Here is a 72,089-nt window from a genome sequence, read left to right as displayed (position 1 = left end):
TCCAAAGAGTACCTCACCCAGACCCATTTCCCTCGGACTAATGCACCTAACATGAGGAGCAATTTAGCATGGCCAATTCACCTGACGTACACATCTTTGGACTGTGGGAGGAAACCAGAGTACCCAGACGAAACCCACATAGACACAGGGAGAATGTGCAGCCAGTACTCTATCCACATAGCTCTTACACCCTGGACCCCATGCAACTTCACCTTCTTCATCATCCTACCATGGGGAACCATAGGTCAGTGAGACAGTCTCCCACTTTGCACAAATCCACAGATGTTAGTAAGAAGGAGTTTATAGGCTGGATAGAGCTCGCACTATAGTTCTGGATGTTAACACCGGCTGGGGCAATGTCTGTGGTCTGTCTGGTTTCATTCCTTTTTCTAAGCTTTGTAGTGGTTTAATATGATGGAGTAAGTAGCTCACTAGGCCATATCAGAGAAATGGCTATGGAGTCACACCTAGGCCAGACCAAGTAAGGTTGGCAGATTTCTCTCCCTGAAGACATTCTTAGACCAAATGGATTTTTAGAGCAATCATTCAATCCAAGTTAATTAACTGAATTTAAGTTCCATGGTGGGAGTTTACCCCATGTCCACATGCTATTCACCCGTACCTTTAAGTTATTAGCCCAGTGACAAAACCTAAGGGCCAGAGTATCTTGGTAATTTTTACTGCACAATTTCCCAGCACATTGAACATAGCTTTACAAAAAATAAAAGCAGACAGAGAATGTGGGAGGAGCTCAGCATATTTCTCAGCATCCGTGGAGGAAGAGAAACAGCGTTGGGTCCAGAACTCCTTTGCTCAGTTTCTCCCGTGCTCTTGGTGTTTGTTTCACATTTCCTGCATCTGCAGTCTTTTACTTTTTATTAAAATGGGAGATGGTTTCCAGGATTATTTGGGGGAAGGAGGGAGCAGGTGATGGGGTAAGATGGGAGAAAGTTAGAGAGGAAAACTCGAGGCAGGATCCCACTTGTCCCCTTCCATTCTATGCCTGAAAGACAGTAGAAAGATCCAGATGAAGATAGAGTAAGATGAGGTTGAGAGCCACCCATCATGATTGGTTTGTTACAGGTAGTTATTTAGTAGGAAAAATTCAAAGCAATATGTAAACTGACACTCACAGCACACACTATTTTGGGAGAGTTTCATATGTGCTTGGACAGTATGTACTGAAGAAGTATTCGAGTAAAGAGTGACTTCCTCTGATTGGAATTTTTTGCCGACTTGATAAAAAACTCCAAATATGTACCCCTTTCGTCTTTGAGAATTCCTTTTCAATATCATCATTGTTTTTGTTCCATCGATTTTTTTCAAAGTAGTTTTTCCAATTGTTGAATGGAATCGGGTAAAACCAGTTGTCAGACAAGAACATAATCCCTTTGCATCCTTTGTTGAATAGGCTTGCAAGATTGTCAGTTCCACACCATTTCTTCACCATCCGGGTTATGAGTCTAGGACCCTGATGGCCCCAAGTTGCTCCATTGAATTTCTCAACAAAATCCCTCAAGCAACTCTCGACATAAGAATGAGAGCGGTTAAATCCCAAAGCTGCATTATTCGCAAAATGTATTGATTCTGCACCGATAAAGTTTCGGAATTCCAAGGGTTTGATTGAAATGATATCCGTGTCCAGATAGATGCCTCCATACTTCCACAGCAAGGCTAGCCGACAGCCATCGGCGAGTACATGGAACCAGTACCTTTCCTTGCTGGGATCTACCTGTAAATATATAGAATAGAGGTTCATCAATTACGAGTTTGATGTTTTAAATCACCCCTCCCTCCAAATATTGTCCTCTCCCTCCACACAATGCTCATTGGTTGTGCACCAATTCCTGAGAGCACTTTGTAACAGGCTGCAAGGTGGGCCTTGAGGAGATGGGAACCTGGGCTAGTTCAGTCTTAAACCTGCACACTCTTTCAATGGAGAAAAGCTGCAGCCTCTTTCCCCATTGCTCCCAGCACAGTCTCCAACTTCAACCACAAGAGCCAGTGTCCTGAGAACCACACCACAGCGAAACATCTAATAAAACTTTCATTTAAACAGATACAAAACTACCCACTCAGGCTCGAGATTGAGTGGGAATCCAGTGTGGATTTCTGACCAATTTCCTGCCAAAAAGGATCAAATTTCCAGTGAATAGCTGAAAGAATGACACATCTCCCTCATAATTGTATACATTTCAATCATGACTATGGTGCTGGAAAAGCACAGCAGGTCAGGAAGCATCTGAGGAGCAGGAGAATCGAGGCTTCAGGCAAAAGCCCTTCATCACGAATGAGGCTTCTGGGCCAGCGAGCTGTGAGATAAATGGGAGAGGGGTTGGGGCTGGGGGGGAAGGTAGCTGGGAATATGATAGGTAGATGTAGGTGGGGGTGAATGTGATAGGTCGGAGAGGAGGGTGGAGCGGATAGATGGGAAAGATGATGGACAGGTCAAGAGGGTGGTGCCCAGTTGGACACTTGGGATTGGGATAAGGTGGGATAAGGGAAATGAGAAAACTGGTGAAACCTGTATTAATCCCATGTAGATGTAGGGTTCCAGTGCAGAAGATTCGGCATCGAGTGGTTCGAGTTTCGCAATGAAGGAGGCCCAGGATCTGTTGGAGGATGATGTGATATTTCCGGATGTTCGTGGGGTGGAAGGTAAGGACTTGGGGGGGGGGGGGGGTCTGTCCTTGTTGTGTTGGGAGGAGTGGGGTCCTATGACAGAGGAGCAGGAGGTGGAGGAGATGCACTGGAGGGCACCGTCGAGTGGTTAGGGCAATTGTGGTCTTTGAAAAAGGAAGCCATCTGGGATTTACTCTGGTGGAATTGTCATCCTGGGAAAAGATGTGGTTGAAGCAGAGGAATTGGGAATAAGGGATGGCATTTTTATCAGTGACAGGGTGGAAGAAGGTATAGTCCAGGCAGCTGTGTGAGTCTGTGGGTTGGTAGTAGATGTCCGTGGTTAGTCAGTTACCTGAGATGGAGATGGAGAGGTCCAGGAAGGGAATGGAAGTCTCCAAGATGGTCCAGGTGAATTTGAGGTTGGGGTAAAAGGTATTAATGAAGTCGATGAACTGTTAAACCTCCTCGTGGGAGCATGAGGTAGCACTGATACAGTAATTGATGCAGGGGAGGAAAAGGTGGGGGATGGTCGCATCATCGCATCATCTTCTGCCACTTCCGTCACCTACAAACAGACCCCGACACTAGGGACATATTTCCTTCCCCACCTCTATCAGCGATCTGGAGAGACCATTCTCCCTGTGTATCCCTTGTCAGATCCATGCACTCTCCCTCCCCCCCCCCACCCCACCACCAGACCTCACCCCACTATCGGCTTCTTCCCTAGCCACTACTGCAGGAAGTGCAAAACCTGCACCCATACCTCACCCCTCACCTCCGTCCAAGGTCACAAAGGCCTCCACATCCAACAGAAATATACTTGTACCTCCATCAATGTCATCTACTGTATCCGTTGCACCCGATGTGATCTCCTCTCCTCTGGGAGAGAGGACGCCAACTTATGGATCATTTCAGGGAACATTTCCAGGACACCTGCACCAACCAACCCCACCGCCTTGTGGCTGAACACTTCAACTCCCCCTCCCACTCCAGCAAGGACTATGCAGGTTCTGGGTCTCCTCCATCGCCAAACCCTAACCACCTGCCGCCTGGAGGAAGAATGCCTCATCTTCCATTTCGGACCCTGCAACCACATGGGACTAATTGGATTTCCCCAGTTTCCTCATTTCCCTCCCCCCACCTTATCCCAGTTTCAAGCTTCCAACTTGGCACCACCCTCTTGATCTGCCCATTGTCTTTCCCATCCATCCATTCCACCCTCCTCTCTGACCTATCACCTTCTTCCCCCACCTTCATCTGCCTATTGCATTCCCAGCAACCTTCCCTCCAGCCCCAGCCCCTCTCCCATTTATCTCTCAGCCATTCCGGCCCACAAGCCTCCTTCCTGATCAAGGGCTTATGCCTGAAATGTCAATTCTCCTGCTCCTCAGATGCTGCCTGACCTGCTGTTCTTTCCCAGCACCACACTCTCAACTCTGATCTCCAGCACCCGCGGTCCTCACTTTCTCCTCCATCTCAATCATGTCCCCCTTCTATCTCTTTGCTCCAGCAAAACAACAGCAGTCTGTCCAATCTCTCTTCATCACTGAAACTCTCCAGACCAGGCAACATCCTGGTCAATCTTCTTTGCACTCTATCCAGTGCAATCACATCACACCATGGTTATGTTGACTGGCTTAAGGGAGTGAATGTCCTTTTCTGCTCCTATTTCTGATTTTCTTACATCATTTCAAGCTTTCTTGAGAAAACAGACTTCACATTTGGGTCTTTATACTCATGTCTGTCTAAGTGTAAATATCTTGTACCTACTTCCCAGTGAAAAACATCCAGTTTTCCTTTGATCTCTGACAAACAATCCCCCACTGCTCACTGTCAGACTGACTTCAGATTAATCTGCTCATTTTGCCCGAGGTTTAAATTCACAGCCCCAGAACACAAGGCTCATATGTCTACATCAACCCTCACCCCCGACAGTGAACTTGAAGGGGAACAGCATGGCTCTGAACTCAGCCCTGAAAACTCTACAAATACAGTTCTCGTGAAGAGAAAACTGCCGATCTCCACTTTATAAACTAGACCGATTGTTAGATTATTGACTAGAAACTTAAACTGGATCATAAACAATCAGTGGGTTTCATCCCAACACTCAAGTATTTAAGTAGCTGGGATTTTCCAATTTGTATGTCAGGGTGACTGCTCATTTCAAACACTAAAAGACTGCCACCAGGAAAGTCCCATGTCTTCATCAAAATCCAGTTCTGGAAAAGGTTTACAAATAATAGAAGACAGTGGAGGATTTTTGGAGAAACACTGACCTGTAGCCGATAGAATAATTAAAACTGCACAACTCTAAAACTCAATGTTTCTTCTCCAGGGTTTATTGGGAACCAATGCTACTTTACAAATGATAAACATCAAACTACAACAGTTGTTGACATGTTAACATTGGCATGCTGTCATTAATTTGAATGTGAGCAGCAGTGTAATAATTCCAATGAATGAAGTGAGACTGGCTTGAACTAGAATGTGTGCCAAATGTGAAATTCGAAATTATGACTGATCTGGATTGACTGATAAGCTTGGACAGTGAAAGGAGCTGAGAAAATACCAGAGACTGACTGTAATTTCTTCCTCCACACTTTGAACAGCTGCCTGATCACAGTGACCATGCTGGTTTGCGTGATTTTAAGTTAATTACACTGGACGTGAGCCAATGAACTGCCATTGGTGTGAAATTGCTCCTGGCTGCATTTCCAAGCCCCTTGTCTCTTCTGGTAGGAGATTGGAAGCCAGCATTGTCCTACACTTACAGAACCTGGGGGAATCTGGAATCAATGGTGTGTCCCCAGAATCACCAGCAGCAGGAGGACTATCTCCAGGTGAACTTGCTCTAGATTAAAAGCTGCCATGCTTGTGGAACAATTGGAAATGCTTCATATTACATAGCAAGAGGAGGTGGCATAGGAGAGCTCAGTGTAGGACATGGTCATCCTGTTCCCAGTGAGAAAGAGCGAGGCTGACAGATAAAGCAGACAAAAGGAATGGAATTCAATAGCGGTAGAGCAAGAACCCCCTCAGATGTTGGAAATAATCCTGATGGATTTACAGGGATGGATATCAATGATGTAGATGGCAAAGGTAAGTCTCAGAAGGAAGATCATGGGCAAAGTCACTGCATTGTGGTATAGCCAGATATGGTATAGACAGTGTGTGTACACAGAGTTAAATAGAAATTCTAATTTTGGAAAAAACCTTTCCTGTAGGTACAACTGGGACCCAAATGGTTTGTTTCTTCCCAATGTATACTCACCGAACTGATTGAGTCTCTTTCCCTCTCTCACTCATGAATTGACTTCAATCCTGACTTTCTGCAGACTCTGAGTCTCCATTTAATGGATAAAGAAAAGAATTGATCCTGGTTCTTCTGCATCTCTATGTCTTTGATGAACGAGGTCAGTCACCAGTTGAAACTGCTACCATTCTCCCAGGAATGGTTCCCCTGAGATCCACTGCCTAAGCCACACCTTCTGTGTTTGACATTTTGTTGGGTAAGTGTGAGTTGTGTCATGTTTTTCCATGATTCACACCATGAGATCCAGCAGGACTTTTCACCAATTCTTACCCAACACGTCTGATTAACAACCTAACCTGTTCCTGAGCTCATAGTGTCCTTGATGCAGCATTTCAATGAGAGTTAGCGGGGCTGCCCGAGGGATAACACTGAAGTGCAGAAACATCCTGTAAATGGAATGGAAAAGTACCACAAGGGGTCATAAAGGCTGAGCATCTTGAAAGCCAATATCGGTAGATATGGTGTGTGTGTGCGTCTGTTGTGTGTTTGTATGTGTGTATGTGTGTGTGTGTGTCTCTGTGTGTGTATGGGTGTGTAGTCGATACCCATGGATCGTGCCCTGAGACTTTGAAACCTAGGCTCCAACCTGGAGGTCACAAGCTCACTTTATCTCTCAATGACTGCACAAAACATGGAGTGAGGTGCCACCAGCATTGAATTTGGCCTCACTGGACTTCTCACACGATTGCCTGAAATCTTTCCTTTGCCCACAGCATTCAAACCACGAAACAAATCTGTTCCGAACTTGATTGCAAAACATATCAAAAAACAAAGCAAAATAGTGCAGATGCTGGAGATTTGAAGTAGAAATAAAAGTTGATGGAAAAACTCCTCAAGTCTGGCAGCAAATGTAGGGAAAGAAACCGAGCTCATATTTTGAATCTGGAATTGGGTTTTCTTCTGATGAAGTTAAATTGGACTCAAAGTAATCCCATTTTTCTCTCTACACAGATGCTACTTCCTGTTTATATTTTAATTTAAAACCCACAGGACATCCAATTCAGCATTATCCATCATCGTCCACATAGAAACAGGGACTTAGTTTGTCAGTGTAAAGTTTACTATTAATTTTTCAGATTGATGGACATGAGCAGCTTTTACCATTCATAAAATCAAGCAGCCAGTTCTATAAAACTCCTTACCTTCTCATACCATCCAGCTAAGGGTGTGTTGTTGAACAATTCTTTAGGATTCAAGGGCAAGATGATTACGTTGTTGAATGAAGAAAGCAGACGGATGCCTTTGTACTCAGGTTCTTGATACCCAGATATGTTCCCATTGAATGCTTTCATGAAGTAATAAACTGGTTTGTTTGGGTTGAGTCTAGCTGCTGATTCGATGCCACACATGGCCAGTGAGGAAGGGTTGAGTTGACTGGACGTCTGTAGAAACATGATTCCCGGGTCTGTGGATGGGTGTGGGTATTTCACACTCACTGTGGAGCTTGATGTCGGTAATTTAATTCGGTCAGTGCCAACTGGATTGCCCATGTAGCTTGCCAGTGTATTTGGCAACTCACTTAATTTTAAAATTGTCTCATTCAAAGAGGGAATTAAAAGCAAGTAGGCAGCAAGAGCAAATACCAGCATGAGGAAAAATACTGCAAATTTTGCAATACCCTTCATCACTGAAGATAGTTCTGTAATGATCACTGTGAGAAGAAAGAATTGTCAATTATAAACAGTTCAGTTCATACACTCATACTTGGGAACACTTACAAGCTCAAAAGCAAAGCATTTCAGTAAGTAGCAAATGGAACATAAGAGCACAGGTAATACAACCAGAAGGAGACATCGGACCAACCCAGCCTGCTCCATCTTGTAATACAATTATGGCTGATCTTGGGTTTCAATTCCACTTTCCTTCCCACTCCACATTCCCCCCTAATTCCCTGTAAGACGATAAGTCTGACTATTTCAGCATTAGAAATATCAATCATGGAGCACCCTCTGGGATATAAAACTGCAAATGTTCACGATCCATTGAGTGAAGTCCTTATCCTGAGGCTGTTCACCAAAGGCCTTGATTTCCCAAATAGTGGAAATGATTTCCCAGAGTCCATCCCCTTGAATCCTTCAGAATCTTATGTTTCAATCAAATTGCTTTTTATTCTTCTGAACACAGTGAATATAACTCGGATACAGAGAGCTCTGGAGAAACTCAGCAGATCTGGCATCATTGAGGCAACATGATGGCTCAGTGGTTAGCACTGCTGCCTCACGGCACCAGGGACCCGGGTCCATGTCCCACCTCGGGTGACTGTCTGTGTGGAGTTTGCACATTCTCCCCGTGTCTGTGTGGGTTTCCTCGGGGTGATCTGGTTCCTTCCCACAATCCAAAGATGTGCAGGTTGGGTGAATTAGCCATGCTAAATTGCCCATAGTGATAGGTGCGTTAGTCAGAGGTAAAAGTAGGGGAATGAGTCTGGTGTGTGTCGGTGTGGGCTAGTTGGGCCAAAGGGCCTGTCTCCATACTGTAAGGAATCTAATCTAAAATTGAAGGAGAAAGAAATGGAAGTTTGTGTTTTAAATCTGTAGGAGAAAACTCTGGATAAGAGTCATACTGGACTCAAAACATTAAATGTTTTTCTCTCCACAGATGTTGCCAGACCTGCTGAGTTCTTCCAGTACTCTCTCTGTGTACATTCCACATGTCCAACATCCACAGTACTTTGCCTTAACTCAGACAGCTGAGCAAATCTTTGCCATACCAACAACAATGCAGTTATGTCCTTCCCTAATAGGGGAGACCAAAGATGGACAAAGTATCCCTGATGTAGTCTCATAAATGTCCTACACAATTGTGGGAAAACTTCCTTACTTTTATATTCCTTTCCACTTGCAATAAACGGCTTAATTTCATTTATCTTCAATGGCTGTACTAGCATGCCATCTTTTTGTGACTCATCTACCAAGACAGTTAGATCCTTCTGCACTTCAGAGTTTTTGCAAACTCAGTCCATCAAAATAGTATACTGCTTTTGCATTTCTTGTGAGAGGGATTATGTTCTCACTTTCCTACATTATATTCCAATTGCTCCATCCTCTTAACCAATCTCTTTCCTCCTTCAGGCTCTTATGGCTTTCTGCCAACTTGTTCTCTTCTTATATCTTTCTCATCAGCAACGTTAATGACTATATCTTCAATCTTTTCATCCAAAGTCATTGGCATACTTTGGAAACAGTTGAGACCCCAGCACAAACCCTGCAGCACTCATCACATCTTGCCAAACCAAAAAAAAACCCTTCATGCATTCTCTCTCCTTCCTGTGAACTAACTAATGCCATTATGAAGCACTGTGCACTCTTAATATGTACAGAAATCATTAAGATAAATCCCTTCTTGGAAATCTAGATACAGCACATTCACCTTTGTATATGTTGTTTGATAATTCCTTTAAGAACTCTCTAAACAAAATTTCCCTTTCACAAGATCATGTTGACTAAGTTTCCTGTTATAACCTTGCTAATTGTGGAATCCATTTTCACTATAATACGTAATAGTAACTGGCATGTAGTATCCTGAGATGACTTGGAGAATGGGGGTGGGGTAACTGGGAAGGCAATAGGTAGATGCAGGTGGGGTGTAATGGTGATAGGTCAAAGTGGTGGATGGATCTGATAAGTGGGGAGGAAGATGGATAGGTAGGACAGTTGAAGATGACGGTGCTGAGTTGGAGGGTTGGATGTAGGATGAGGTGTGGGAAGGGGAAATAATGAAAATTGTGAGGTTGACATTGATTCCGCCTTGTTGGAGGGTCCCAAGGCAGGAGACGAGGTGATCTTCCTCCAGTCGTGGGGTGGCTTGGATTTGGCGCTGGCGGTGGCCCAGGACTTACATGTCCTTGGCAGAGTGGGAGGAGAGTTGAAGTGGTTGAACATTGGGCGGTAGGCTTGGTGGGTGCGTATGTCCCAGAGATGTTCTCTGAAACGTTCTGTGAGTTGGCGTCCTGTCTCCCCATTGTAGAGGAGACCACATTGCGAGCAATGAACACAGTACATGAGTTGTGTGGATGTGCAGGAAAATCTCTACTGGATGTGGAAGGATCCATTGGGGCCTTGGATGAAGGTAAGGGGGGAGTGTGGGTGCAGGTTTTGCAGCTCTTGCAGAAGTGAGGGAAGATGCCAGGTGTGGAGGGTAGGTTGGTGGGAGGCTTGGACTTAACAGTACGGTGGCTCAGTGGTTAGCATTGCTGCCTCACAGCATCAGGGACCCCTTCAGTGATCACTCAATAGTACGGGAATGCTTTTCCCAGAATACTTGCCTTTTTGATAAATGTCTTCATTTCTTTGAGCATGTTATAGTCCGCAATACAGAATTAGATCCTATAATATCCTATCATTCCGAAATTACAACTTCTAAAAAAATTGATAAACTTTAAAAAAAAGTTTTTTCTATTAAAGTATACTTAGCTGGTTTAAAAACTCCCAGGAAGGAGAATATTTCATTTTAACTCCGTCTGTAGCTGGTAAAATTGAGAATGTTCCTTTAATGATTCAAAATTTCTCTAAATTGAGTGTTAGATATACCTCACCTGGAGGTCAGTGGATAGGTAAGAGAATAGAATCATGAATAATAAGTCAAAAACTATATATTTAAAGGCAATTCAAACAAACCAGCAGTTTCAGTCCCATGGCAGGGGATTCAAGTTGGGTCACATTCATTAATGACATTGCTTTGCAAGGTCCTGCTCCAAACCTATTGTGTGCTGTGAGTGATAATTGAGAAGTTCAGACTATGCTGAGACACTTTGCCATCACACCTCTCGCAAACTCCTCAATCATCTTGTGCACCAACTCTACAGCAGGTGCCATAATCTTCAAATCAAGGTAGAGTCCACACTCTCACCTTGCAAATAAGAACTAACATTACAGTTATGAGACACTTCCAAGCAGAAAGGTGACAGAACTACACCATATACATGCACTCCAAAAATAAGAAACTGGAGAAACTTGGCATCACCACTCACAGGAGCCAAACCTCCCCTGGAACCACAATTGAAAATGTTATCACACGGGGAAATTGATCATCAACTTATCAGATCACACACCGCAATTGGAAGAGATTGAAGTTTTCAGCCATGGGCTCAATTTCTGCCCCACCACCAAATGGACCCCATTGGTCGTGCAGCAGACAGGGAGGAGTTTATCAACCAAATGAGACTCCAGGAATTCTTCCAAGATGTCAGCAGTGATCCTAACGAGACAATCAACAAACCAGAACAGTCATCAGAGAGATCCGTAGTGGAGCGACCAAAGAAGGAGTCGATTTGGAGCCCTCTGGAGGGCCGCTGCCCTGGGCTTGACGTGTATGCTCAAACCGTCAGGAAATGTGTCAAGGCCAGATTCATCAGCGACACTCACAAGGTAGAGCAAAATATCACCTGATCACAATGCAATGCTGTCCATGCTCTCAAACCCAATCGCAATATTGTCATCACACCTGCAGATAAAGGAGGAGCCATCATCATTTAGAATAGAACGGACTACTGCAAGGAAGTGTACCAACAACTGAACAGCCAGGAACACTACAGGCAACTACTGGCTGATCCGACCGAAGGACACACCCATGAACTAAACAGACTGATCAAGACTTTTGATCCAATTCTTCACTCTTCCCTTTGCACTCTCATCCCACATGCTTCTCATGTATAGGACGTCTACTGCCTTACCAAAGATACACAAATCCAACACACCAGGACAGCCCCATCATGTCAGGCAATGCAATCCTGTGTAAGAACCTCTCAGGCTGTATCGAGGGCATCTTGAAACCCATTGTACAGCAGAGCCCAACGTCTGTCGTGACACACCATAGGAAATAACATCTCCATAGGAAATGACATCAACTCAAAGAAACCCACACATATAAATAGAAAGCAGGATTCATCAGCAGTGTTTCATCCAGAGGCTCACTGAAGATGATACCTAGTATGGTGACGAAACATCTGTAAATGAACCTTCCTGCTCTGTGACCAAACCTATATCCACATCCATCAACATAATCCTTTAGGGAAGCAAAATGCTATCCTACCCTGGTCTGGCCGAAATGTGACTCCAGACCCACATCAATGTGGTTGAATCTTAACTGTTCTCTGGGCAACTAGAGATGGGGAATACATGCCAGCCTAGACAGTGACACCCTCAACATGTAAATTCATTTAATACTGACCCATGGCAGTGTGGTTGAATCTTAACGTCTCTCTAAAACAACCAGGAGAGCCAATCAATTCAAGGATAATGAGATATGAGCATCAGAAGTTGGCCTTGACAATGATGCTCACAATCCATACAGAAAACATTTGCCACCAAGCATTCCAGCAATACCCACATTCCAAAATAAAATTGAAAGATTCAGAACCACATCATTGGCTGTCAGGCGATTATTAACATCATGAAAACACCCACATTCCGGTTTAAAGAGAAGCCTTTCTGACACTCTCTGCCTTTGTGGATTCAATTGTGAGGGTGGAAAAAGCCTGGAGCAGACCTCTCAGTTTATCCATCCCCTGCAGTTTCTCAGTCAGTGCCACTTCTAAGCTGTCTGACTCAGTGACTTAGCTGCCCACTGAATCTTCAACACAGTGATAAACTTACTGTTTCATTTTAAACTGAATAACCTCACAAATGTCATTCTTTGTCAAATCACACATATCTAGCACATTATTTCAACAATCATTATTCTAATTCTTTTATGATTTGTTATGATCTGTTCAACAGCCTCAGAAATTATATTTTGTTGAACTGAAAGAGTATATTTGACAAACAGGATTAACACTGTCAAACACGTTACACCTGTCTGAACATGTTGATCTTTTCACATTTCAAATACTGCTCTTCATTCAGAGTGAAACTCAGAATATCCGGAGATTGAACTGTGAAAGATAAACTGCTCTCTGCTCATCTCCATTGCAGGTGATCAGTTTATGGGGTCACTCTGCTGGGATTGCCAGCAATCCAGTGGGATTCTCAATTGCCGTGACTGTATCAGTAAGTTTCTGCCAATTCTTTCAGTTCCCACTCCCTACACTCACACTGCCCTCTCCCCTCACCTGCCCCTCACAGCAGATTCCCCCAACCCAGGATCAATTCCATAACCTTACATAGGAATTCCTGCCATCCCCCAGACCAATCCTCCTGATCCCCACAGCTGATCCTCCCCACTCTTCAGCAGTTCCTGTGAGTCTGCAGTCCCTAGACCCCTGGCCCAGAATCTCATCCATATGCACAGAGCACATCACAGTTCCCCTTGTGATCTAGTCCTCTCCTGGGCAAATTGCTCAAATCAAACTCCAGGAAAGCTGAACTGTGGGAAAGAAGTGAACTTTGACAAAACAAAATCTTTGTGAAACCATTGAGACACTGCTGATAAACGGGAGAATTCGTAGCAGAAATTCACAGAGATGTTTTTTTGTTCTGGGAAAATGAGCTGCAGTTAAAGGTTTGAAGAGTGAAGGAGAGTCAGACAAACAGACAGTGGGGATAACAGACAGTGAGGTGGAGAGGGAGAAAAAGAGAATGAGTAAAGGCATAGAGAACGAGAGAGAGAGATGGAGTGGAAAAGGTGGAGAGATATAGTGAGAGAGTTGGAAAGGGGGAGGGTGTCATCGAGAGACTGGGGAATGGGTGTGGAAAAGGACTATAGTGCAAATACTGTTTCCAAGAAGTAGGAGTATCCCTGATGCTGTTCTCAATCCCAGTCCCAGACAGGTCAGTGCGTGCATGTTCCAATCCCCAGCCTGGATAATTTGAGAGGGCTTGCAGCCAGAAATGTATCTGTCTGTAAACAACTCACAAAACCCAAAGCTGGTAATGGATCAACCCACAGTGTGATCATCTAAACTGTGGTGGGAAAAGATGGAAGAGGAATGAATGATCTGAACAATCTTCCAAAGGAAGGATGTTAGAAATAGCTTTAACTTACCGTGTTGAAAGGTGGTTCTGCCCCAATGATCATGTGCTGTGCGTACGGATGTTTCAGCAATCAGGTTACACTGGGCGTGTCAGGATTGAAACAAAGGTCAATGTCACATGTGACTTTCCCTGTTGCTGATTTGCCCTTTACAAAACATTGTGGGATGTTTTATTGAGGCGAGCGACATTATGAACATGGTCAAACAGACAGACAGAATAATGTGAGCAACCTCAATGAAATGTGGAGAATGTGATGATAGTTGAAATCAGTAGGCATGTGTTATATTATCAGATATTTTATGGTCAAACTTCCAGGATAATATCCCATAAGGGTTGCTGATCCTACAAAAGAGAGCTTGTAAAGTTTTGGCATATGACTTTGGAAGAGACCATGAGGGAACATGGTAATTAGAAATGTTTGTGTAGGGACAGGAGAGAGAGGGAGGAAAAAACTCATGAATATCCATATGTGTGTGTGTGTGTTGTATGAGTGTGTGTATGTATGTGTGTCTGTGTCTGTCTGTGTGTGTATTAATATTCTTATGTTAGGTAGATGCAGCACCACTAGGTATGTGGATTAATTTTTCTTGATGTGATATACCATGAGACTAATATATATAATATAAAGTAATCTCCAGGTAAAGTCTATGCCTTGAGTGGTACAATGCAGAAACCCTTTGGCCTGGGTACATTTCATATTTGCGCAATGATGTCTTAAAGAGACATCACCCCAAATATGAGAACACAACATCCCTCTTCTCTTTCAATGATGGGAGCAGTACACTGTCTTTCTCAATTCCTTTTACTGCAGGGTCATGACATAAAGTTCTTTGTAATATTCAGCTAAGGATATAGGATATAAGACAAAGAATATAGGACAAAGGATATAGGATATAGGATATGGCCTTTCACTACACTAGTATTAGGAGCAGAGATCCATCAACTGGCATTTTTGTAGAGGATCAAAATGATTAATTTATAATTAATAAAACTTATTTAATGCTGATGTCAATCTTTATAAATTCAAAAATGCTGACCCCTCTAAATTGCCGAAAGCACACCAACAAAACACACTCATAGACCGGGTAAGGGGAAGAGTCAGATTTTGCTTTGCAAAAATTCACTTTAAGGATAAAAAAAATACTTTGGTGCAACATATCCTAGCTCATAAATGTTATAAGGTTAAAGATTGAGTTGCTCAGGCAACTGTGATTCCAGTGTTCTGGAATGTGAAGAGGGATGTCAATCACAAATGAGTAGATATTTTCTGAGGTCGTTGCTAACACAGCTTTCTCAGTTGAGAATGTGTATCGGGTATAAGCAGGCAGGGAAAGAGTTAAGTTCTGAGTTTTGTGAAACAAGATGTTCAGCTGAGCATGACTCAGATCATATAAGAGCTTACAGTTAAAATGGGGGTCTGCAGGCAAAGGTAATGGGTTAACAAGCTGGAAAACAGTCATTATGTTGAGCCATTTAACAATATTGGAAGCAGTCAGTATGTGAGGTGAATATAACAAGGTGAAAAGTATTCGTTATGTGAAGCCAGTTCCTCAGTGTGTAACAGTACTTGGCTTAATCTTTACTGTTGACTCTCGCCAATTGTAACAGTCATCCAATCAATATGTATGTTGCCTTATCTGCTTGCTCCTCCCTGTAAAATGACTATACAATTCATTGACAAAATGTTCTTCCAGAGAAGACCGTGAACTCGTGTCTCTGTGCACATGGCCCATCATTCTCTGTCCCTGCCAGGGCCCAGAATAAAGATGAAGTAAGCAAAGCTATACTAAATCTCTGAAGGTTTTCCTTCAATGAGAGGGGGGAAACGGGATGACAGTACTGGCGGAGTCGGCAGGATCCAAGCGGATAGGTACGATTGGACGGTGTCAACAGCTGCCCGGAACATCGGTGCCTTGAGATGGACGGGCCCACGAGATAAGTAAAGGCCACCCAATCGATATGTATGTTGCCTTATCTGGATGCCCTGCCCTGTAAAATAACTTTGTAATTCATTGAGAAACTGCTGTCCCAGAGAAGACCGTGAATTCATGTCTCTGTGGACATGGGCCATCATTCCCTCTCCCTGCCAGGGCCCAGAATAAAGTTGAAGGAAGTAAAATTATACAGTGTCTCTGAACGTTTTGTTTCAACAGAGAGTGGGGGAGCAGGACAACATAGTAAACACAGTATTGAGGATTCTTCTGGATGTTCTCCAAAAGCACAATCAAGCCTCAGACTGGACTGGTGTCCCGCTACCATACTGAGCCCACTAGAAATGGACTTTCAGGATAAGGACAACTAAACTGTGAAGCTGTTTTCCAGGCTGGTAACTGACAGAAAAATCAAAACAGTCTCCAAAGCAGAAGCTGCAACCTGACAGTGATCAGTTCTGGTGGGGATCTGCAGTAAACAAGCAATTATCACAAGACATGTGATTTCCAAGAGATTCCTTATTGAACAAAAACTCAATTCCAATTAGCCTCACCCTTTCAAACTGCAGTCCTCTAAAAGGATGCAATATAAAGGCAGCTTAATGCTAGAAAGAACCACCTTACATTTACCACTAATTGCCCACCCAAGTCTTGGACTTCCACTTTTTAATTGAACTGGCAGCTTGACAACTTTCAGAAAATGTTTGTTTTGAAATCAATGATTGGAAAGTGGAAGGTTTGAAGATTTTTGACCATGATGCTGATTGTTATTCCGAGGAGTCTAATAACAATGACCATTCTGACAATCCAGATTGGGTTTGCCTTAATGAAGCATTAAAGGACTCACATTGTGAGGCAATGTTCCTCTGCTCAACTCTCTCCACTGTACGGACAATTTATGAGCATTTCAGACTCCGCTAACCTTTCTGCATCCAAGCTATTCCTTCAGAGGTCTCTTATTTTATACCCATTTCCCACGGTCCTGGTGAGGCACCGACTCTGGTAGAGGTGTAACACCTATTGCAGCATGTAGTCTATTGCTATTGATAACACAGTTCGTTATTGGAAAGACTTGTTTAGTCCTTTGGAATCAGCTCCATTGATAGGATGGTGGTTTGAGTTTTCAATTCATGCCATACCAGTAATTTGAATTGTGAACAGCCACCAAGGGACTGGGATTGACCAGTAATTTAACGAGCATGGGTTTTTTGTTTCAAAAGGTGTTCGCTACAAATTTATTGACAGATTCGTTACTGTGATGAAGGGGGAAGAAAACATTAAATTACCATCTTTGAAAGTTGAACATTAAAACAGAAACAGATTTTGGTCAGTTTGCTGAAGGTTTTGTTGAAGAGGTCAGAAAGTTGTTTTGGAACAGTGCCCTAAATACATCAGTGTTTAACGAGCATGTGACTGTAATCAAGTGTTTGGGAGAGCCCCTATAGATAAAATGCTTATACTAGTGAGTTAATAACAGACAATGTAAACAGAACAAAGCTGTTAGTTTTGTTTTAACTTCAGGGCAATCGAATCAATATGTTCAGAAATAATATTTTAGCTCACTTCAGAGGGACAAGGAACCTCAGCAAAAATGTTTTCTATTGTGTTGAGTTTCAAAGCCAGGAGAGCTTGTAAAGAAGTTTTCAAATCGTTAGAACTAACAGGCCATTGGAATTGTGAAAGTTTCATGACTCCAAGCTTGGAATAGAATCATAAAATGCTGTGGTTGTGTTCGCCGAGCTGGGAATTTGTGTTGTAGATGTTTCGTCCTCTGTCTAGGTGACATCCTCATTGGAATTGTTCATATGTGGCGCTTAGGCGGTTGGCACAGGATTCCCATCTCCTGGCTTGCCTTAGCGTCTCTCGCACGTAGGTGTTCAAAGTTTGTGCGAAGATTTGTAGTTCAGGTGCTCGTTGTTGTGGTTGTGTTTGCCGAGCTGGGAATTTGTGGTGCAGACGTTTCGTCCCCTGTCTAGGTGACATCCTCAGACAGGGGACAAAACGTCTGCGCCACAAATTCCCAGCTCGGCGCACACAACCACAACAACGAGCACCCGAACTACAAATCTTCGCACAAACTTTGAGAATCATAAAATTAATTCTGTAATTCACAACAAAAAGATTGCAAGGACTCAATTAAAGAGAAAATAGTGTTGAAATAGTGCAATAGGTTCTCTTAACACGAGTCTCTGTAATGAAGAGTGTTGGGAAGCAGATTAAAGTGTGATTTTGCTGTTTATATTAAGATCTTTCTAAACTGTGTTACGTACTATGTCATTTAGAAGCATCGAGGCATAGAGTTGTACAGCATGAAAACAGATCCTTCGGTCCAATCCATCCATGCTGACCAGATATCCTAAATTAATCTAGTCCCATTTACCAGCATTTGGCCCATATCCCTCTAAACCCTTCTTATTCATGTACCCATCCAGATGACTTTAAATATAATAATTCTACCAGCCTCAACCACTTTCTCTGGTAGCTCTTTCCAGACATGTACCACACTCTGCGTGAAAACATTGCCCCTTAGGTCTCTTTTAAATCTTTCCCCTCTCACCTTAAACCAATGCTCTCTCCTTTTAGACACCCTCCACTGGAAAAAAAATACTTTGTCTATTTACCTTATCTATGCCCCTCATGATTTCCTAACGCTCCACAAGGTTCCCACTCAACATCCGATGCTCCAAGGAAAGTATTCCCAACCTATTAAGCCTCCTTCCTCTCACCCAAACCCTCCAACCCTGCCAACATCTTTGTAAATCTTTTCTGAATCCTTTCAAGTTTCACAACATCCTTCCTACAGCAGGGAGACCAGAACTGAATGCAGTATTCCAATAATGGCCAAACCAATTATTACCAGTGCTACCATTATCTCTGCAGCTATTTCCTTTATGTCCCTTTATTCTGAGGCTGTGTCTCGGACTCTAATCTCTCCTATTAGCGGACACATCTTCTCCATATCCACTCTATCCAAGCTTCTCAGTATTCTGTAGGTTTCAATCAGATCCCCACTCATCCATCTAAACTCTATTGAATGTAGACATAGAGTCCTCAACTGTTCCTCACAAGACAAGTCCTTCATCCCCAGGATCATTCTAGTAAAACCCCTTCCAAAATCAGAACATCATTTCTTAGATACACAGACAAAAGCTGCTCACAATGTTCCAAATATGGTTGGAACAAAACCTTATACCTCCTCAGCTGTACATCTCAGCTCTTGTATTCTAGTACTCTTGAAATGAATGCAAACATTGCATTTGCTTTACTAAATGCCAACTGAACTTGTATGTTACTCTTAAAAGAATCCTGAACATGGACTCCTAAATCTCTTTGTGCTTCAGATTTCTGAATCCTTACCCCATTTAGAAAATAATCTATGTCTCTATTCTTGCCACCAAAGTATTTTGGAAACATGGCTCAGGGATGGGCAGGACTGGCAGCTTAATGCTCCAGGATACAAATGCTACAGGAAGGATAGAAAGGGAGGCAAGAGAGGAGGGGATTGGCATTTTTGATAAGGGATAGCATTACAGCTGTGCTGATGGATGATATTCCCGAAATACATCCAGGGATGTTATTTGGGTGGAACTGAGGACTGAGAAATAAGAAAGGGATGATCACATTATCGTAATTGTATTACAGACCCCTCAATAGTCAGAGGGAAATTGAGAAACAAACTTGTAAGGAGATCTCAGTTATCTGTAAGAATAATAGGGTAGTTATGGTCAGGGATTTTAACTTTCCAAACATCAACTGGGACTGTCATAGTGTTAAAGGTTTAGATGGAGAGGAATTTCTTAAGTGTGTACAAGAAAATTTTCTGATTCAGTATGTGGATGTACCTATTGGAGAAGGTGCAAAACTTGACCTACTCTTGGGAAATAAGGCAGGGAAGATGACTGAGGTGTCAGTGGGGGACCATAATTCTATTCGTTTTAAAATAATGATGGAAATGGATAGACCAGATCTAAAAGTTGAAGTTCTAAATTGGAGAAAGGCCAATTTTGACGGTATTAAGCACGAACATTTGAAATCTGATTGGAGGCAGATGTTCGCAGGTAAAGGGACAGCTGGAAAATGGGAAGCTTTCAGAAATGAGATAACAAGAATCCAGAGAAAGTATATTCCTGTCAGGGTAAAAGGGAAGGCTGGAAGGTATAGGGAATGTTGGATGACTAAAGAAATTGAGGGTTTGGTTAAGAAAAAGAAGGAAGCATATGTCAGGGACAGACAGGATAGATCGAGTGAATCCTTAGAGGAGTATAAAAAAGTAGGAGTATACTTAAGAGGGAAATCAGGAGGGCAAAACGGGGACATGAGATAGCTTTGGCAAATAGAATTAAGGAGAATCCAAAGGGTTTTTACAAATATATTAAGGACAAAAGGGAACTAGGGAGAGAATAGGGCCCCTCAAAGATCAGCAAGGCGGCCATTGTGTGGAGCCACAGAAAATGGGGGAGATATGAAATGAATATTTTGCATCAGTATTTACTGTGGAAAAGGACATGGAAGACATAGACTGTAGGGAAATAGATGGTGACATCTTGCAAAATGTCCAGATTAGAGAGGAGGAAGTACTGGATGTCTTGAAACAGTTAAAGGTGGACAAATTCCCAGGACCTGATCAGATGTACCCGAGAACTCTATGGGAGGCTAGAGAAGTGTTTGCTGGGCGTCTTGCTGAGATATTTATATCATCAATAGTCACAGGTGAGGTGCCAGAAGACTGGAGGTTGGCAAAAGCATTGCCACTGTTTAGGAAGGGCGGTAAAGACAAGCCAGCGAACTATAGACCGATGAGCCTGACCTCGGTGATGGGCAAGTTGTTGGAGTGAATCCTGAGGAACAGGATTTACATGTATTTGGAAAGGCAAGGACTGATTCGGAATAGTCAACATGGCTTTGTGCATGGGAAATCATGTCTCACAATCTTGGTTGAGTTTTTTGAAGCAGTAACAAAGAAGACTGATGAGGGCAGAGCAGTAGATGTGATCTATATGGACTTCAGTAAGGCGTTCGACAAGGTTCCCCATGGGAGACTGATTAGCAAGGTTAGATCTCATGGAATACAAGGAGAACTAGCCATTTGGATACAGAACTGGCTCAAAGGTAGAAGACCTTTGAGGGTTGGTAGAGGGTTGTTTTTCAGACTGGAGGCCTGTGACCAGTGGAGCGCCACAGGATCGGTACTGGGCCCTCTACTTTTTGTCATTTACATTAATCATTTGGATGCGAGCATAAGAGGTACAGTTAGTAAGTTTGCAGATGACACCAAAATTGGAGGTGTAGTGGACAGCAAAAAGGGTTACCTCAGATTAGAACAGGATCTGGATCAGATGGGCCAATGGGCTGAGAAGCGCAGATGAAGTTTAATTCAGATAAATGCGAGGTGCTGCATTTTGTGAAAGCAAATCTTAGCAGGACTTATACACTTAATGGTAAGGTCCTAGGGAGTGTTGCTGAACAAAGAGACCTTGGAGTGCAGGTTCATAGCTCCTTGAAAGTGAAGTTGCAGGTAGATAGGATAGTGAAGAAGGCGTTTGGTGTGCTTTCCTTTATTGGTCAGAGTATTGAGTACAGGAGTTGAGAGGTCATGTTGCGGCTGTAGAGGACATTGGTTAGGCCACTGTTGGAATATTGCATGCAATTCTGGTCTCCTTCCTATCGGAAAGATGTTGTGAAACTTGAAAGGTTCTGAAAAGATGTACAAGGATGTTGCCAGGGCTGGAGGATCTGAGCTACAGGGAGAGGCTGAACAGGCTGGGGCTGTTTTCCCTGGAGTGTTGGAGACTGAGGGGTGACCATATAGAGGTTTACAAAATTATGAGGGGCATGGATAGGATAAATAGGCAAAGTCTTTTCCCTGGGGTCGAGGTTTAAACAGGTCTGGGGCTAAGTGGACCCTGTAGAGAATCTTCAACTGTAAAGCATGGGTCCTATTGCAAATTGATATCTTCCTTGCATTCTCCCAAATATCCTCCCATGCCTCTGAAGAAACTTCAACACCCAGCTCTCTTTCCCACATCTTGCAGAGTCGATCAGACTCATCTGAGGTGGCACCCCCCAATAGAGTACTGGCAGAGAGTGTACTCTTAGCTCTTAGTACCCCTCTTTCTATGTCAGATTTGTAGGGATTAGTCAAAAGTGTGGTCCTTTTTTGAATAAAATCAGTAACTTGAAGAAAACGAAAGAGGTCTCTATTAGGTAACTCGTACTTCCTTACTAACTGATCGAAGGACATCGTTATATCTCCCTCAAATAAATCACCCATGCAAGATATACCCCTCGCTGCCCAACGTTTAAATCCTGAATCTATCATACCTGGTTGAAAACTCGGCATACCCACTAAAGGTGAAAACAAAGATGTTTTGCCAATATTACCTTCCCTCTCCCGAAATGCCCTCCATGCTTTAACAGTATTGATGACTATTGGGTTACGGCAATATTCTCTAACTGTCCTCACCTTGTCCAAAAACAGCAAACTGGTAAGGGGGCACCTTGCCTGGGAAACTTTGATATCTAGCCATATTGAAAGAAGGTCCCCACAAACTCAATCACTTATGTTGGTCAAAAGTGAGCTTAATTGGTCACTTTTAATGTCCGGAAGGTCTACTCCCCCCAATCTGTGAGGCAACTGCAGTTTGGCTAATTTAATGAGGGGCCGTTTACGGTGCCAGATAAAGGAGCTGAACCAACTGTTCAGTCTCCTGAGTGTTTGCTTATTGAAAATCAGGGGGTGTATCCATTTAGGGTATAGCAAGGAGAGAGAATATTCATCTTAATAAGCGCTATCCGACCCAACCATGAGACTGGAAGTGCCTCCCATCTTTGGAGATCTTGTTTAATTTTTTCAAATAATTGAGTAAAATTGGCTTTGAACAGCCAATCCAGAACTGGAGTAATGAATATGCCCAAATACACAAAACCCCCCTGTGATCACTTAAATGGGAATCTATAGTCACTCTCAAGAGCCAACTCTTTCGTAAGACCACCCATAGGCATAGCCTCTGATTTAGCAAAATTAATCTTATACCCTGAAAAAGCGCCAAATGCGTGAATGCATTGTGTCAGGCAAGGCACTGAGACTGCTGGATTTGTCAAGAAAATTAGAACATCCTCTGCATACAGCATGATCTTATGTAATTTTGACCCCACTTCTGGAGCTGATATATTGAGATCCCCACGAATGGCCTCTGACCGCAGCGAGAGCTACACTGTAGAGAACCTTTACCCATCTTATGGAAACTTCGCCCAGACCAAACTGGTCTAGAGTATAGAAAAGGTACGGCCACTCAACTTGGTCAAATGCCTTCTCTGCATCTAAAGAAATCAACAATCCCTGTACTGACTGCTGTTGGCATGCTTGAATTACGTTAAGCAGCCTCCTCACGTTATTGGAGGATCTGCGACCCTTTATGAAGCCTGTCTGATCCTCTTTAATAATAGAGGGTAACACAGTCTCCAGCCTTAATGCAAGAGCCTTAGAGAGGATCTTAAAGTCCACATTTAAAAGCAAGATCAGCCTATATGAAGCACATTCTTCTGGATCCTTCCCTTTTTTAAGGATAAGTGAAATATTGGCCTCTCTCATAGATGGTGGGAGACAAACATGACTGTATGAATCATTAAACATATTCAGCATCGGGCCTGACCGTATACTTATATATTCCTTACAGAATTCACTGGGAAGTCCATCAGGACTGGGCACCTTTCCACTCTGAGCCTGCTTCACAGCTACCTGCACTTCTTGCTCTGATAATGGGGCATTGAGAAAGGACTGTTGTTTGGGAGTTACACCCGGGAGCTTCAGATCTCTAAAAAAGGATTCCATTTTGGCCTGCTCCTCCTCACAATTCTCAGACTGATATAACTTAGAGTAGAATCTCTGAAACGCCACATTAATCTTTTTAGAATCACGTTAGGTTCCCAGACCTTTCCCTAATCGCTTTAATGGTTTGTGGGGCACTTCTCTTTCTGGCAAGGTATGCTAAGTATTTGCCTGGCTTGTCACCATGCTCGTATAACCTTTGCTTTGCAAAAGCCAGCTCCTTCTTTGCCGTCTGCGTGAGCACGGAATTTAGCGCAGATCACAGTGCCGTAATCCTCTGTAGTTTGACCAACAAGGGTCTGTCAAAATCGGCCTTCTCGGCTGCCTTCAACCGTGCTTCAAGGAGACATTGCTGCTCACCCTTCTGCCGCTTCCTACTTGTGGAATATGAAATAACTAACCCTCAGGCATAAGCTTTGGCAGTTTCCCAGAGAACACATGAGCTATCACCTGAGCCTATGTTGATGTCTAGGAATGCCTGAAATTCCCGAGAGAAATACTCCACAAACTTGCTGTCCATGAGAATAAAGGGGTCCATTCGCCAGTACCTTGAATCCACTGTAACATCCTTAATTTTAATCATGAAGTACACTGGAGCATGACCAGAGATGGCAATATTACCAATCTTACAGGATGCCACCAGATCCAGGGTTACCGCAGGGATCAGAAAAAAAATCAATAGATCATGTGACATCTGTGCAGATTGGAGAAAAACGTGAAATTCCTACCTGTAGGGTGGAGACACCTCCAGACGTTCACCAATCCTAATTCCCCACACAAACCCAATAACTGTTTAGTTTGTGCAGAGGGTATCGAGGGACCTTTAGGCAACCTGTCTACTGTGGGGTCCGTGACGCAGTTAAAATCTCCCCCTATAATGCCGAGACTTGAGACTTATCAGTTTAGAAAAAGCATCTACCAAGAATTTAAGAGGATGAGCTGGGGGACAATAAACATTTAAAATGCCATATTCTTCCCCATTTAACAAGGCTTTAAGAATTACAAAACTCCCATATGTGTCTTCAACACATTCCAACAATTTAAATGAGAGATTTTTCCTTACCAATATAGCCACTCCCCTACTTCTGGTATTAAATGATGAAAAATAAACTTAGTCAAAGCCATTCTGCTGTAATTTCAGATGCTCCTTGTCATCCAAATGTGTCTCCTGTAACAAAGCAATATCCATCTTCTCCTTTCTAAGACTCAAGAGTACGTTCTTCCTCTTAATTGGTGAGTGACTTCCCTTGATATTCCAGGTACACCATTTAATCAAATCATTAGCCATAATCTTCTGCAATTACATTTAAATTCCAGAGAGGAGGAACCCAAACCACAAATTGCTGAGCCTTAGTGTCGCATGGTCCACCAAATATAAAAACTATATAAACTAAAACCACTACATTTAACAAACATACAAAATTATTAAAAATAAAAAAACAACAAAAACCAGAAAACAAACCAACATATAAAGCGCCAATAGCGCTAAGTAGGGGAACTCACACCCTGCCCGGAGGGGGCAACTACCCATCCCGAACTGCCCATAAATAGGCATCTAACCATCTCAACCACCTTCACGTCTCCCAACTAGAGCCACTTCGCAAGCACAAGCTAAAAAGAATAAACATCCCATAGAATATCAATATGAATTTAAAAAAAATTTTTTGATAAAAAAAGGGGAATAAATACCCCACCAATCCTTTGGTATGTCCTAATTTAGAAATTTAAAATGTACATCTTAATCACCGCCAGACATAGTTTGAACCAAATTATTATCAATAGAGGAAAAAAAGGGGAAAAACAAAGCTCCAACCGGATTTCCTCCATTTCTTTTACAGAATGATAAACGCATACCCAAGCAACAATATTTATACATACTACAATTGTTTAAATTAGGTTAGTTAGTCCACAAAGTCTCTTGCCTTCTCCGATGTGCCAAAGAGATACATGGATCCATCTAAGGTGATTCGAAGCACTGCCGGATATCTTAGGGAGTACTGAATCCCAAGCTCCTTCAATCTTCTCTTGACACCATCATACGATTTTCGTTTCTGGATCACTGCCACTGAAAAGTCCTGAAAAAACATGATCTTAGACCCCTTGTAAATTAGGGCCTTTAGATCCTTCCCCTGGAGTCTGGAAGCCTCCATCACTCTCTCCTTATCCCGGTAATGATGGAACCGCACCAGGAAAGGACGAGGGCGTTGTCCCAGACCCGATCTCTGTGCTGTGACCCGATGAGCCCTCTCTATCTTCAATCCTCTCATGCCAGTCTCCAAGTCAAGGAATTTTGGAAGCCAATCTTCAACAAATTCCGCAGGCCGCTCACCTTCCTTACCCTCAGGCAGACCGACGATCCGAATGTTTTTTCTCCTGCCCCTGTTTTCAAGATCATCCACTTGGTCACGCAAATTACGAGCCTGCGTCTTCAGGGCTTGTATCACTTCCTTGAATGAACTGGCATCAGCTTCCACCACTGTGACCCTGTGCTCCACCTCATCCGTCCACTTCTCCAGGTCTCCCAGCTGCTGCTCATACTTCTGCGGCATGAGAGAGACTGGAGCCAGCTTCTCTTCAATCTGTTTCCCCAACACCTCACGAGATTTCGAGAGCTGGTTCACCAGGTCCTGGAGAGTAATCGGCTCTGAGGCTGCTGCAGGCTGAGCTGCAGACCAGGCCTCAGACACTCCTCCTCCCTTTTTAGGCATTTCTGGACAGCTGGAAATACAGGTAAGTCAATTTTTAAATGTTTCTTGGGGCCCCACAATCTTTCCAACGTCCCAAGAAATCCTGATGACCTGGGTTGGGTGGGTTAAAGAACCGTCCTGCTCCTGCTGCGATGCGAAGCTCTGCAGTGTGATCTTCTCAGATCGCCGCCATCTTAGATCCCCTAAAGTCCTTATTTGACGCTCAAGAAAGATCCGATTGAAATATGGAAATATGCAATAGAATACCCATGCCTTTGGCCACATGCACAAAAAATGCTTTCTTGCTTTTCAACCACTTAGTGCTGCGAATCTACATTCTCCTACTTAACCAAAATCAAGACGCCCTTAAGGTCACAAATGACAGATACCCATCTAGAGAATCAGCTAAAACTGCAGACCTCCATGCTGCAACCAAATGTTCAAATGCTTTGCTACAAAAAGCAGTCACAACAAAGTCATTAAAAGGTTAGTTAACTTTAGAATTAACACTTTTTTCTTTTTTTAGTTAGTTACTACATAGTAGTTAGATTTTTACAAAATAATGTGAATTTTGAAGAATATATAATTGAAGTTGCTTGGATGCGGCCTTATTAGATTACAACTAACATAATGCGGCCTTCCAACATGAAAAGGTTCTCCACCTCTGGTCTAGAGTCACAGACTTAGTAAGGATGGCAGTTTCCTTTTCTAAAGGACATTAGATTTTTTTTTCCCAACAATCAACAATGGCCATTGTTATATCCTTCATTTCAGTTATTGATGGAATTCCATCACCTGCTGTGATGGGATTTGAACCAGTATTCCCAGAACAATACCGAGGTGTATAGATTAACACTGTCGCAAATTATCTAGCCACTGGGCCATCAGCTCCCCAATCGAGGTTTGGAGGTGTGTAATCCCATTCATAACAAAAGGCTTTCTGGGAGTCACAGACCCATTCAAGATTCATTTCCCCACACAATAATGGACAAGATCAGCTGATTGGGAGGAGCATTAATTCTTCCAGAAGCAGTATCTTGCACTGTACTCACACTGGACAAAGCTTAAAAAACACTTCATAGATTCTTTTGAAAACATCACAGTTATTGCTTCAATAAAACCTATTCTGTCATTATCTTTGTGGGTTCAACTAAAGGAGTGCGAATGGGGTTGGGGTTGGGGTTGGCGTCGGGGGGGGGGGGTAAACATGTATGAAAATGCCAAAAACAGACCCTCCTGATTTCACAACCTCCTGCAGTTTCTCAGTCAGCGCCACTCCCTTCTGCTCTGTTTTACTCAGCTGCTCTTTACACCTTCAAGGATTAACTCTCCTCATTTGTAAACTGAACAAAGGCGAAAATCAGGTTATAGTCCAACAGGTATAATTGGAGGTTTATTCCGGAGCGCTGCTCCTTCGTCAGGTGGCGTGTGGGGTTGGATCATAAGGACACAGAATTTATCGCAAAAGATTATAGTGCCATACACTGATGCATTAGATTGGCCTAACAGCAATCGGGATTTGTTCAATTTTATACATCAGTGATCTATTGCTATAAATTCTGTGTCCTATGTTCCTAGCCCACTTGCTACCTGACGAAGGGGCAACGCTTCCAAATAAACTTGTTGGACTTTAACCTGGTTTGGTGTGATTTGTAACATTGTCCACCCCATTCCAAGGCATCTCCACATCATTAAACTCAACAGTGAGTCCCCTCACACACACTTCACCGTTTATAGCTTAGAAAACAGCGAAAACACACGCTTGAGAATACAAAAGGTGAGGGTGGAACTGAGTAAATATCCTTTCGCCTTTGAGAAGAATATCCTAAACATGTTCCAGTCCCACCGCCCGAGCTACAGAGAGGGTCGGTGTTCCCCAGCCTGGAGAAATAGCTCAAAGTAGCTCGCTGGTTTACTTCCAGTTAAACCTGTTGGACTATAACCTGGTCGTTATGAAGTTGACCGACACACATTGTGTTGTTCCTAAGCAACGTGAAAAGAAGCTGAAAAGAGGAAGGAAGGATACGAACAAACTTCCAAAGGAAACATTTTGAACATCAGCGTGACCTTACCCTGCTGAAACGTGCCCGTGATCCAGGATGGTTGGAGCTAATCGTTTTCGTATCCAGGAAGTGCTGGGGATGGGAGAGCAAACATTCACGTTCAACACCTGATTGTCAAGAGAAAACAGAATTTCGACCCAAAACTGTGACGAGCTTTTAGGAAACTCTGTCTATGCAATGTTATTGACAATTTGCAAACGACGGAAATCGAGATTAATCAGTTTGGGAACAAAAACGTAGGGAATTATAAACAGAGCTGCTTCTCTCGGGAAAGGAGCGGGAGTGAGAAAGATATTTGAAAATCGTTCATGTCAGTGTGTGTTTTTCTCTCTGGCTGCATGTGTTGTGTATTGCAGTAATTTTGTCTGTTTTTGTTTGTGTCTGTCTTTGTGTCTGTGTGCCCGTACACCTGTCTTTCTCAGCATCCGCCTTTAATTATGATTTTTCCTTCTCCCATATAACTGCGAATGTATATTGGGAATAAGTAAGGAACAGTTACAACAGAATTTCCGAATTTCTAAAACAAATCTGCTGCTGAATGAGGAAATTAACGCCAGCTCCAAACGGTGGGGAATTTACTCAGGAACATGGGGCTGGTTGCGGGTGCAATGTCTTAACCACTTCTTTTAAATTGTATCTTGGCAGAAAATGGTGGAAATACTGAGGAGCAGGTTGGAGGGAGATGGGGAAGGTTAATACGTTAGCTCTGAGAAGGAAGATGATTCAGGTTTGAATTATGTGGAATGGGGAAGACTGGACAAAGAACAAAAGAGGCCGAATGGTATTCAACCATTCCCAGCGACGACATTGCACCCACACCTTGGGAAGGGGACTGCTCGTGTTTGCTGGACAATGGTCAGTTCCATTGACAACTCCTCCGATAATGAGGCTGTCTTTGCTCTCAAACCGGGCAATGTTGGAGATTGGAGGTGACATTGTCACCATACAAGTGTCAGGTAATGATATATTCAAAACATCTCGAAGATTGACTGCTGATTTTGAATCCCTTCCTAGAACATTTATTTTCCTCCAACACATTGATGCTGGCCCCACATAAAGAAATTATCCATGTGCATCATAAAAGATTCCTGTAAGGTTTCTATTGTAGTATCAATGGAACGAGGTTGGATCCACATACAATTGTGAACACTCCTCCTACACTTAATTCATTCCATAACCAGGCAGTTATTGTTCCACTTTTATCATCAGCGCTGCTCTTTCTTATCTGCCATTCAAACATTGTCTACATTTTCAATCTGGTATTTACAGTCACAGAGATGTACAGCATTGAAACAGACCCTTCAGTCCAACTGGCCATGTTGACCGGATATCTGAAATTAATATAGTCCCATTTGCCAACATTTGGCCGATATCCCTCCAAACCCTTCCTGTTCACATACTCATCCAGATGCCTTTTAAATGTTGTAATTGTTCCTGCCTCCAACACTTCCTGTGGCACCTCATTCCATAAATGTATCACCCTGTGCGTGAAAATGTTGCCCTCAGGTCCCTTTATAGTTCTTTCCCCTCTCACCATAAGCCTCTGCCCTCTAGTTCTGGACTCCACTACCCTGGGAAAAAGACTTTGTATATTCATCCTATCTATAACCCTCATGATTTTATAAACTACTATAAGGTCATCCCTCAGCCTTCAACACCATAAGGAAAACTGCCCCAACCAATTCAGTCTCTCCCTGTAGCTCAAACACTCCAACCCTCTCAATATCCTTGAAAATCTTTTCTGAAACCTTTCAAGTTTCACAGCATCCTTCCTATAGTGGAGAGATCAGGACTGAATGCAGTTCAAAGTTTGGGAGAAGATTTATAGCTTCACAGATGCGCTTCACAGGAGGCTCCCAAGCACTGAGGATGTCACCTAGACAGGGGACGAAATGTTTGCAACACAAATTCCCAGCTCAGCGAACAGAACCACAACACTGAATGCAGTATTCAGCCTCACCAATGGCCTGTACAGCCGCAATATGACCTCCCAACTCCTATATTCAATGCACTGACCAATAAAGGAAAGCATACTAAATGCCTTCCCTATCCTGTCTACCTGTGACTGCACTTTCAAGGAACTATGAACCTGCAGTTCAAGGTCTCTTTGTTCAGCAACACTCCCCAGGACCTGACCATTAAATCTTACCCTGATTTACCTTTTCTAAAATGCAGCACATCACATTTATCTCAGTTAAACTCCAACTGCCATTCATCAGCCCATCTCATCAAGGCCCCATTGTACTCTGAGGTAACCTTCTTTGCTGTCCGTTACATCACCAGTTTTGGTGTCCTCAGCAAACTTACTAACCATACCTCCTATGTTCACATCAAAATCATTTATATAAATGACAAAAAGCAGTGGACCCAACACTGGTCTTTGAGACACACCGTTTTTCTCAGGCCTCCAGTCTGCAAAGCAACCCTTCAAACCGCTCCCTGTCTCCAATCTTCGAGCCAGTTCATCCTTTGCGAGATGTTCTATAATCTCTTTCATATGTTTCCATTTGCTTTCTGCTTCTTGTTCTGTGATCTCTGTTTGGTCTGCTTCCTCACCTTTGACACATTCACTCATAGCATTTACCATTTCCACGATTTCCAATCATATATTTGGCCCAGGTGTTTCCATAAATCTTCAAAATCTTTGCTGTCAGAAGAATTTTCACTAAATACAACACTGGGGAGCTAGTTCTTCCTAATTCTCCCCAATATTTCACTTTCCCTTGATATCCAAGCAAAAGCCACATTAAAAATGACAACATTTAATGTCTGAATGGATTGTAAGCTCTGTATTGTGCCTTCATGAGTAATTGACTTTCTCATTTAATCTTTCCTGCAGCAATATCTCATTCTTTGTGAAACTCAGATCTATTGGTTGAATTCGAGGTTACATTGAAAGACAGGAAATTGGTAATTATTTATTATGAATTGGCAATTAGTGTGTTACCAATCGGTAAAATGAAATTGGAAGTTGTTTCTTGTTTGTAAATTCACATTCCTGAGAGGTGAGCTCAACCATTGTCCAGTAAGTCAGTAACATGCCCAACCTCAAGCAATGTTCAAAAAACATGATGAAAATATTTTTCCGGTATTTCTTTCTTAATCAGTGCATTACTACAGTTATTATAAATTATAGAAAGCTTGCAGTTTCAAACAAACCTGTTGGACTATAACCCGGTGTCTTGTGATTTTTGACTTTGTCCACCCCAGTCTAACACTGGAACCTCCACGTCATGCTCTACAATCGATTACTTTATGAGCACTTGCAGTATTTGCATGAACATTGCATAATATGTCTCAAACTATGAGAACTATATTCAGTTCCACCTGTCATAAATAAGCAAACATCGGCAACATATTTATGATGCCCTGGCATGCAAGACTATGGGCTATGTGCTAGAAAATGGGTTTAGAGTAGAACGATGGTTATTTTTGACTAGTATGGATGAGATGGGCCAAAAGGTCTTTTTTGTGCTGTCAATCTCTACCACTCTATGATTCTAGAACCTGTTTGGTGTGCAACATAGATTTGGCCAAGGGGTAGATATGTTATGAGAAAAATTAGTTCAAAAAACGTCACATATTTTTCTGAAGCTTTGTGGTCAGCTGATTTTTATTTACCAGATACACTTCACATTCTCATTCAGATCCATGCAAATGGTTCAGTCAATCCCACTTCCTCATGAAGCTTATTATTGTTTTGCAATGTGTGCTCAATTGGAGTAAGAGAAACACTTTAAAAAAAATTTAACTATTTCAATGAAAACCAGACACATTTCAGTTGGCTACCTGTTCAGTACAGCTCTAACAGTTCTATTTCATTTGGAACTGGGGAAAAACTTTAGCAGTTCTTCTTTATGGCCCCTAACCTCATGCATCATGACTGAGCCACCAAAACGTTTTGATTCTCACCCTTTTTAATCCACTGTCAATCACCTACAAGTATTGACAGGGTTCTGTTGCATTTCTAGCATTGACTTTTCTCTGTTTTAAAGCTCCAGGTTCCAGATAATGTATTAGTGCTTCTGATTGGTTCTGTGATGATTCATTGCAAGAGAGTTTGAGAAACAGAGCAAGGAAATCTTACTGAGGTTCCAACAGCCTCAGTGTAATCGCACCTGGAGTACTGTATGCAATATGATCCCCTTACCCAAGGAAGGATAATAAAGGCAGGTAAACCCCCAAGCTATGATGGCTTGCATCCTTGGATCCTAAAACAGAGACAATGGATGCTTTGGTTCCAATTTTCCAAAACTCTTTGAATTCTGGACAAGTACTAGACAACTGGAAAACTGCCAATGTGACACCCCATTCAAAGGGGATGGAGGCAAAAAGCAGATACAGGTAGTTCATTTAAAACATGATAGTTGCATTCTTGTGCAATCCTCTGTTATAGGAAAATTGCGCTTTAGAAACAGCACTTAAAGTGTTGGTGATGTAATCGCATTACAGCAAACACACATTTTAAAAGTTTGCACTTTAGGAACAGTGTCCCCAACTGGTCAATCACATAATAGTGAATTCGCCTCAACAAAACAGCATTATGGTCGAACAGCCTGTAACCATAGGCTGACTAACCTAAAGATTAATATCTTTAGTTATAAATGTATTATAATCCGTTACCAAGGTGGAGATAGCAGAACATTTGGAAAATCATAATGGAGTCAAGTAGGATCAGCATCATTTCGTGAAAGGAAAATTGTGTCTAAATGATTTGAGTTTTTCAAGGAAGTCTTGATCAAATTGGAGACAGTAGATGTGTTCTATTTGGACTTTCAGAAAGGATTCAGCAAGCTATCTCACAAAATGTTAAGTCATAAGATAAGAGCTCACAGTGTTGGAGTTATTATATTGACATGGGTAGAGAACTGGGTAATGGGCAGAAAACAGCAGGTGGGGAAAAGGGGTTCTTTTTTAGGTTGGTGACCTGTAACTAGTGGGGTTCCACAGGGACCAGTGCTGCAACCACAACTCTTTACATTGTACATTAATGACTTAGTGGAAGGAAGTGAACAGACTGTGGCCAGATTTACAGATGACACAAAAATAGGTGGAAAGGCAAGTTGCAAGTAGGATACAAACAGTTTACAGGGAGGTATTGATAACAAGTGGGCAAAAAGTTGGCAAATGGATTATAATGTCGGAAAATGTGAAGTGGTTCATTTTAGAAGGGTGAATGAAAGAATAGAGTATTATTTAAATACAGAAATGCTGCAGACAAGGGGTTAGGAGTAGTTATGCATGAAACACAGAAGGTTAGTACACAGGTGCAGCAAGTAATCAGGAAGGCTAATGGAAGTCAGCCCTCATTTCAAGGGAGTTGGAGTATAAGGGTGCGGAAGTCTTACTGCAACTTTTCATGGTGCTGGGGAGACCATATCGGGAGTACTATGAGCAGTTTTGGTTCGTTTATTTAAGGAAAGATACCATTTCATTGGAGGTAGCTCAGAGAAGGTTCATTCGGCTGATTCTTGGTATTGAGGGATTGTCTTATGAGCAAATACTAAACAATTTGGGAGTCTACTCACTAGAGTTCAGAAGAATGAGAGATGATATCTTTGAAACGTAAGTCATTGCCCAATCTAGTCTTACACAATCCCCATCCTCCTCCACTCTGCCTCTTCTCCCCTATCCCTGACCTGCACCCACTCCTCTGCTCACCAATCTCTTTGCATTTGAATTAGCTTTATTGTCACGTACACTCAAATGAATACAGTGAAAAATGTGAGGTGCTGCACTCTGGGAGAAGAAATAGTAAGGAAAAGTATACAGTTAATGGCAGGACCCTGAACTGCATTGATGTTCAGAAGAATCTTGGGGTTCAAGTCCATCGCTCCCTGAAAGGAGCCACCGAATTAGATAGGATGGTCGAGAAGCCTTATGGCATGCTTGCTGTTATTGGTTGGGGCACTGAGTACGAGAGTCAAAGTGTTATGTTGCAGCTTTATAAGACCACACTGTATTCGATTCTGGTTGCCACATTACAGCAAGGATGTGGAGGCTTGGAGAGGGTGCAGAAGAGGTTGACCAGGATGCTGCCTGGATTAAAGGGTCTGAGCAATAAGGAGAGGCTTGAAAAACTAGGTTTTCTTTTCTCGGGAATGGCAGAGGCTGAGGGGAGACTTGATGGAAGTCTATAAAATTATGAGATGCATAGATAGGGTTTACTTTTGAATCTTTCTCCCAGTGCTGAAATGTCTAATATTAGGAGACGTGAGATGAGATAGGGAAAATTCAAAGAAGATGTGAGGGGCATGTTTTTTACACAGAGAATAGTAGGGATCTGGAATGCATCACCAGGGGTAGTGATGGAGGAAGGGACTATGGGGATACTGAAGGGGTTTTTCAGGAGGAACATGAATATACAAGGAATGGAGGGAGATGGACCGACACCAGGCAGAGGAGATTTAGTTTCATTTTGTGTCATGTTCAGTGAAGAGCCCATTCCTGTTGTTATGAAGATGTAAGTGTGCCTTTCAGAGAGTTAAAAGGAGCGCAACTACCGGACACAGCACCCAGTGTTCTCAATAAGGCAACAATGTAACACAGGGTCGAACAACTCGATAGTTTGTTGCCTGGAGACAAAAACAAATTCAAATTCGGCCGATCAGGTTAAATTGTACCTCAAAAAATATCAAATTCCAATCCAGTTTGAATTGAGTATGTTGACAATTTTAAAAGCCAATGACAATCCAATGCTTTGGGGGTATAAGATCGAGGGAAATTGAACAGTTGAGAGGAGAACTGCCAAGTCCTGGCATGTAACAGACTGCTTGAAAAAATATCTCTCTTAAAAGTACCTTTTTGATCAGTATTCTGTGATGCAGAAATTCCTGGCAAGGAGAAAAGAAGACACAGGAAGATTCAAAGACAAGAACCAACAGCTGCCTGGTTTTGAGATAAAAAGTTTTGTTTTGTAACTCTTTATTGGAAGTTTTATCGGACTAGTATTTTAGAAGGGAAGGTTAGGGAAACTAGGTTAGAGAAAAAAAAATTAAATAGTGGTTAGTTAATTATTCTCTATTATACTTTCAGAAATAAAGTTATCAATTTTTACTTTACACAGGCCTTGGTCACTTGTGTTTTTACAGATTACTGCATGGGATAAATCATTTCTGTGCTGCTGGTTTTAAATTAAACAGGAGGGTTTACCGTGTGTCGTAACACTGTGCTGCACTGTTTTATATAAAAGTTAAAGATCATCACTGATGGTGCCGTCATTGGTACAAAGGGGCCGAAGTACAGGTTCTTAGAATCCCTACAGTGTGGAAGCTGGCCATCCAGCCCATCAAATCCACGGTGACCCTCTGAAGAGCATCCGATCCAGATCCACCACCACCCCCCACTCCACCTTATCCCTTCTGATCCTGCATTCCCCACGGTTAATACACCGAGCCTGCACATCCATGGACACTAGATTAGATTCCCTACAGTATGGAAACAGGACTCACAGCCCAACATGTCCACACTGATCCTCCAAAAAAGTGACCCACCCAGCCCCATTCCCCTCCTAATGCACCTAATACTATGGGCAATTTAGTATGGCCAATTCAACTGACCTGCACATTTTTGGATTGTGGGAGGAAACCAGAGGACTTGGAGGACACCCACGCAGACACGTGGAGAACGTGCAAACTCCACACAGACTATCGCCTGAGGCGAGAATCAAACCGGGGTCCCTGGCACTGTGAGGTAACAGTGCTAACCATTGAGCCATCGTGCCACCCTAGAGAAAAATGCATTCAAAAATGAAATAATAAAGACTATCCTGCCAGGCCACCAAGAGACCACTATGCCAGGCAAGGAAGACACCTCGCTGAACTTTGAGAGAGAGCCATGGGTCTGGGAGAGGGACAGAGGAATGTGAAATTTGGTTGGGATGAGGTGAAGGAGGAGCAGAGATAAAGTGAATGGGGTGAGCAATGTGCCCTGAGCCTTAGTGAAGTGGGATGGTATGGTGATAGTGGTGGCAGGGCTGGGGGTGGGTGGACAGGGGAGGGATTGAGAGATTCTAGCCTGAGACTCTAGGGACATAGGCCAAATACAATACATTTTCATCAAGCTGAAGGAACTAGCCAGGTCCCAACCACCAGCACTATGAGAAAATATCTTGGTGGAGAATTGGAAAGTTGGAACAAACTGCAAAATGGTGATTTCGAGACATCATGTGAGGAATTTTGTGATCTCTGGGACTATACTTGATGGAGATTAGAAAGATGAGCACAATGAGTGCAGGGAGGTCTCCACACCCCCTGTAGGAGTGATCATGTTCTCAGTCAGCCAACTCAAGTAACGTTTTTCCTCAAATGAGCCTTATTTCATCATCCATATTGAGTCTTCACCTTCTCTACCTGGTTATGAAACTTTGCTTTCATCTGCTTTGAGACAAAGGGAGGTATTTAGTACCATGAAAGTGAACGAGAAGACAGTTAGTTGTGATGCTGGGGTAGGAGAGGTGTTGCAGTCTCCCAAGTGAGACAGTCGGAAGCACAGATAGCAGGAAGGGCTAATAGTTTGGGACAATGTGGTAGGTGGGAGGTATTGAGGGGAAAATGAGCCTTACAATAGTTAGCGTGGTGATCCACGAGCCCTGATGATAGACGTATGCAGTGACATATTTAAAGTAAGTGATTGCCCTGTGACAGTGTGTAGCAGAGACAAAATATGCCCTTATCCTTGCAAAGTACAGAAGATCATTCAGCTCTGTCTGTACTCCCAGACATTACATTCAACCTGAGAGACTGCACTCCCTAGGCCTCCAACTACACCCAGACTGACCATGTCTGTGGTGAGAGGATGCCAGCAGGAGAAGGCACTGTCCACCAGCACCTCCCAGTCCCTGTCAGTGAAATGGGGTGTGAGCTTCCCTTTCTGGGCACTTCCCTCTGGAATAATGAGGCAGAACCACAGAGTGAGGGGCTGTTCACAGCTTGCAGGAACTGATGTGGCTCCAAATGCTGGCAAAGTCCCAGAAGCTGGGAGAACTTCCACTTCTCCCATCACCTGACTCCATGGGATGGATGTCAGGGAGACTGGTTGCATCATTAACAGGCTGAAGATTGTTTGAGAAAAACTGACAAGGGTCATGGTAGACCATTCAACACGAATCTCACTGAGTGAAACACTGCCAGAAATTGAGAAAATTGATGCCACTGGATTATTTTCTGGGCCAGTAAGGCTGATGTACTCTAACTCTCTCTTTATCATGGTTTCCTCATCCAAAAGAAGGCCTTCCCTCAGTGCCACTGGAGCGTCAGCCTGGACTAATTGCACAAACCCAAGGGGTGGACATTTATCAAACCCAGAAGTATACAGTGCTACCTACTGAGACACTATTGACACCAAGTTGCTTCCTTACTCTAACAGTCCATTATGTTCAGGCATGGTCACGCCTCTGCCGTGAGAGTGGCTCTACAAATCACTTTGTCCTTCGAAAGCTGAAGATGTCAACACTATCATTCCCTGGCCCCAATGCCTTTGTAGCTAGTCAAATGATAATGTATACGGATATCCACTGTTTCCAGCCCATCAGTGGAAGAACACTGACAGAGTAGCATCCAGATCAGGTGACACTCATTGTTTGTGTTCATTTCTGTGCTCATGAGAACAACCCTTTAAAAGCCATGATGGGAATGTTAAGTACCATCTTTTAAACTGTTGACTCAATTTAATATTCCTGAAGTCCCTACACAAATGGGCTGCAGGAGTTCAAGACGTCAACTCGGGATGTTCACTAAATATTGACACAACACGTTACACCCAGATCTTGTGAATCAAGAAAACAAAAATGGGGACAAATAAATTCCACCCTTTATAATCCAATTTATTGAATCAAAATCATCAGTAGAGATTTGCATATACACATCAATCCTGTAGCCATTTTTAAAAATAGATTGATTTATCACCTGGTAACAGATTAATCCAAATATACAACGTAGGAATCTAAACTTTTACAACAGTTGAAAAGACAGCACCTTATTCTCCACCAGGATAAGATATAAGCTCAGAATATTTTAAACAAAAATAAACATATAGAAATATATTTGTCCTTCAAATGTGCTTTCATAAATGCATCTTACAAAGAATCTTGCAGATCAAAGTGACATTCAGATCCCATTTTCAGTGTCAGGTATAACATTATTGTCCGTATAGGCAGCATTGCTAACATAAACCCCCGATTCCATCAATCCCTGATATAGTCATTAACCACAGATGGTGGAACACAGTGCTTGTGGGATTCCACCAAGAGAGAGGTCCATGAAAATCCCTGAGGTTGTAAATCAGAACGATAAAGATTCAAACATTAATTGTCCCTGATCAGATCTCAGTATTTACTGAGCAGAAAGTAACACCAGGTATTGTTCAAGAGAAGATTAAGTCCTGGGTGAAAAAAAAACAGAAGGTTGGATTCCCATTTCCTTTTCCCCATGACACCTGCTGGAAAATGATGGGCCAGAATTCTGACAGAGAAACTGAGGTAGAGTTGTAAACTCACCAAATTACTCAGGAGTCCTTGTAAAGTACTGAAATGCTGCAGAACAACATTCTGCAGCAAGAATGGATGACCTCCTGACATCCCATCATCTTAGCTCAGGCACTCTCAAAGTCAGTCACTGCCCTCCCCTCCCCCCATTCCCACCCCACCCCCCCATCACTGTACATTGTATCCTCACTGTGCTCCATTACCAACCATACATAAAACTACCTTCTATCCTCCTACATTTTTTGTTGAATCAGTTTGAATCCTTAGTGCTCATGGCAGGATGGGGATTATTCAGGTTATGATGATACTGATTGTGGTTCAATATAATTCTCCTGATGCTGATGTCCCACAGTGGCTCATGGTGCCCAGTTTTGAGATGCCAGGTGTATTCAAAATCTGACTTGTTTACAATCGGACTGCGCTTCACAACATGATAGAGGGTATTCTTCAAGCAAAGACAATGTACCTGTACATCTCTAGTGATACTGTCATGGACACATACATCCGCCACAGGGGCAGTGATGAAGTTGAGTTCAAGCAGATTTCTTCCTCTTGTTACCTCTCTCTCTCCACCTGCTGCTGGCTCAGTCGAGCAGTTAGAGCTTTTAAGGCTTGATCGACACAATCTGCTGCGCTTTTCCAGCAACACATTTTTCAGCTCTGATCTCCAGCATCTGCAGTCCTCACTTTCTCCAACACAATCAGTAGTTGGTGAAAGTAGACATTGAAAACCCCCATGCCTCACTGTGTGCCCTTATCTACTTCAGTGCTCACTTGACATGGTGTTCAACACGGAGGAACATTGGCTCATTGGCTGAGCAAAGGAGGCCATTACATAGTAGTGAGCAGGACATTCTTTCCAGGGCAACTCTTTCCCAATGTACACCACAGTGAGTGGGACAGGTCAGAGCTGAGGATGCTGATGGTGGTGTCAGGGACACTGTGTGTAAGGTATAATTCTACGTGTACAAAGAACATTACAGCACAGGAATAAGTCCTTCGGCCCTCCAAGCATGCAGTGATCCAGATCCTCTATCTAAACCTATCACCTTTTACCTAATGGTCTTTATCCCTCTGCTCCCTGCCCATTCATGTATCTGTCTAGATACATCTTAAATGATGCAGTCATGCCTGCACCGACCACCTCCACTGGCGACACATTCCAGGCACCCACCACCCTCTGTGTAAAGAACTTCTCATACACATCTCCCCTAAACCTCTCACTTTGAACTCGTGACCCTGAGTAATTGAGAGTCCACATTCTGGGAAAAACCTTTTTGCTATCCACCCTGTCTTTAACTCTCATAATTTTGTAGACCTCAGTCAGTCCCCCCATAAGCTCCGTCTTTCTAAAGAAAATAATCCTAATCTACTCAACCTCTCTTCATAGCTAGAGCCCTCCATACCAGCAACCTCCTCTGCATCCTCTCCAAAGCAACCACATCCTTTTGGTAAGGTGGCGACCAGAACTAAACACAGTATTCCAAATCTGGCTGAACCAAAGTCTTATACAACTGTAACATGACGTGCCAACTTTTGTGCTCAATACTCTGTTTCTTGAACGAAAGCATGCCAAATGCCTTCTTGACCACTCTATTGACCTGCATTGCCTCCTTCAGGGTACAATGGATGTGAACACCCAGTTCTCTCTCTACATCAATTTTCCCCAGGGCTTTTCCATTTACTGTACAGTTTGCTCTTGCATTGGATGTTCCAAAATGCATCACCTCCCATTTGCCTGGATAGAACTCCATCTGCCTTTTCTCTGCTCAACTCTCCAAACTATCTATAATCTGCTGTATTCTCTGACAGTCCCCTTCACTGTCTGCTACTCCAACAATCTTAGTGTCATCTGCAAACTTGTTAAGCAGATCCCCTATACCTTCCTCCAAATCATTTACATATATCTCAAACAACAGTGGTCCCAGTATGGATTCTCCATTTTGAGAAACTTCCTTCCACTACTACTCTCTGTTTCCTGTTTCTTTTAGATTAGATTAGATTCCCTACAGTGTGGAAAGAGGCCCTTCGGCCAAACACGTCCACACCGACCGTCCAAAGAGTACCTCACCCAGACCCATTCCCCTCGGACTAATGCACCTAATATGAGGAACAATTTAGCATGGCCAATTCACCTGACGTACACATCTTTGGACTGTGGGAGGAAACTAGAGTACCCAGACGAAACCCACATAGACACAGGGAGAATGTGCAGCCAGTACTCTATCCACATAGCTCGTACACCCTGGACCCCATGCAACTTCACCTTCTTCATCATCCTACCATGGGGAACCATAGGTCAGTGAGACAGTCTCACACTTTGCACAAATCCACATGATGTTAGTAAGAAGGAGTTTATAGGCTGGATAGAGCTCGCACTATAGTTCTGGATGTTAACACCGGCTGGGGCAATGTCTGTGGTCTGTCTGGTTTCATTCCTTTTTCTAGGCTTTGTAGTGGTTTAATATGATGGAGTAAGTAGCTCACTAGGCCATATCAGAGAAATGGCTATGGAGTCACACCTAGGCCAGACCAAGTAAGGTTGGCAGATTTCTCTCCCTGAAGACATTCTTAGACCAAATGGATTTTTAGAGCAATCATTCAATCCAAGTTAATTAACTGAATTTAAGTTCCATGGTGGGAGTTTACCCCATGTCCACATGCTATTCACCCGTACCTTTAAGTTATTAGCCCAGTGACAAAACCTAAGGGCCAGAGTATCTTGGTAATTTTTACTGCACACTTTCCCAGCACATTGAACATAGCTTTACAAAAAATAAAAGCAGACAGAGAATGTGGGAGGAGCTCAGCATATTTCTCAGCATCCGTGGAGGAAGAGAAACAGCGTTGGGTCCAGAACTCCTTTGCTCAGTTTCTCCCGTGCTCTTGGTGTTTGTTTCACATTTCCTGCATCTGCAGTCTTTTACTTTTTATTAAAATGGGAGATGGTTTCCAGGATTATTTGGGGGAAGGAGGGAGCAGGTGATGGGGTAAGATGGGAGAAAGTTAGAGAGGAAAACTCGAGGCAGGATCCCACTTGTCCCCTTCCATTCTATGCCTGAAAGACAGTAGAAAGATCCAGATGAAGATAGAGTAAGATGAGGTTGAGAGCCACCCATCATGATCGGTTTGTTACAGGTAGTTATTTAGTAGGAAAAATTCAAAGCAATATGTAAACTGACACTCACAGCACACACTATTGTGGGAGAGTTTCATATGTGCTTGGACAGTATGTACTGAAGAAGTATTCGAGTAAAGAGTGACTTCCTCTGATTGGAATTTTTTGCTGACTTGATAAAAAACTCCAAATATGTACCCCTTTCGTCTTTGAGAATTCCTTTTCAATATCATCATTGTTTTTGTTCCATCGATTTTTTTCAAAGTAGTTTTTCCAATTGTTGAATGGAATCGGGTAAAACCAGTTGTCAGACAAGAACATAATCCCTTTGCATCCTTTGTTGAAGAGGCTTGCAAGATTGTCAGTTCCACACCATTTCTTCACCATCCGGGTTATGAGTCCAGGACCCTGATGACCCCAAGTTGCTCCATTGAATTTCTCAACAAAATCCCTCAAGCAACTCTCGACATAAGAATGAGAGCGGTTAAATCCCAAAGCTGCATTATTCGCAAAATGTATTGATTCTGCACCGATAAAGTTTTGGAATTCCAAGGGTTTGATTGAAATGATATCCGTGTCCAGATAGATGCCCCCATACTTCCACAGTAAGGCTAGCCGACAGCCATCAGCGAGCACATGGAACCAGTATCTTTCCTTGTTGGGATCTACCTGTAAAATAATAGAATAGAGGTTCATCAATTACGAGTTTTGATGTTTTAAATCACCCCTCCCTCCAAATATTGTCCTCTCCCTCCACACAATGCTCATTGGTTGTGCACCAATTCCTGAGAGCACTTTGTAACAGGCTGCAAGGTGGGCCTTGAGGAGATGGGAACCTGGGCTGGTTCAGTCTTAAACCTGCACACTCTTTCAATGGAGAAAAGCTGCAGCCTCTTTCCCCATTGCTCCCAGCACAGTCTCCAACTTCAACCACAAGTGCCAGTGTCCTGGGAACCACACCACAGCCAAACGCCAAGTATAACTTTCGTTCAAACAGATACAAAACTACCCACTCAGGCTCGAGATTGAGTGGGAATCCAGTGTGGATTTCTGACCACATTCCTGCCAAAAAGGATCAAATTTCCAGTGAATAGCTGAAAGAATGACACATCTCCCTCATAATTGTATACATTTCCATCATGACTATGGTGCTGGAAAAGTACAGCAGGTCAGGAACCATCAGAGGAGCAGGAGAATCGAGGCTTCAGGCAAAAGCCCTTCATCACGAATGAGGCTTCTGGGCCAGCAAGCTGGGAGATAAATGGGAGAGGGGTTGGGGCTGGGGGGGAAGGTAGCTGGGAATATGATAGGTAGATGTAGGTGGGGGTGAATGTGATAGGTCGGAGAGGAGGGTGGAGCGGATAGATGGGAAAGATGATGGACAGGTCAAGAGGGTGGTGCCCAGTTGGACACTTGGGATTGCGATAAGGTGGGATAATGGAAATGAGAAAACTGGTGAAACCTTTATTAATCCCATGTAGATGTAGGGTTCCAATGCAGAAGATTAGGAGCTCTTCCTCCAGGCATCGAGTGGTTAGAGTTTGGCAATGAAGGAGGCCCAGGACCTGTTGGAGGAGGATGTGATATATATGGATGTTGGTGGGGTGGAAGGTAAGGACTGGGGGGAGGGGGGGTCTGTTCTTGTTGTGTTGGGAGGAGTGGGGTCCTATGACAGAGGAGCAGGAGGTGGAGGAGATGCCCTGGAGGGCACCGTCGAGTGGTTAGGGCAATTGTGGTCTTTGAAAAAGGAAGCCATCTGGGATTTACTCTGGTGGAATTGTCATCCTGGGAAAAGATGTGGTTGAAGCAGAGGAATTGGGAATAAGGGATGGCATTTTTATCAGTGACAGGGTGGAAGAAGGTATAGTCCAGGCAGCTGTGTGAGTCTGTGGGTTGGTAGTAGATGTCCGTGGTCAGTCAGTTACCTGAGATGGAGATGGAGAGGTTCAGGAAGGGAATGGAGGTCTCCAAGATGGTCCAGGTGAATTTGAGGTTGGGGTAAAAGGTATTAATGAAGTCGATGAACTGTTAAACCTCCTCGTGGGAGCATGAGGTAGCACTGATACAGTAATTGATGCAGGGGAGGAAAAGGTGGGGGATGGTCGCATCATCGCATCATCCTCTGCCACTTCCATCACCTACAAACAGACCCCGACACTAGGGGCATATTTCCTTCCCCACCTCTATCAGTGATCTGGAGAGACCATTCTCCCTGTGTCTCCCTTGTCAGATCCATGCACCCTCCCCCCACCCCCCTCCCCCCCCCACCACCACACCTCACCCCACTCCCGGCTTCTTTCCTCGCCACTACTGCAGGATGTGCAAAACCTGCGCCCATACCTCACCCCTCACCTCCATCCAAGGTCACAATGGCCTCCACATCCAACAGAAATATACTTGTACCTCCATCAATGTCATCTACTGTATCCGTTGCACCCGATGTGATCTCCTCTCCTCTGGGAGAGAGGACGCCAACTTATGGATCATTTCAGGGAACATTTCCAGGACACCTGCACCAACCAACCCCACCGCCTCGTGGCTGAACACTTCAACTCCCCCTCCCACTCCAGCAAGGACTATGCAGGTTCTGGGTCTCCTCCATCGCCAAACCTGCCGCCTGGAGGAAGAATGCCTCATCTTCCATTTGGACCCTCCAACCACATGGGACTAATTGGATTTCCCCAGTTTCCTCATTTCCCTCCCCCCACCTTATCCCAGTTTCAAGCCTCCAACTTGGCAGCACCCTCTTGATCTGCCCATTGTCTTTCCCATCCATCCATTCCACCCTCCTCTCTGACCTATCACCTTCTTCCCCACCTTCATCTGCCGATTGCATTCCCAGCAACCTTCCCTCCAGCCCCAGCCCCTCTCCCATTTATCTCTCAGCCATTCCGGCCCACAAGCCTCCTTCCTGATCAAGGGCTTATGCCTGAAACATCAATTCTCCTGCTCCTCAGATGCTGCCTGACCTGCTGTTCTTTCCCAGCACCACACTCTCAACTCTGATCTCCAGCACCCGCGGTCCTCACTTTCTCCTCCATCTCAATCATGTCCCCCTTCAATCTCCTTGCTCCAGCAAAACAACAGCAGTCTGTCCAATCTCTCTTCATCACTGAAACTCTCCAGACCAGGCAACATCCTGGTCAATCTTCTTTGCACACTATCCAGTGCAATCACATCACACCATGGTTATGTTGACTGGCTTAAGGGAGTGAATTTCCTTTCCTGCTCCTATTTCAGATTTTCTTACATCATTTCAAGCTTTCTTGAGAAAACAGACTTCATATTTGGGTCTTTATACTCATGTCTGTCTAAGTGTAAATATCTTGTACCTACTTCCCAGTGAAAAACATCCAGTTTTCCTTTGATCTCTGACAAACAATCCCCCACTGCTCACTGTCAGACTGACTTCAGATTAATCTGTTCATTTTGCCCGAGGTTTAAATTCACAGCCCCAGAACACAAGTCTTATATCCCCAAATCATTCCCCATCCCCAACAGTAAAACAGAGCTGAACCCGAATGGGAACAGCATGACTCTGAATTCAGCCCTGAAAACTCTACAAATACAGTTCTAGTGAAGAGAAAACTGCTGATCTCCACTTTATAAACAAGGCAGATTGTCAGATTATTGACTAGAAACTTAAACTGGATCATAAACAATCAGTGTGTTTCATCCCAACACTCAAGTATTTAAGTAGCTGGGATTTTCCAATTTGTATCGTTTGAATGTCAGGGTGACTGCTCATTTCAAACACTAAAAGATTACTCTTTTCACCAGGACTGCCACCAGGAAAGTCTCATGTCTTCATCAAAATCCAGTTCTGGAAAAGGTTTACAAATAATAGAACTCAGTGGAGGATTTTTGGAGAAACACTGGCCTGTAGCCGATAGAATAATTAAAACTGCACAACTCTAAATCTCAATGTTTCTTCTCCAGGGTTTATTGGGAACCAATGCTACTTTACAAATGATAAAAATCAAACTGCAACAGTTGTTAACATGTTAACATTGGCATGCTGTCATTAACTTGAATGTGAGCAGCAGTGTAATAATTCCAATGAATGAAGTGAGATTGGCTTGAACTAGAATGTGTGCCAAATGTGAAATTCGAAATTATGACTGATCTGGATTGACTGATAAGCTGGGACAGTGAAAGGAGCTGAGAAAATACCAGAGACTGACTGTAATTTCATCCTCCACACTTTGAACAGCTGCCTGATCATAGTGACAATGCTGGTTTGCGTGATTTTAAGTTAATTACACTGGACGTGAGCCAATGAACTGCCATTGGTGTGAAATTGCTCCTGGCTGCATTTCCAAGCCCCTTGTCTCTTCTGGTAGGAGATTGGAAGCCAGCATTGTCCTACACTTACAGAACCTGGGGGAATCTGGAATCAATGGTGTGTCCCCAGAATCACCAGCAGCAGGAGGACTATCTCCAGGCGAACTTGCTCTCGATTAAAAGCTGCCATGCTTGTGGAACAGTTGGAAATGCTTCATATTACATGGCAAGAGGAGGTGGCATAGGAGAGCTCAGTGTAGGACATGGTCATCCTGTTCCCAGTGAGAAAGAGCGAGGCTGACAGATAAAGCAGACAAAAGGAATGGAATTCAATAGCGGTAGAGCAAGAACCCCCTCAGATGTTGGAAATAATCCTGATGGATTTACAGGGATGGATATCAATGATGCAGATGGCAAAGGTAACTCTCAGAAGGAAGATCATGGGCAAAGTCACTGCATTGTGGGATAGCCAGATATGGTATTGACAGAGTTAAATAGAAATTCTAATTTTGGAAAAAACCTTTCCTGTAGGTACAACTGGGACCCAAATGGTTTGTTTCTTCCCAATGTATACTCACCGAACTGATTGAGTCTCTTTCCCTCTCTCACTCATGAATTGACTTCAATCCTGATTTTCTGCGGACTCTGAGTCTCCATTTAATGGATAAAGAAAAGAATTGATCCTGGTTCTTCTGCATCTCTATGTCTTTGATGAACGAGGTCAGTCACCAGTTGAAACTGCTACCATTCTCCCAGGAATGGTTCCCCTGAGATCCACTGCCTAAGCCACACCTTCTGTGTTTGACATTTTGTTGGGTAAGTGTGAGTTGTGTCATGTTTTTCCATGATTCACACCATGAGATCCAGCAGGACTTTTCACCAATTCTTACCCAACACGTCTGATTAACAACCTAACCTGTTCCTGAGCTCATAGTGTCCTTGATACAGCATTTCAATGAGAGTTAGCGGGGCTGCCCGAGGGATAACACTGAAGTGCAGAAACATCCTGTAAATGGAATGGAAAAGTACCACAAGGGGTCATAAAGGCTGAGCATCTTGAAAGCCAATATCGGTAGATATGGTATGTGTGTGTGCGTCTGTTGTGTGTTTGTATGTGTGTATGTGTGTGTGTGTGTCTCTGTGTGTGTGTGGGTGTGTAGTCGATACCCATGGATCGTGCCCTGAGACTTTGGAACCTAGGCTCCAACCTGGAGGTCACAAGCTCACTTTATCTCTCAATGAATGAACAAAACATGGAGTGAGGTGCCACCAGCATTGAATTTGGCCTCACTGGACTTCTCACACGATTGCCTGAAATCTTTCCTTTGCCCACAGCATTCAAGCCACAAAACAAATCTGTTCTGAACTTGATTGCAAAACATATCAAAAAACAAAGCAAAATAGTGCAGATGCTGGAGATTTGAAGTAGAAATAAAAGTTGATGGAAAAACTCATCAAGTCTGGCAGCAAATGCAGGGAAAGAAACCGAGCTCATATTTTGAATCTGGAATTGGGTTTTCTTCTGATGAAGTTAAATTGGACTCAAAGTAATCCCATTTTTCTCTCTACACAGATGCTACTTCCTGTTTATATTTTAATTTAAAACCCACAGGACATCCAATTCAGCATTATCCATCATCGTCCACATAGAAACAGGGACTTAGCTTGTCAGTGTAAAGTTTACTATTGATTTTTCAGATTGATGGACATTAGTAGCATTTACCATTCACAAAATCAAGCAGCCAGTTTTATAAAACTCCTTACCTTCTCATACCATCCAGCTAAGGGTGTGTTGTTGAACAATTCTTTAGGATTCAAGGGCAAGATGATTACGTTCTTGAATGAAGAAAGCAGACGGATGCCTTTGTACTCAGGTTCTTGATACCCAGATATATTCCCATTGAATGCTTTCATGAAGTAATAAACTGGTTTGTTTGGGTTTAGTCGAGCTGCTGATTCGATGCCACACATGGCCAGTGAGGAAGGGTTGAGTTGACTGGACGTCTGTAGAAACATGATTCCCGGGTCTGTGGATGGGTGTGGGTATTTCACACTCACTGTGGAGCTTGATGTTGGTAATTTAATTTGGTCAGTGCCAACTGGATTGCCCATGTAGCTTGCCAGTGTATTTGGCAACTCACTTAATTTTAAAATTGTCTCATTCAAAGAGGGAATTAAAAGCAAGTAGGCAGCAAGAGCAAATACCAGCATGAGGAAAAATACTGCAAATTTTGCAATACCCTTCATCACTGAAGATAGTTCTGTAATGATCACTGTGAGAAGAAAGAATTGTCAATTATAAACAGTTCAGTTCATACACTCATACTTGGGAACACTTACAAGCTCAAAATCAAAGCATTTCAGTAAGTAGCAAATGGAACATAAGAGCACAGGTAATACGACCAGAAGGAGACATCGGACCAACCTAGCCTGCTCCATCTTGGAATACAATTATGGCTGATCTTGGGTTTCAATTCCACTTTCCTTCCCAGTCCACATTCCCCCCTAATTCCCTGAAAGATGATAAGTCTGACTATTTCAGCATTAGAAATTTCAATCATGGAGCACCCTCTGGGATATAAAACCAAAAATGTTCATGATCCATTGAGTGAAGTCCTTATCCTGAGGCTGTTCACCAAAGGCCTTGATTTCCCAAATAGTGGAAATGATTTCTCAGAGTCCATCCCCTTGAATGCTTCAGAATCTTATGTTTCAATGGAATTGCTTTTTATTCTTCTGAACACAGTGAGTATAGCTCGGATACAGAGAGCTCTGGAGAAACTCAGCAAGTCTGGCATCATTGAGGCAACATGATGGCTCAGTGGTTAGCACTGCTGCCTCACGGCACCAGGGACCCAGGTCTGCGTCCCACCTCGGGTGGCTGTCTGTGTGGAGTTTGCACATTCTCCCCGTGTCTGTGTGGGTTTCCTCGGGGTGATCTGGTTCCTTCCCACAATCCAAAGATGTGCAGGTTAGGTGAATTAGCCATGCTAAATTGCCCATAGTGATAGGTGCGTTAGTCAGAGGTAAAAGTAGGGGAATGAGTCTGGTGTGTGTCGGTGTGGGCTGGTTGGGCCAAAGGGCCTGTTTCCATACTGTAAGGAATCTCATCTAAAATTGAAGGAGAAAGAAATGGAAGTTTGTGTTTTAAATCTGTAGGAGAAAACTCTGGAGAAGAATCATACTGGAGTCAAAACATTAAATGTTTTTCGCTCCACAGATGTTGCCAGACCTGCTGAGTTCTTCCAGTACTCTCTTTGTGTATATTCCACATGTCCAACATCCACAGTACTTTGCCTTAACTCAGACAGCTGAGCAAATCTTTGCTCTACCAACAACAATGCAGTTATGTCCTTCCCTAATAGGGGAGACAAAAGATGGACAAAGTATCCCTGATGTAGTCTCATAAATGTCCTACACAATTGTGGGAAAACTTCCTTACTTTTATATTCCTTTCCACTTGCAATAAACGGCTTAATTTCATTTATCTTCAATGGCTGTACTAGCATGCCATCTTTTTGTGACTCATCTACCAAGACAGTTAGATCCTTCTGCACTTCAGAGTTTTTGCAAACTCAGTCCATCAAAATAGTATACTGCTTTTGCATTTCTTGTGAGAGGGATTATGTTCTCACTTTCCTACATTATATTCCAATTGCTCCATCCTCTTAACCAATCTCTTTCCTCCTTCAGGCTCTTATGGCTTTCTGCCAACTTGTTCTCTTCTTATATCTTTCTCATCAGCAACGTTAATGACTATATCTTCAATCTTTTCATCCAAAGTCATTGGCATACTTTGGAAACAGTTGAGACCCCAGCACAAACCCTGCAGCACTCATCACATCTTGCCAAACCAAAAAAAAACCCTTCATGCATTCTCTCTCCTTCCTGTGAACTAACTAATGCCATTATGAAGCACTGTGCACTCTTAATATGTACAGAAATCATTAAGATAAATCCCTTCTTGGAAATCTAGATACAGCACATTCACCTTTGTATATGTTGTTTGATAATTCCTTTAAGAACTCTCTAAACAAAATTTCCCTTTCACAAGATCATGTTGACTAAGTTTCCTGTTATAACCTTGCTAATTGTGGAATCCATTTTCACTATAATACGTTATAGCAACTGGCATGTAGTCTCCTGAGATGACTTGGAGAATGGGGGTGGGGTAACTGGGAAGGCAATAGGTAGATGCAGGTGGGGTGTCATGGTGATAGGTCAGAGTGGTGGCTGGATCTGATAAGAGGGGAGGAAGATGGATAGGTAGGACAGTTGAAGATGACGGTGCTGAGTTGGAGGGTTGGATCTAGGATGAGGTGTGGGAAGGGGAAATAATGAAAATTGTGAGGTTGACATTGATTCTGCCTTGTTGGAGGGTCCCAAGGCAGGAGACGAGGTGATCTTCCTCCAGTCGTGGGGTGGCTTGGATTTGGCGCTGGCGGTGGCCCAGGACTTACATGTCCTTGGCAGAGTGGGAGGAGAGATGAAGTGTTTGAACATTGGGCGGTAGGCTTGGTGGGTGCGTATGTCCCAGAGATGTTCTCTGAAACGTTCTGTGAGTTGGCGTCCTGTCTCCCCATTGTAAAGGAGACCACATTGCGAGCAATGGACACAGTAGATGAGTTGTTTGGATGTGCAGGAAAATCTCGACTGGATGTGGAAGGATCCACTGGGGCCTTGGATGAAGGTAAGGGGGGAGTGTGGGTGCAGGTTTTGCATCTCTTGCAGAAGTGAGGGAAGATGCCGGGTGTGGAGGGTAGGTTGGTGGGAGGCTTGGACTTAACAGCACGGTAGCTCAGTGGTTAGCATTGCTGCCTCACAGCATCAGGGACCCCTTCAGTGATCACTCAATAGTACGGGAATGCTTTTCCCAGAATACTTGCCTTTTTGATAAATGTCTTCATTTCTTTGAGCATGTTATAGTCCGCAATACAGAATTAGATCCTATAATATCCTATCATTCCGAAATTACAACTTCTAAAAAAATTGATAAACTTTAAAAAAAAAGTTTTTTCTATTAAAGTATACTTAGCTGGTTTAAAAACTCACAGGAAGGAGAATATTTCATTTGAACTCCGTCTGGAGTGGGTAAAATTGACAATGTTCCTTTAATGATTCAAAATTTCTCTAAATTGAGTGTTAGATATACCTCACCTGGAGGTCAGTGGATAGTTAAGAGAATAGAATCATGAATAATAAGTCAAAAACTATATATTTAAAGGCAATTCAAACAAACCAGCAGTTTCAGTCCCATGGCAGGGGATTCAAGTTGGGTCACATTCATTAATGACATTGCTTTGCTTGGTCCTGCTCCAAACCTATTGTGTGCTGTGAGCGATAATTGAGAAGTTCAGACTATGCTGAGACACTTTGCCGTCACACCTCTCACAAACTCCTCAATTATCTTGTGCACCAACTCTACAGCAGGCACCATAATCTTCAAATCAAGGTAGAGTCCACACTCTCACCTTGCATTCAAGAACTAACATTACAGTTATGAGACACTGCCAAGCAGAAAGGTGACAGAACTACACCATATACATGCACTCCAAAAATAAGAAACTGGAGAAACTTGGCATCACCACTCACAGGAGCCAAACCTCCCCTGGCACCACAATTGAAAACGTTATCACACGGGGAAATTGATCATCAACTTATCAGATCACACACCGCAACTGGAAGAGATTGAAGTTTTCAGCCATGGGCTCAATTTCTGCCCCACCACCAAATGGACCCCATTGGTCGTGCAGCAGACAGGGAGGAGTTTATCAACCAAATGAGACTCCAGGAATTCTTCCAAGATGTCAGCAGTGATCCTAACGAGACAATCAACAAACCAGAACAGTCATCAGAGAGATCCGTAGTGGAGCAACCAAAGAAGGAGTCGATTTGGAGCCCTCTGGAGGTCCGCTGCCCTGGGCTTGACGTGTATGCTCAAACCGTCAGGAAATGTGTCAAGGCCAGATTCATCAGCGACACTCACAAGGTAGAGCAAAATATCACCTGATCACAATGCAATGCTGTCCATGCTCTCAAACTCAATCGCTATATTGTCATCACACCTGCAGATAAAGGAGGATTCATCATCATTCAGAATAGAACGGACTACTGCAACGAAGTGTACCAACAACTGAACAGCCAGGAACACTACAGGCAACTACTGACTGATCCGACCGAAGGACACACCCATGAACTAAACAGATTGATCAAGACTTTTGATCCAATTCTTCACTCTTCCCTTTGCAATGTCATCCCACATGCTTCTTAGGTATAGGACTTCTACTGCCTTACCGAAGATACACAAATCCAACACACCAGGACATCCCCATCATGTCAGGCAATGCAATCCTGTGTAAGCAACTCTCAGGCTGTATCGAGGGCATCTTGAAACCCATTGTACAGCAGAGCCCAACGTCTGTCGTGACACACCATAGGAAATAACATCTCCATTGGAAATGACATCAACTCAAAGAAACCCACACATATAAATAGAAAGCAGGATTCATCAGCAGTGTTTCATCCAGAGGCTCACTGAAGATGATACCTAGTATGGTGACGAAACATCTGTAAATGAACCTTCCAGCTCTGTGACCAAACCTATATCCACATCCATCAACATAATCCTTTAGGGAAGCAAAATGCTATCCTACCCTGGTCTGGGATACATGTGACTCCAGACCCACATCAATGTGGTTGAATCTTAACTGTTCTCTGGGCAACTAGAGATGGGGAATACATGCCAGCCTAGACAGTGACACCCTCAACATGTAAATTCATTTAATACTGACCCATGGCAGTGTGGTTGAATCTTAACGTCTCTCTAAAACAACCAGGAGAGCCAATCAATTCAAGGATAATGAGATATGAGCATCAGAAGTTGGCCTTGACAATGATGCTCAGAATCCATACAGAGAACATTTGCCACCAAGCATTCCAGCAATACCTACATTCCACAATTAAATTGAAAGATTCAGAACCACATCATTGGCTGTCAGGCGATTATTAACATCATGAAAACACCCACATTCCGGGTTAAAGAGAAGCCTTTCTGACACTCTCTGCCTTTGTGGATTCAATTGTGAGGGTGGAAAAAGCCTGGAGCAGACCTCTCAGTTTAACCATCCCCTGCAGTTTCTCAGTCAGTGACACTTCCAGTTCTGTCTGACTCAGTGACTTAGCTGCCCACTGAAACTTCAACACAGTGATAAACTTACTGTTTCATTTTAAACTGAATAACCTCACAAATGTCATTCTTTGTCAAATCACACATATCTAGCACATTATTTCAACAATCATTATTCTAATTCTTTTATGATTTGTTATGATCTGTTCAACAGCCTCAGAAATTATATTTTGTTGAACTGAAAGAGTATATTTGACAAACAGGATTAACACTGTCAAACACGTTACACCTGTCTGAACATGTTGATCTTTTCACATTTCAAATACTGCTCTTCATTCAGAGTGAAACTCAGAATAGCTGGAGATTGAACTGTGAAAGATAAACTGCTCTCTGCTCATCTCCATTGCAGGTGATCAGTTTATGGGGTCACTCTGCTGGGATTGTCAGCAATCCAGTGGGATTCTCAATTGCCGTGACTGTATCAGTAACTTTCTGCCAATTCTTTCAGTTCCCACTCCCTACACTCACACTGCCCTCTCCCCTCACCTGCCCCTCACAGCAGATTCCCCCAACCCAGGATCAATTCCATAACCTTACATAGGAATTCCTGCCATCCCCCAGACCAATCCTCCTGATCCCCACAGCTGATCCTCCCCACTCTTCAGCAGTTCCTGTGAGTCTGCAGTCCCTAGACCCCTGGCCCAGAATCTCATCCATATGCACAGAGCACATCACAGTTCCCCTTGTGATCTCGTCCTCTCCTGGGCAAATTGCTCAAATCAAACTCCAGGAAAGCTGAACTGTGGGAAAGAAGTGAACTTTGACAACACAAAATCTTTGTGAAACCATTGAGACACTGCTGATAAACAGGAGAAATCGTAGCAGAAATTCACAGAGATTTTTTTTGTTCTGGGAAAATGAGCTGCAGTTAAAGGTTTGAAGAGTGAAGGAGAGTCAGACAAACAGACAGTGGGGATAACAGTGAGGTGGAGAGGGAGAAAAAGAGAATGAGTAAAGGCATAGAGAACGAGAGAGAGAGATGGAGTGGAAAAGGTGGAGAGATATAGTGAGAGAGTTGGAAAGGGGGAGGGTGTCATCGAGTGACTGGGGAATGGGTGTGGAAAAGGACTATAGTGCAAATACTGTTTCCAAGAAGTAGGAGTATCCGTGATGCTGTTCTCAATCCCAGTCCCAGACAGGTCAGTGCGTGCATGTTCCAATCCCCAGCCTGGATAATTTGAGAGGGCTTGCAGCCAGAAATGTATCTGTCTGTAAACAACTCACAAAACCCAAAGCTGGTAATGGATCAACCCACAGTGTGATCATCTAAACTGTTGTGGAAAAAGCTGGAAGAGGAATGAATGATCCGAACAATCTTCCAAAGGAAGGATGTTAGAAATAGCTTTAACTTACCGTGTTGAAAGGTGGATCTGCCCCAATGATCATGTGCTGTGCGTACGGATGTTTCAGCAATCAGGTTACACTGGGCGTGTCAGGATTGAAACAAAGGTCAATGTCACATGTGACTTTCCCTGTTGCTGATTTGCCCTTTACAAAACATTGTGGGATGTTTTATTGAGGCCAGCGACATTATGAACATGGTCAAACAGACAGACAGAATAATGTGAGCAACCTCAATGAAATGTGGAGAATGTGATGATAGTTGAAATCAGTAGGCATGTGTTATATTATCAGATATTTTATGGTCAAACCTCCAGGATAATATCCCATAAGGGTTGCTGATCCTACAAAGGAGAGCTTGTAAAGTTTTGGCATATGACTTTGGAAGAGACCATGAGGGAACATGGTAATTAGAAATGTTTGTGTAGGGACAGGAGAGAGAGGGAGGAAAAAACACATGAATATCCATATGTGTGTGTGTGTGTTGTATGAGTGTGTGTATGTATGTGTGTCTGTGTCTGTCTGTGTGGTATTGTATTAATATTCTTATGTTACGTAGATGCAGCACCACTAGGTATGTGGATTAATTTTTCTTGATGTGATATACCATGAGACTAATATATATAATATAAAGTAATCTCCAGGTAAAGTCTATGCCTTGAGTGGTACAATGCAGAAACCCTTTGGCCTGGGTACATTTCATATTTGCGCAATGATGTCTTAAAGAGACATCACCCCAAATATGAGAACACAACATCCCTCTTCTCTTTCAATGATGGGAGCAGTACACTGTCTTTCTCAATTCCTTTTACTGCAGGGTCATGACATAAAGTTCTTTGTAATATTCAGCTAAGGATATAGGATATAAGACAAAGAATATAGGACAAAGGATATAGGATATAGGATATGGCCTTTCACTACACTAGTATTAGGAGCAGAGATCCATCAACTGGCATTTTTGTAGAGGATCAAAATGATTAATTTATTATTAATAAAACTTATTTAATGCTGATGTCAGTCTTTATAAATTCAAAAATGCTGACCCCTCTAAATTGCCGAAAGCACACCAACAAAACACACTCATAGACCGGGTAAGGGGAAGAGTCAGATTTCGCTTTGCAAAAATTCACTTTAAGGATAAAAAAAAATACTTTGGTGCAACATATCCTAGCTCATAAATGTTATAAGGTTAAAGATTGAGTTGCTCAGGCAACTGTGATTCCAGTGTTCTGGAATGTGAAGAGGGATGTCAATCACAAATGAGTAGATATTTTCTGAGGTCGTTGCTAACACAGCTTTCTCAGTTGAGAATGTGTATCGGGTATAAGCAGGCAGGGAAAGAGTTAAGTTCTGAGTTTTGTGAAACAAGAGGTTCAGCTGAGCATGACTCAGATCATATAAGAGCTTACAGTTAAAATGGGGGTCTGCAGGCAAAGGTAATGGGTTAACAAGCTGGAAAACAGTCATTATGTTGAGTCATTTAACAATATTGGAAGCAGTCAGTATGTGAGGTGAATATAACAAGGTGAAAAGTATTCGTTATGTGAAGCCAGTTCCTCAGTGTGTAACAGTACTTGGCTTAATCTTTACTGTTGACTCTCGCCAATTGTAACAGTCATCCAGTCAATATGTATGTTGCCTTATCTGCTTGCTCCTCCCTGTAAAATGACTATACAATTCATTGACAAAATGTTCTTCCAGAGAAGACCATGAACTCGTGTCTCTGTGCACATGACCCATCATTCTCTGTCCCTGCCAGGGCCTAGAATAAAGATGAAGGAAGCAAAGCTATACTAAATCTCTGAAGGATTTCCTTCAATGAGAGGGGGGAAACGGGATGACAGTACTGGCGGAGTCGGCAGGATCCAAGCGGATAGGTACGATTGGACGGTGTCAACAGCTGCCCGGAACATCGGTGCCTTGAGATGGACGGGCCCACGAGATAAGTAAAGGCCACCCAATCGATATGTATGTTGCCTTATCTGGATGCCCTGCCCTGTAAAATAACTTTGTAATTCATTGAGAAACTGCTGTCCCAGAGAAGACCGTGAATTCATGTCTCTGTGGACATGGGCCATCATTCCCTCTCCCTGCCAGGGCCCAGAATAAAGTTGAAGGAAGTAAAATTATACAGTGTTTCTGAACGTTTTGTTTCAACAGAGAGTGGGGGAACAGGACAACTTAGTAAACACAGTATCGAGGATTCTTCTGGATGTTCTCCAAAAGCACAATCAAGCCTCAGACTGGACTGGTGTCCCGCTACCATACTGAGCCCACTAGAAGTGGACTTTCAGGATAAGGACAACTAAACTGTGAAGCTATTTTCCAGGCTGGTAACTGACAGAAAAATCAAAACAGTCTCCAAAGCAGAAGCTGCAACCTGACAGTGATCAGTTCCGGTGGGGATCTGTAGTAAACAAGCAATTATCATAAGACATGTAATTTCCAAGAGATTCCTTATTGAACAAAAACTCAATTCCAATTAGCCTCACCCTTTCAAACTGCAGTCCTCTAAAAGGATGCAATATAAAGGCAGCTTAACGCTAGAAAGAACCACCTTACATTTACCACTAATTGCCCACCCAAGTCTTGGACTTCCACTTTTTAATTGAACTGGCAGCTTGACAACTTTCAGAAAATGTTTGTTTTGAAATCAATGATTGGAAAGTGGAAGGTTTGAAGATTTTTGACCATGATGCTGATTGTTATTCTGAGGAGTCTAATAACAATGACCATTCTGACAATCCAGATTGGGTTTGCCTTCATGAAGCATTAAAGGACTCACATTGTGAGGCAATGTTCCTCTGCTCAACTCTCTCCACTGTACGGACAATTTATGAGCATTTCAGACTCCGCTAACCTTTCTGCATCCAAGCTATTCCTTCAGAGGTCTCTTATTTTATACCCATTTCCCACGGTCCTGGTGAGGCACCGACTCTGGTAGAGGTGTAACACCTATTGCAGCATGTAGTCTACTGCTATTGATAACACAGCTCGTTATTGGAAAGACTTGTTTAGTCCTTTGGAATCAGCTCCATTGATAGGATGGTGGTTTGAGTTTTCAATTCATGCCATACCAGTAATTTGAATTGTGAACAGCCACGAAGGGACTGGGATTGACCAGTAATTTAACGAGCATGGGTTTTTGTTTCAAAAGGTGTTCGCTACAAATTTATTGACAGATTCGTTACTGTGATGAAGGGGGAAGAAAACATTAAATTACCATCTTTGAAAGTTGAACATTAAAACAGAAACAGATTTTGGTCAGTTTGCTGATGGTTTTGTTGAAGAGGTCAGAAAGTTGTTTTGGAACAGTGTCCTAAATACATCAGTGTTTAACGAGCATGTGACTGTAATCAAGTGTTTGGGAGAGCCCCTATAGATAAAATGCTTATACTAGTGAGTTAATAACAGACAATGTAAACAGAACAAAGCTGTTAGTTTTGTTTTAACTTCAGGGCAATCGAATCAATATGTTCAGAAATAATATTTTAGCTCACTTCAGAGGGACAAGGAACCTCAGCAAAAATGTTTTCTATTGTGTTGAGTTTCAAAGCCAGGAGAGCTTATAAAGAAGTTTTCAAATCGTTAGAACTAATAGGCCATTGGAATTGTGAAAGTTTCATGACTCCAAGCTTGGAATAGAATCATAAAATGCTGTGGTTGTGTTCGCCGAGCTGGGAATTTGTGTTGTAGATGTTTCGTCCTCTGTCTAGGTGACATCCTCATTGGAATTGTTCATATGTGGCGCTTAGGCGGTTGGCACAGGATTCCCATCTCCTGGCTTGCCTTAGCGTCTCTCGCACGTAGGTGTTCAAAGTTTGTGCGAAGATTTGTAGTTCAGGTGCTCGTTGTTGTGGTTGTGTTTGCCGAGCTGGGAATTTGTGGTGCAGACGTTTCGTCCCCTGTCTAGGGGACATCCTCAGACAGGGGACAAAACGTCTGCGCCACAAATTCCCAGCTCGGCGCACACAACCACAACAATGAGCACCCGAACTACAAATCTTCGCACAAACTTTGAGAATCATAAAATTAATTCTGTAATTCACAACAAAAAGATTGCAAGGACTCAATTAAAGAGAAAATAGTGTTGAAATAGTGCAATAGGTTCTCTTAACACGATTCTCTGTAATGAAGAGTGCTGGGAAGCAAATTAAAGTGTTATTTTGCTGTTTATATTAAGATCTTTCTAAACTGTGTTACGTACTATGTCATTTAGAAGCATCGAGTCATAGAGTTGTACAGCATGAAAACAGATCCTTTGGTCCAATCCATCCATGCTGACCAGATATCCTAAATTAATCTAGTCCCATTTACCAGCATTTGGCCCATATCCCTCTAAACCCTTCTTATTCATGTACTCATCCAGATGACTTTTAAATATAATAATTCTACCAGCCTCAACCACTTTCTCTGGTAGCTCTTTCCAGACATGTACCACACTCTGCGTGAAAACATTGCCCCTTCGGTCTCTTTTAAATCTTTCCCCTCTCACCTTAAACCAATGCTCTCTATTTTTCGACACCCTCCACTGGAAAAAAATACTTTGTCTATTTACCTTATCTATGCCCCTCATGATTTCCTAACGCTCCATAAGGTTACCACACAGCATCCGATCTTCCAAGGAAAGTATTCCCACGCCCAAACCCTCCAACCCTGCCAACATCTTTGTAAATCTTTTCTGAATCCTTTCAAGTTTCACAACATCCTTCCTACAGCAGAGAGACCAGAACTGAATGCAGTATTCCATTAATGGCCAAACCAATTATTACCAGTGCTACCATTATCTCTGCAGCTATTTCCTTTATGTCCCTTTATTCTGAGGCTGTGTCTCGGACTCTAATCTCTCCTATTAGCGGACACATCTTCTCCATATCCACTCTATCCAAGCTTCTCAGTATTCTGTAGGTTTCAATCAGATCCCCACTCATCCATCTAAACTCTATTGAATGTAGACATAGAGTCCTCAACTGTTCCTCACAAGACAAGTCCTTCATCCCCAGGATCATTCTAGTAAAACCCCTTCCAAAATCAGAACATCATTTCTTAGATACACAGACAAAAGCTGCTCACAATGTTCCAAATATGGTTGGAACAAAACCTTATACCTCCTCAGCTGTACATCTCAGCTCTTGTATTCTAGTACTCCTGAAATGAATGCAAACATTGCATTTGCTTTACTAAATGCCAACTGAACTTGTATGTTACTCTTAAAAGAATCCTGAACATGGACTCCTAAATCTCTTTGTGCTTCAGATTTCTGAATCCTTACCCCATTTAGAAAATAATCTATGTCTCTATTCTTGCCACCAAAGTATTTTGAAAACATGGCTCAGGGATGGGCAGGACTGGCAGCTTAATGCTCCAGGATACAAATGCTACAGGAAGGATAGAAAGGGAGGCAAGAGAGGAGGGGATTGGCATTTTTGATAAGGGATAGCATTACAGCTGTGCTGATGGATGATATTCCCGAAATACATCCAGGGATGTTATTTGGGTGGAACTGAGGACTGAGAAATAAGAAAGGGATGATCACATTATCGTAATTGTATTACAGACCCCTCAATAGTCAGAGGGAAATTGAGAAACAAACTTGTAAGGAGATCTCAGTTATCTGTAAGAATAATAGGGTAGTTATGGTCAGGGATTTTAACTTTCCAAACATCAACTGGGACTGTCATAGTGTTAAAGGTTTAGATGGAGAGGAATTTCTTAAGTGTGTACAAGAAAATTTTCTGATTCAGTATGTGGATGTACCTATTGGAGAAGGTGCAAAACTTGACCTACTCTTGGGAAATAAGGCAGGGAAGATGACTGAGGTGTCAGTGGGGGACCATAATTCTATTCGTTTTAAAATAATGATGGAAATGGATAGACCAGATCTAAAAGTTGAAGTTCTAAATTGGAGAAAGGCCAATTTTGACGGTATTAAGCACGAACATTTGAAATCTGATTGGAGGCAGATGTTCGCAGGTAAAGGGACAGCTGGAAAATGGGAAGCTTTCAGAAATGAGATAACAAGAATCCAGAGAAAGTATATTCCTGTCAGGGTAAAAGGGAAGGCTGGAAGGTATAGGGAATGTTGGATGACTAAAGAAATTGAGGGTTTGGTTAAGAAAAAGAAGGAAGCATATGTCAGGGACAGACAGGATAGATCGAGTGAATCCTTAGAGGAGTATAAAAAAGTAGGAGTATACTTAAGAGGGAAATCAGGAGGGCAAAACGGGGACATGAGATAGCTTTGGCAAATAGAATTAAGGAGAATCCAAAGGGTTTTTACAAATATATTAAGGACAAAAGGGAACTAGGGAGAGAATAGGGCCCCTCAAAGATCAGCAAGGCGGCCATTGTGTGGAGCCACAGAAAATGGGGGAGATATGAAATGAATATTTTGCATCAGTATTTACTGTGGAAAAGGACATGGAAGACATAGACTGTAGGGAAATAGATGGTGACATCTTGCAAAATGTCCAGATTAGAGAGGAGGAAGTACTGGATGTCTTGAAACAGTTAAAGGTGGACAAATTCCCAGGACCTGATCAGATGTACCCGAGAACTCTATGGGAGGCTAGAGAAGTGTTTGCTGGGCGTCTTGCTGAGATATTTATATCATCAATAGTCACAGGTGAGGTGCCAGAAGACTGGAGGTTGGCAAAAGCATTGCCACTGTTTAGGAAGGGCGGTAAAGACAAGCCAGCGAACTATAGACCGATGAGCCTGACCTCGGTGATGGGCAAGTTGTTGGAGTGAATCCTGAGGAACAGGATTTACATGTATTTGGAAAGGCAAGGACTGATTCGGAATAGTCAACATGGCTTTGTGCATGGGAAATCATGTCTCACAATCTTGGTTGAGTTTTTTGAAGCAGTAACAAAGAAGACTGATGAGGGCAGAGCAGTAGATGTGATCTATATGGACTTCAGTAAGGCGTTCGACAAGGTTCCCCATGGGAGACTGATTAGCAAGGTTAGATCTCATGGAATACAAGGAGAACTAGCCATTTGGATACACAACTGGCTCAAAGGTAGAAGACCTTTGAGGGTTGGTAGAGGATTGTTTTTCAGACTGGAGGCCTGTGACCAGTGGAGCGCCACAGGATCGGTACTGGGCCCTCTACTTTTTGTCATTTACATTAATCATTTGGATGCGAGCATAAGAGGTACAGTTAGTAAGTTTGCAGATGACACCAAAATTGGAGGTGTAGTGGACAGCAAAAAGGGTTACCTCAGATTAGAACAGGATCTGGATCAGATGGGCCAATGGGCTGAGAAGCGCAGATGAAGTTTAATTCAGATAAATGCGAGGTGCTGCATTTTGTGAAAGCAAATCTTAGCAGGACTTATACACTTAATGGTAAGGTCCTAGGGAGTGTTGCTGAACAAAGAGACCTTGGAGTGCAGGTTCATAGCTCCTTGAAAGTGAAGTTGCAGGTAGATAGGATAGTGAAGAAGGCGTTTGGTGTGCTTTCCTTTATTGGTCAGAGTATTGAGTACAGGAGTTGAGAGGTCATGTTGCGGCTGTAGAGGACATTGGTTAGGCCACTGTTGGAATATTGCATGCAATTCTGGTCTCCTTCCTATCGGAAAGATGTTGTGAAACTTGAAAGGTTCTGAAAAGATGTACAAGGATGTTGCCAGGGTTGGAGGATCTGAGCTACAGGGAGAGGCTGAACAGGCTGGGGCTGTTTTCCCTGGAGCGTTGGAGACTGAGGGGTGACCATATAGAGGTTTACAAAATTATGAGGGGCATGGATAGGATAAATAGGCAAAGTCTTTTCCCTGGGGTCGAGGTTTAAACAGGTCTGGGGCTAAGTGGACCCTGTAGAGAATCTTCAACTGTAAAGCATGGGTCCTATTGCAAATTGATATCTTCCTTGCATTCTCCCAAATATCCTCCCATGCCTCTGAAGAAACTTCAACACCCAGCTCTCTTTCCCACATCTTGCAGAGTCGATCAGACTCATCTGAGGTGGCACCCCCCAATAGAGTACTGGCAGAGAGTGTACTCTTAGCTCTTAGTACCCCTCTTTCTATGTCAGATTTGTAGGGATTAGTCAAAAGTGTGGTCCTTTTTTGAATAAAATCAGTAACTTGAAGAAAACGAAAGAGGTCTCTATTAGGTAACTCGTACTTCCTTCCTAACTGATCGAAGGACATCGTTATATCTCCCTCAAATTAATCACCCATGCAAGATATACCCCTCGCTGCCCAACGTTTAAATCCTGAATCTATCATACCTGGTTGAAAACTCGGCATACCCACTAAAGGTGTAAACAAAGATGTTTTGCCAATATTACCTTCCCTCTCCCGAAATGCCCTCCATGCTTTAACAGTATTGATGACTATTGGGTTACGGCAATATTCTCTAACTGTCCTCACCTTGTCCAAAAACAGCAAACTGGTAAGGGGGCACCTTGCCTGGGAGTCTTCGATATCTCGCCATATTGAAAGAGGGTCCCCACAAACCCAATCACTTCTGTTGGTCAAAAGTGAGCTTAATTGGTCATTTTTAATGTCCGGAAGGTCTACTCCCCCCAATCTGTGAGGCAACTGCAGTTTGGCTAATTTAATGAGGGGCCGTTTGCGGAGCCAGATAAAGGAGCTGAACCAACTGTTCAGTCTCCTGAGTGTTTGCTTATTGAAAATCAGGGGGTGTATCCATTTAGGGTATAGCAAGGAGAGAGAATATTCATCTTAATAAGCGCTATCCGACCCAACCATGAGACTGGAAGTGCCTCCCATCTTTGGAGATCTTGTTTAATTTTTTCAAATAATTGAGTAAAATTGGCTTTGAACAACCAATCCAGAACTGGAGTAATGAATATGCCCAAATACACAAAACCCCCCTGTGAACACTTAAATGGGAATCTATAGTCACTCTCAAGAGCCAACTCTTTCGTAAGACCACCCATAGGCATAGCCTCTGATTTAGCAAAATTAATCTTATACCCTGAAAAAGCGCCAAATGCGTGAATGCATTGTGTCAGGCAAGGCACTGAGACTGCTGGATTTGTCAAGAAAATTAGAACATCCTCTGCATACAGCATGATCTTATGTAATTTTGACTCCACATCTGGAGCTGATATATTGAGATCCCCACGAATGGCCTCTGACCGCAGCGAGAGCTACACTGTAGAGAACCTTTACCCATCTTATGGAAACTTCGCCCAGACCAAACTGGTCTAGAGTCTAGAAAAGGTACGGCCACTCAACTTGGTCAAATGCCTTCTCTGCATCTAAAGAAATCAACAATCCCTGTACTGACTGCTGTTGGCATGCTTGAATTACGTTAAGCAGCCTCCTCACGTTATTGGAGGATCTGCGACCCTTTATGAAGCCCGTCTGATCCTCTTTAATAATAGAGGGTAACACAGTCTCCAGCCTTAATGCAAGAGCCTTAGAGAGGATCTTAAAGTCCACATTTAAAAGCAAGATCAGCCTATATGAAGCACATTCTTCCGGATCCTTCCCTTTTTTAAGGATAAGTGAAATATTGGCCTCTCTCATAGATGGTGGGAGACAAACGTGACTGTATGAATCATTAAACATATTCAGCATCGGGCCTGACCGTATACTTATATATTCCTTACAGAATTCACTGGGAAGTCCATCAGGACTGGGCACCTTTCCACTCTGAGCCTGCTTCACAGCTACCTGCACTTCTTAGAACATAGAACATAGAACATAGAACAATACAGCACAGAACAGGCCCTTCGGCCCACGATGTTGTGCCGAACTTCTATCCTAGATTAAGCACCCATCCATGTACCTATCCAAATGCCGCTTAAAGGTCGCCAATGAATCTGACTCGACCACTCCCTCGGGCAGCGCATTCCATGCCCCCACCACTCTCTGGGTAAAGAACCCACCCCTGACATCTCCCCTATACCTTCCACCCTTCACCTTAAATTTATGTCCCCTTGTAACACTCTGTTGTACCCGGGGAAAAAGTTTCTGACTGTCTACTCTATCTATTCCGCTGATCATCTTATAAACCTCTATCAAGTCACCCCTCATCCTTCGCCGTTCCAACGAGAAAAGGCCGAGAACTCTCAACCTATCCTCGTACGACCTACTCTCCATTCCAGGCAACATCCTGGTAAATCTTCTCTGCACCCTCTCCAAAGCTTCCACATCTTTCCTAAAGTGAGGCGACCAGAACTGCACACAGTACTCCAAATGTGGCCTAACCAAAGTCCTGTACAGCTGCAACATCACCTCACGACTCTTGAATTCAATCCCTCTGCTAATGAACGATAATACTCCATAGGCCTTCTTACAAACTCTATCCACCTGAGTGGCAACCTTCAAAGATCTATGTACATAGACCCCAAGATCCCTCTGTTCCTCCACCTGACCAAGAACCCTACCATTAACCCGGTATTCCGCATTCTTATTTGTTCTTCCAAAATGGACAACCTCACACTTGGCAGGGTTGAACTCCATCTGCCACTCCTCAGCCCAGCTCTGCATCATATCTAAGTCCCTCTGCAGCCGACAACAGCCCTCCTCACTGTCCACAACTCCACCTATCTTTGTATCATCTGCAAATTCTTGCTCTGATAATGGGGCATTGAGAAAGGACTGTTGTTTGGGAGTTACACCCGGGAGCTTCAGATCTCTAAAAAAGGATTCCATTTTGGCCTGCTCCTCCTCACAATTCTCAGACTGATATAACTTAGAGTAGAATCTCTGAAACGCCACATTAATCTTTTTAGAATCACGTTAGGTTCCCAGACCTTTCCCTAATCGCTTTAATGGTTTGTGGGGCACTTCTTTTTCTGGCAAAGTATGCTAAGTATTTGCCTGGCTTGTCACTATGCTCATATAACCTTTGCTTTGCAAAAGCCAGCTCCTTCTTTGCCGTCTGCGTGAGCACGGAATTTAGTGCAGATCGCAGTGCCGTAATCCTCTGTAGTTTGACCAACAAGGGTCTGTCAAAATCGGCCTTCTCGGCTGCCTTCAACCGTGCTTCAAGGAGACATTGCTGCTCACCCTTCTGCCGCTTCCTACTTGTGGAATATGAAATAACTAACCCTCAGGCATAAGCTTTGGCAGTTTCCCAGAGAACACATGAGCTATCACCTGAGCCTATTTTGATGTCTAGGAATGCCCGAAATTCCCGAGAGAAATACTCCACAAACTTGCTGTCCATGAGAATAAAGGGGTCCATTCGCCAGTACCTTGAATCCACTGTAACATCCTTAATTTTAATCATGAAGTACACTGGAGCATGACCAGAGATGGCAATATTACCAATCGTACAGGATGCCACCAGATCCAGGGTTACCGCAGGGGTCAGAAAAAAAATCAATCGATCATGTGACATCTGTGCAGATTGGAGAAAAACGTGAAATTCCTACCTGTAGGGTGGAGACACCTCCAGACGTTCACCAATCCTAATTCCCCACACAAACCCAATAACTGTTTAGTTTGTGCAGAGGGTATTGAGGGACCTTTAGGCAACCTGTCTACTGTGGGGTCCGTGAGGCAGTTAAAATCTCCCCCTATAATGATGTGCCGAGACTTGAGACTTATCAGTTTAGAAAAAGCATCTACCAAGAATTTAAGAGGATGAGCTGGGGGATAATAAACATTTAAAATGCCATATTCTTCCCCATTTAACAAGGCTTTAAGAATTACAAAACTCCCATATGTGTCTTCAACACATTCCAACAAATTAAATGAGAGATTTTTCCTTACCAATATAGCCACTCCCCTACTTCTGGTATTAAATGATGAAAAATAAACTTAGTCAAAGCCATTCTGCTGTAATTTCAGATGCTCCTTGTCATCCAAATGTGTCTCCTGTAACAAAGCAATATCCACCTTCTCCTTTCTAAGACTCAAGAGTACCTTCTTCCTCTTAATTGGTGAGTGACTTCCCTTGATATTCCAGGTACACCATTTAATCAAATCATTAGCCATAATCTTCTGCAATTATATTTAAATTCCAGAGAGGAGGAACCCGAACCACAAATTTCTGAGCCTTAGTGTCGCATGGTCCACCAAATATAAAAACTATATAAACTAAAACCACTACATTTAACAAACATACAAAATTATTAAAAATAAAAAAACAACAAAAACCAGAAAACAAACCAACATATAAAGCGCCAATAGCGCTGAGTAGGGGAACTCACCCCCTGTCCGGAGGGGGCAACTACCCATCCTGAACTGCCCATAAATAGGCATCTAACCATCTCAACCACCTTCACTTCTCCCAACTAGAGCCACTTCGCAAGCACAAGCTAAAAAGAATAAACATCCCATAGAATATCAATATGAATAAAAAAAACATTCTTTGATTAAAAAAAAGGGGAATAAATACCCCACCCATCCTTTGGTATGTCCTAATTTAGAAATTTAAAATGTACATCTTAATCACCGCCAGACATAGTTTGAACCAAATTATTATCAATAGAGGAAAGGGGAAAAACAAAGCTCCAACTGGATTTCCTCCATTTCTTTTACAGAATGATAAACGCATACCCAAGCAACAATATTTATAAATACTACAATTGTTTAAATTAGGTTAGTTTGTCCACAAAGTCTCTTGCCTTCTCCGATGTGTCAAAGAGATGCATGGATCCATCTAAGGTGATTCGAAGCACTGCCAGATATCTCAGGGAGTACTGAATCCCAAGCTCCTTCAATCTTCTCTTGACACCATCATACGATTTTCGTTTCTGGATCACTGCCACTGAAAAGTCCTGAAAAAACATGATCTTAGACCCCTCGTAAATTAGGGCCTTTAGATCCTTCCCCTGGAGTCTGGAAGCCTCCATGACTCTCTCGTTATCCCGGTAATGATGGAACCGCACCAGGAAAGGACGAAGGCGTTGACCCAGACCCGATCTCCGTGCTGCGACCCGATGAGCCCTCTCTATCTTCAATCCTCTCAGGCCAGTCTCCAAGTCGAGGAATTTCGGAAGCCAATCTTCAACAAATTCCACAGGCTGCTCACCTTCCTTACCCTCAGGCAGACCGACGATCCGAATGTTTTTTCTCCTGCCCCTGTTTTCAAGATCATCCACTTGGTCACGCAAATTACGAGCCTGCGTCTTCAGGGCTTGTATCACTTCCTTGAATGAACTGGCATCAGTTTCCACCACTGTGACTCTGTGCTCCACCTCATCTGTCCTCTTCTCCAGGTCTCCCAGCTGCTGCTCATGCTTCTGCAGCATGAGAGAGACTGGAGCCAGCTTCTCTTCAATCTGTTTCCCCAACACCTCACGAGATTTTGAGAGCTGGTTCACCAGGTCCTGGAGAGCAATCGGCTCTGAGGCTGCTGCAGGCTGAGCTGCAGACCAGGCCTCAGACGCTCCTCCTCCCTTTTTAGGCATTTCTGGACAGCTGGAAATACAGGTAAGTCAATTTTTAAATGTTTCTTGGGGCCCCACAATCTTTCCAACATCCCAAGAAATCCTGATGACCTGGGTTGGGTGGGTTAAAGGACCGTCCTGCTCCTGCTGCGATGCGAAGCTCTGCAGTGTGATCTTCTCAGATCGCCACCATCTTAGATCCCCTAAAGTCCTTATTTGACGCTAAGAAAGATCCGATTGAAATATGGAAATATGCAATAGAATACCCATGCCTTTGGCCACATGCACGAAAAATGCTTTCTTGCTTTTCAACCACTTAGTTCTGCGAATCTACATTCTCCTACTTAACCAAAATCAAGACGCCCTTAAGGTCACAAACGACAGATACCCATCTAGAGGATCAGCTAAAACTGCAGACCTCCATGCTGCAACCAAATGTTCAAATGCTTTCCTACGAAAAGCAGTCACAACAAAGTCATTAAAAGGTTAGTTAACTTTAGAATTAACACTTTTTTTCTTTTTTTAGTTAGTTACTACATAGTAGTTAGATTTTTACAAAATAATGTGAATTTTGAAGAATATATAATTGAAGTTGCTTGGATGCGGCCTTATTAGATTACAACTAACATAATGCGGCCTTCCAACATGAAAAGGTTCTCCACCTCTGGTCTAGAGTCACAGACTTAGTAAGGATGGCAGTTTCCATTTCTAAAGGACATTAGATTTTTTTTCCCAACAATCAATCCATGGCCATTGTTATATCCTTCATTTCAGTTATTGATGGAATTCCATCACCTGCTGTGATGGGATTTGAACCAGTATTCCCAGAACAATACCGAGGTGTATAGATTAACACTGTCGCAAATTATCTAGCCACTGGGCCATCAGCTCCCCAATCGAGGTTTGGAGGTGTGTAATCCCATTCATAACAAAAGGCTTTCTGTGAGTCATAGACCCATTCAAGATTCATTTCCCCACACAATAATGGACAAGATCAGCTGATTGTAAGGCGCATTAATTCTTCCAGAAGCAGTATCTTGCATTGTACTCACACTGGACAAAGCTTAAAAAACACTTCATAGATTCTTTTGAAAACATCACAGTTCTTGCTTCAATAAAATCTATTCTGTCATTATCTTTGTGGGTTCAACGAAAGGAGTGCGAATGGGGTTGGGGTTGGGGTTGGGGTTGGCGTCGGGGCGGGGGGGTAAACATGTATGAAAATGCCAAAAATAGACCCTCCTGATTTCACAACCTCCTGCAGTTTCTCAGTCAGCGCCACTCCCTTCTGCTCTGTCTTACTCAGCTGCTCTTTACACCTTCAAGGATTAACTCTCCTCATTTGTAAACTGAACAAAGGCGAAAATCAGGTTATAGTCCAACAGGTATAATTGGAGGTTTATTCCGGAGCGCTGCTCCTTCGTCAGATAGCGTGTGGGGTTGGATCATAAGGACACAGAATTTATCGCAAAAGATTATAGTGCCATACACTGATGCATTAGATTGGCCTAACAGCAATCGGGATTTGTTCAATTTTATGGAATGGGGTGGACAAAGTTACAAATCACACCAAACAGGTTTATTTGGAAGTGTTGCCCCTTCGTCAGGTAGCAATTGGGCTAGGAACATAGGACACAGAATTTATAGCAATAGATCACTGATGTATAAAATTTTTAACTCTGTGATTTGTAACTTTGTCCACCCCATTCCAAGGCATCTCCTCATCATTAAACTCAACAGTGAGTCCCCTCACACACACTTCACCGTTTATAGCTTAGAAAACAGCGAAAACACACGCTTGAGAATACAAAAGGTGAGGATGGAATTGAGTAAATATCCTTTCGCCTTTGAGAAGAATATCCTAAACATGTTCCAGTCCCACCGCCCGAGCTACAGAGAGGGTCGGTGTTCCCCAGCCTGGAGAAATAGCTCAAAGTAGCTCGCTGGTTTACTTCCAGTTAAACCTGTTGGACTATAACCTGGTGTTGTGTGGTGTTTAACTTTGTACACCCCAGTCCAACACCGGCATCTCCAAATCATGGAGAAATAGCGAGAGATTAATCCCGGAAGGACATTCACTGAAAAAAAACCCATTTCACTTCAATCCAAAACTGGTGGTCGTTATGAAGTTGACCGACACACATTGTGAACGTGAAAAAAGCAACGTGAAAAGAAGCTGAAAAGAGGAAGGAAGGATACGAACAAACTTCCAAAGGAAACATTTTGAACATCAGCGTGACCTTACCCTGCTGAAACGTGTCCGTGATCCAGGATGGTTGGAGCTAATCGTTTTCGTATCCAGGAAGTGCTGGGGATGGGAGAGCAAACATTCACGTTCAACACCTGATTGTCAGGAGAAAACAGAATTTCGACCCAAAACTGTGACGAGCTTTTAGGAAACTCTGTCTATGCAATGTTATTGACAATTTGCAAACGACGGAAATCGAGATTAATCAGTTTGGGAACAAAAACGTAGGGAATTATAAACAGAGCTGCTTCTCTCGGGAAAGGAGCGGGAGTGAGAAAGGTATTTGAAAATCGTTCATGTCAGTGTGTGTTTTTCTCTCTGGCTGCATGTGTTGTGTATTGCAGTAATTTTGTCTGTTTTTGTCTTTGTGCGATGCGCGTTTGTGTGATTGTGTCTGTCTTTGTGTGTCTGTGTTTGTGTGTCTGTCTTTGAACATAGAACAACATAGAACAATACAGCACAGAACAGACCCTTCGGCCCACGATGTTGTGCCGAACATTTGTCCTACCTTAAGCACCCATCCATGTACCTATCCAATTGCCGCTTAAAGGTCACCAATGATTCTGACTCTGCCACTCCCACAGGCAGCGCATTCCATTCCCCCACCACTCTCTGGGTAAAGAACCCACCCCTGACATCCCCCCTATACCTTCCACCCTTCACCTTAAATTTATATCCCCTTGTAACACGCTGTTGTACCCGGGGAAAAAGTCTCTGACTGTCTATCTATTCCCCTGATCATCTTATAAACCTCTATCAAGTCACCCCTCATCCTTCGGCGTTCCAATCAGAAAAGGCCTAGCACTTTCAACCTATCCTCGTACGACCTATTCTCCATTCCAGGCAACATCCTGGTAAATCTCCTCTGCACCCTCTCCAAAGCTTCCACATCTTTCCTAAAGTGAGGCGGCCAGAACTGCACACAGTACTCCAAATGTGGCCTTACCAATGTCCTATACAGCTGCAACATCACCTCACGACTCTTGAATTCAATCCCTCTGCTAATGAACGCTAATGCACCATAGGCCTTCTTACAAGCTCTATCCACCTGAGTGGCAACTTTCAAAGAGCTATGAACATAGACCCCAAGATCCCTCTGCTCCTCCACCTTACTAAGAACCCTACCGTTAACCCTGTATTCTGCATTCTTATTTATCCTTCCAAAATGGACAACCTCACACTTGGCAGGGTTGAACTCCATCTGCCACTTCTCAGCCCAGCTTTGCATCATATCAAAGTCCCTTTACAGCCGACAACAGCCCTCCTCACTATCCACAACTCCACCAGTCTTTGTATCATCTGCAAATTTACTGACCCACCCTTCGACTCCTCTTCCAAGTCATTAATAAAAATTACAAACAGCAGAGGACCCAGAACTGATCCCTGCGGAACTCCACTTGTAACTGGGCTCCAGGCTGAATATGTGTGTCTGTCTTTGTGTCTGTCTTTGTGTGTCTGTCTTTGTGTGCCTGTCTTTGTGTGTTTGTATTTGTGTCTGTCTTTGTATCTGTCTTTGTGTGTCTGTCTTTGTGTCTGTGTCCCCGTACACCTGTCTTTCGCAGCATCCGCCTTTAATTATGATTTTTCCTTCTCCCATATGACTGCGAATGTATATTGGGAATAAGTAAGGAACAGTTACAACAGAATTTCCGAATTTCTAAAACAAATCTGCTGAATGAGGAAATTAACGCTAGCTCCAAACGGTGGGTAATTTAGTCAGGAACATATTCAGTGAGGTGAGGCTGGTTGCG

General features: G+C 43.0%; 2 protein-coding genes across 7 annotated transcripts in view; both read right to left on the bottom strand.

Annotated features, from left to right (window-relative positions):
- The window catches only part of LOC140479178 (lactosylceramide 4-alpha-galactosyltransferase-like), a 30,527-nt gene extending 1,879 nt beyond the window's left edge, over positions 1-28,648 (bottom strand). The window contains exons 1-4 of one of the 4 annotated variants that reach the window (XM_072573187.1): positions 28,364-28,648; positions 10,986-11,377; positions 7,078-7,586; positions 1-1,732 (exon numbers count right to left, since the gene is read on the bottom strand). The exon at positions 1-1,732 is cut by the window's left edge and continues 1,879 nt beyond it. In XM_072573187.1, the coding sequence (XP_072429288.1) occupies positions 1,142-1,732; positions 7,078-7,560 (1,074 nt within the window). In that variant the 5' untranslated portion in view covers positions 7,561-7,586; positions 10,986-11,377; positions 28,364-28,648 and the 3' untranslated portion in view covers positions 1-1,141. Of the gene's footprint in view, positions 1,733-7,077; positions 7,587-10,985; positions 11,378-13,855; positions 13,871-28,363 lie in introns of those variants that run through there. The other 3 variants (XM_072573186.1, XM_072573188.1, XM_072573189.1) reach the window with 3 other exon arrangements.
- Positions 28,649-39,005: 10,357 nt separating this feature from the next.
- Positions 39,006-70,620, bottom strand: LOC140479177 (lactosylceramide 4-alpha-galactosyltransferase-like). 3 transcript variants are annotated; one of them, XM_072573182.1, is made up of 3 exons: positions 70,336-70,620; positions 48,004-48,512; positions 39,006-42,624 (listed from the first exon to the last, which is right to left on the bottom strand). In XM_072573182.1, exons 2-3 carry the CDS (start codon positions 48,484-48,486, stop codon positions 42,034-42,036), a joined length of 1,074 nt encoding a protein of 357 aa, XP_072429283.1. In that variant the 5' UTR covers positions 48,487-48,512; positions 70,336-70,620; the 3' UTR covers positions 39,006-42,033. The 3 variants fall into 3 exon arrangements, with proteins under 3 accessions (XP_072429283.1, XP_072429284.1, XP_072429286.1); XM_072573183.1 differs by lacking the exon at positions 70,336-70,620 and adding an exon at positions 54,779-54,952; XM_072573185.1 differs by lacking the exon at positions 70,336-70,620 and adding an exon at positions 51,913-52,075.
- Positions 70,621-72,089: the final 1,469 nt, after the last annotated feature.

The sequence above is a fragment of the Chiloscyllium punctatum genome, chromosome 6, assembly GCF_047496795.1.
Source record: "Chiloscyllium punctatum isolate Juve2018m chromosome 6, sChiPun1.3, whole genome shotgun sequence".
NCBI lineage: Eukaryota > Metazoa > Chordata > Chondrichthyes > Orectolobiformes > Hemiscylliidae > Chiloscyllium > Chiloscyllium punctatum.
This window is presented reverse-complemented; position numbering and strand designations above follow the sequence as displayed.

What these genes read in the sequence shown, in the direction of transcription:
- LOC140479177 (XM_072573182.1), bottom strand. Translation starts at nt 48,486, where the DNA reads ATGAAGGGTATTGCAAAATTTGCAGTATTTTTCCTCATGCTGGTATTT. An exon ending in TAGCTGGATGGTATGAGAAG is followed by an intron (nt 42,625 to 48,003) that starts GTAAGGAGTTTT and finishes ATTATTTTACAG; the next exon opens with GTAGATCCCAACAAGGAAAG.